The 72,089-nt window shown below is 32.2% G+C and overlaps 1 protein-coding gene and 1 long non-coding RNA gene across 2 annotated transcripts; one reads left to right on the top strand and one right to left on the bottom strand.

Moving 5' to 3' along the window:
- The first annotated feature begins 3,114 nt into the window (after positions 1–3,114).
- Positions 3,115–18,690, top strand: LOC132724350 (uncharacterized). Its single transcript, XM_060709186.1, has 5 exons — positions 3,115–3,546; positions 4,437–4,508; positions 5,476–5,830; positions 6,231–6,287; positions 15,863–18,690. The coding sequence occupies exons 1-5, from the start codon at positions 3,142–3,144 to the stop codon at positions 18,487–18,489; spliced, it is 3,516 nt and encodes a 1,171-aa protein (XP_060565169.1). The 5' UTR covers positions 3,115–3,141; the 3' UTR covers positions 18,490–18,690.
- Positions 18,691–31,548: 12,858 nt separating this feature from the next.
- LOC132724351 (uncharacterized) lies at positions 31,549–32,877 on the bottom strand. Its single transcript, XR_009624896.1, has 2 exons — positions 32,706–32,877; positions 31,549–32,105 (listed from the first exon to the last, which is right to left on the bottom strand). It is a non-coding gene; the product is annotated as an uncharacterized LOC132724351 (long non-coding RNA).
- Positions 32,878–72,089: the final 39,212 nt, after the last annotated feature.

Consider the following 72,089-nt stretch of genomic DNA (forward strand, 5'->3'; position numbering starts at 1 on the left):
GTTCTGGCTTCCAGTACTGTCTAATGTCTACACATACGCTGTTGTCGGTGATATTACAGTAAACATTTCCTCCAACGTGACTCCAGTAGCTTAACTTGTTTTGTAAAGCCTGGTCCGCATATTGTAACTGATCTACCAAGTTTTTCCATCGCATTAATGTTAAGCTAATGCCCTTTTTCGTGGGTTTGTCATCCCGCCATTCTCTAATATCGACTCTAAGCTCGCCTTTCCATTCATTAACTTGAACATATCTCTGATTACCGATACTGAACTTGCATCTGAAGCTAGTCATGTTTATTGGTCGAGTATCAAAACTCTTATTATCAGAGCTAATGTCTCACTTTCTTATATACAACAAGGTCTCTCCTAATTGGTCAATTTCTGTATGCGCTTTAATTGGTTGTACATTTTGGAGTCATTTTGCAATTTGAGAAAGATTGGAAAATAAGTCAATAAAATAACCGCCGCACATGTACCAATATTCGCATTATATGCAAATATATTACTATGTATGGAAACAAGATGGCCGCCGCACGTGTGCAGTCCAACCGCCGCACGGGTGCAGTCTTGGCGTTCAAGCGCACGTGTGCAGTCGTGACGTTCAAGTGACGCATATACTACTATTATGCTCGCCAGAGGCTCGCATAATATGATTTTATTTAACTCGCCAGAGGCTCGCATAATATGATTTTATTTAACTCGTTCAATAAATTTAGTATTAAACCTACACTCATTCAATATCCTCTATATAAATCATATGATTGCAGCATAGCTCAACGTCGGATGGCTCGAACTACGATCTTTCGAACAATTTTGAACAGGCCCTCCGAATTTGAGGAATGATGTTTAACTGTACAAATAACTTAGCCATTGTAACTGGACAACATAACAATACTGAACGACAACAACGATACAATTCTAAATTTTATTAGAATATGGCTGAAGATCCTTATCATTTTTACTTTTGTCTCATAAACAAAGGCAGTTACGACTCAAAACTTTTATTCCTTAATGTTGTAGATGATCATATATTCAAATGTTTATTATTTTAATGTCGACAGATTCTAAATAATCTGTTTACAAATAATCTCGATTGTTTTATTTGGCTTTCAGAGTCACTTTCATTGAATCACTTGGATAGCAGATGTCTAAAAACAACATTAGATTTGTCAAATCTAAATTGCCATTTTTTCTTCTTGTAAAGTTTTATGCACCTCTATACATGTATGGCTATACATATGGTTTATACTTTGTGCCAAAAAAAAATAATTCTGTACTGTAAACTTAAACCTTCGTATTTGATCCAATTTATAGATTTCACCAAAGATCCCATTGCCTCTTTGTTCGGGTGCTATTTTAGTTTATAAATGAATGAATAGATAAACGTCTCAAATGATTGGACACATTTAAAGTATTCATTGAAAATGTAAAATAACTATTCAATCTTAAAATCTTAAACCAATACACTACTATGGCACGTTATTCATAGTGTCAAGTAGTTCAAAATGGTTAACCTAAAGCCTATTGAAAACCCATTCTCACGATAGTTATCAGTTACCATATTATTTCCTTAATGCGTCTTTAACGACGGGACATATGTATGATACAATTAATTTTGTTATTTTAATTTATTGTATTAAAAATGTTCTTATGTTCATATTTAGAGAGAAGTGAACCCTTAACTGCAGCCGTTAATACACTTGAAACCGTAACTTAAACTGTCTACATACATAAACCCTAACTTAAAAAACTTCTTACTTTCCTTGTTGATATGCACAAGTCCTGTTACCGTAAAATGTTCCATATAAAATAGCATTCCGTTTTAAAAGGACATGTTTACTTAGTTAATAGTCTGAATAACTGCGGATATGTAATAAGTTCCATAACAGCGTTTTTATAACATATGTATGTGTTTTCCTAACCAGTATCATCAATTGTTAAGTTTGAAAAGGAAAATAAATACCAAATAGTTAAAGTAGCAAAGATACATAAGCCCTTCTTATGATTGTCAATATGCATACATTTTTCTTAGTTATTCCAAATAACAATTTAAAATGTAGACTGTAAGATAAATATGTATACCCCGACGTTTATTTAAAACATATAATCTATCTGAGCGGTATGTATTAGCAATCTAACTCTGGTTTTGGAGTTTTTAAAAAGACCGATCTTATTTCGATTTTAACAAGACAAAATAAGTAAGACCATTTCCGCACCTTAAGGTAGTACCAGAGAAATTAAAATTAAATTAAAATAAAAGCTAGTATCATAGATCTTTTGTAAATTATAATTAAAAAACCTTAAAGGGAGACACAGGCAAAATTTTCATTTCTTAGTTTTGAATTTTTCATTCCTAATTCTGTAAATGCCCTCAAAATGAATATATTAGTCAGTCAAAGGAACAAAACTTTTCTCCATATAAAGAATAAAATGGTGGTTTCCTAACCTGACCCGCGTGGGTCAGGTTAGAGCGCTAGGATTTCACAATAGTTGTCACAGTGAACTCTGGAATCGTTAAAGAACATGTCAAATGAATGATTTTGACTTGTTTCAATCATACAATATCTACAGTATCTGTTAATGTAACTTCAATGATTTGTTAAAGTCACCTGACTTGTTTTAAAACTATTCGGTGATTCTATCGGCGTCTAAATTTTGCTCAACATATATAGATATATTTATGCTTCAATAGCAAAATATATAGAATCTAAAAAGAAATTCATGCTGAAACTATTAGAGATGTCATTTTAGTGCGAGTTGAGTACAAAAGATCATTTTAATATTTTTGTCAATATTTCGCCTGAATATCCCTTTAAATATCAGACTTGATTGTACAGACGTGTTTACATCCTTGCTAAATTAACGAATCTTCATCCTGACCTATGGAATTTCTAATAACGTCATTATGACGACTTATGATATTATAGAAGAAAACATAATAAGGACGGAAAGTATCAATACATTTGTTTATTATTGCTGCATTTGTTTATCCTTTTCATCTGAGAAAAAAGTAGTTAGTATAAATTGTCTGTTGATTGATTTTTTGGGTAAGGTGAAAAAATCACGGATCATTTTAATTTAATGATCATGAATTTATTTATGGTATTACAGAAATGATGATCTGATAACAAACGAACAACAATGGCAACCGCCAGTCAAGCAACGTCTTCAGGGACGCAGCAGAATCGTTGTCGTCTTTTTCGTCTGCAAATGCTGATTATAGACGGTGGACTACTAGTTCTGAGGAATATTTTCAATCAAAAACTGCACAGTGTTCCTCTTGCCGCATTTTTGAAGAATGAAAGACAAACAATTACAAACTTAAGATCAGGCAGAATAATTAATCAGGTACAATATGATCTACTGTTTCCATCAGGTGGCAGCGGGCCAACTACAACAGACCTAGACATCACGTTAATCATATGTCTCCTTAGAAACATCAAGTCATTCGGGCTGAACAAGAACTTTCAATGGAATTCAATTCCTGCACAAGGTGATACTTCAGTTGAGGCAGATATTTCTCGTCTGAAAATATACAGGAACGAGGTAAATGAGAAATGAGATAATAAGTTATGTTTTAATACTTGCGATATTAAGTTGTGAACAAAAATAAGCTATATGACGTCAAGATTAAATTATTACGTATATCAAGTATTTTTGCTGAAAAGTTTTTAGATTATAGAATTATTAATGCTAAGAAAGATAATAATGCTATTTTTATGCCCCCCCCACGAAATGGGAGCGTATAGCGTTGCACTTGTCCGTCCATCCGTTCGTCTGTCCGTCCGTCCGTCGGCCATAAGTTGATTTTTTCACTATATATTATGTAGAAATTTTGTGAACGCAACTCCTCTTAAACCGGATGGCAGATTTTGCTTCAACTTCCAGGGATGAACAACCTTAATGTGTAGATGGTAGTTAAGAAAGGAATTTTCGCTGCGACCAAATTTAACAGAATTATGGCCCTTTGTTGATTTTTTCACTATATACCATATAGAAATTTTGTGAACGCAACTCCTCTTAAACCGGATGGCAGATTTTGCTTCAACTTCCAGGGATGAACAACCTTAATATGTAGATGGATGTAAAGGAAGGATTTTTTGCTGCGACCAAATTTAACAGAATTATGGCCCTTTGTTGATTTTTTCACAATATACCATATATATGTTGTCAGTGGGGACATCCGTGTCCTTTGGACACAGTTCTAGTTTCATTTTATATGACTTACTTAGAATATGCTTCAGTTTCATGATGTCTAAAAATGAAATTAAACTACGAAACATGGCCATGATATCAAAGACTGGCTTCATAATTTTAGATTTAGCCAATAGTGTTGCAAGCTTAACTATCATATTTTATTTATGTTTTGTCTTCCATCGCAACTTTTCATTTGATACAAATAGTCATATCTAACATTCTCTTACTTTTTTAATTAGCTTAGTCACATATCTTCAACAAGTGGAATAACGCTGCTTGTGTTTACAACAAAGTGGACGGAGATCGAACAGGTAAGACTGGTATTTTATTTTAATAATTAATCTATGTTTTCCCTTTCAATTCTGTTCATAGTAGGTTACGTGTATGCAGTATTCCTTGAGGCACCTTATGTCTCAGAAATCCATTCTTTAGAAATGTCAAACGTATGGTTAACAATGTTTGAATAATGAATTAAGAGCAAGTTAAATGTAAACTTAAATATATACTATGCCCATCTTTGGGAAAAATAACTTTACTATAGGAATTCTTTAAAACCTATTCAAGTCTTTCTGAATATGTCTAATTTGAATAAGTGTATGTTTAAATTATGTTTGGAGAACTTTATTTCCTGTAATTATAGTCAAATTAATTTGGTCAATTCGAATAAAAACTGCCCGTTATGTTTAAATGATACTATGTAATCATACTATGATTACATGTAGCGTCAAGAGTTTTAAACATGACATATTTCCTCTTTGTATATCAAAAGATGTTTATTCTACATTTCAAAAGATACTGTATAATTGTTATCAGTGCATACTTCGTAGCATAACATAAACATAAAGGAACATAACAAGAATGAAACTATCACGCATAGCGGAGCACAAAGCAAAGTAAGCAAACTTATAAAATAAAAAACATACCAAAGAATTTAATATCTTACGGTATATGCATTAGCAAGGGTGACAATAAACATGATAGCTGTACGATACATTCATAAACCAGTGTCTATTCTAGGAGGGAGGATGGTGGATTCACTCATATTTTTTAACATTCCCCCCCCCACCCTATTATTTCAGAGGCACTTGGAAATTTTTATATGAAGAAAGAGGGAAAAATCAACAATGTAATAAATTCTCAGTTTTCAATAAAAAATCCCCCGACCATTTCTCGAATCCTAGAATAGACACTGTAACAGTGTATTGTTTGTTTGGGTTTAAAGAAATATATTTTAATAAGAGTTTTAGCATGTAATAGTGACGCAATTCATGTTTCTAGATTCTTTTGAGGTTGAACACGGCGGTGTCACCCATACCACACCTACAAAAGATGATTGATGACTTTAAAGTGAATCCACTTGATCCACATGCGGAGAAAAGGGTTCAGAAGGCCATAGACCGTTGGCAAATGTTGGAAAAGGGGGTAGAAGCTGATTTAAAACTGTTAAAAATGGAGGACGAGAAGATAAAATGTACTCTAAATGTGCAAGGTCAAACTGTGAGAAAGCATACACAGAGTATTGATGAATTAAACAAGAAAACGTGCGAACATGATAAACAAATACATGACCATACTAAACAAATACATGACCATACTAAACAAATACAAGAATTAAAGGACGAAACTAGAAAAGGTACGTCGCTGACAACTTTTTTTACAACCACGGTATTTAAATACAGTGTATAATTATTATTCAGTCATACGAAATTTCTTATCTTAATCACTATAATTTTCAACAACTTTCTCAGTATTTATCATTTTGACGCAATCATGCGACTTAATATAAGTTTTTATCTTTAATGCTTATTATTCAAAATCATAATTTAAGAACGAAATTCTGTTTTTGTAATAAACATTATGATTATTTAAATCTCACATCATCGCTATTTTCAATTTAATTTTTGTTTTGTTTTAAAGTAACTTGACATGTCATGTGATATATTAATGAATTTAAATGCAGACAACTTATTTTTTTAACTACTTCGTGTAGATATTTAGATCTATATTCAAAATATTTAATTGTCATAATGCAGATGTCACAGCAGAGACAGAATCAATGAGACAGTCTCAATATGAAGAGTCGAAAAAAAGTAAGTAAATGCTATTTATGTTATAGTTAACATATTTAAAGGATGTGTGGTATAATTAATAATCTGTAAAATTTAACACAATTATGGTTCAGAACATTTTTAGGCTGTGTTATGATTTATGCATGTATTGTGTATATAGAAAAAATATATTCAAGCTAAATATAAATAAACATATATTTGAAAAGGTTCTTATAATACCTACATATTCTGTCTTTACTGAAATACATACGTCTATGTTTATATCTTGTTTACTTGACTTTTAAACCCCGCCCTGCTTATATAAACTTTTAAGATTGCATTTAAATGCTTGGAACATGTGTATATATATATATATATATATATATATATATATATATATATATATATTGATGATTATACTTATGAGACATTTCCGCTCTCTTTGTCTATTTTTATAGTTATATGATCGTAATGCATGATACATGGTAAAGAAGTATTTTAAATTCTATTTGGCGAAAACACTTGACACATCTTACAGTTCTCTTAAGAAAAGTAACGTTTTTAGTTTTTCTCTTTTTTATGACTGTCTCTGTATGTCTGTATGTATCAATTAAGCTATATTAGACAAAATCAGAAGATATATGAGAAGTGATAACCTTGCAACTGTATTTCTTTTTTTGAAATAGGTGTCTTGTATTGAAATACTTAAAGCAACATGCCTCCAGATTAATGCTTCTTTTCATATTTAAAAAAGAGATCTATTTAAAAGTAAAATATTGTGAAGACAATATAGAAATAATTTATTGCAAACAGCACTTGTAATCCACGTAAATTACGAAAAGAAAATTGTAAAAATAAACAAAATAGTTTTAATTGCGTAAGGAGGGAGGATATTGTGATAAAATTGATATCGCAAAATCAGTTCTTTATTGCAAATAACATGTAAATTATTACGTTTAAGTTAATTTTGTTCAGATAGTGGCTCATCTGAAAGCATGCAGCTTTAAGTTAAGATATTTTTATATTTTCTATTGCTTAGTTTACTAACGGTTTCTATGACGACAATAACTAATTAAGCTATGAATGTGACGTCATCACTTGATATCTAATATTATGGATTTTTTCAACTTATCTCTTGTGAAACAATTATGCTCTCTGATTCCATATAAAGATGTACAAAAAAGATCTTCCTGTCAGATCTTGAATCTTAAGACGAGAAATAATTTTTTTTCAGGAGTTTTTTTTATAATCTTTTTAATCCGTATAAAAAAGATCTTTCATTTAGATCTTTCATTACGAGAAATAATATATTTCTTCAGGATTTTGTTAACAACATTTACATTTTTATCCTATTTGAAGAAACAATCATAGATAATTGTATTAATTCTAACTAGCTCAATATTCAATGCATAGTTTTCATTTTGAAAAATTCTTTGATTGAATGTTATTCGACGGTCCGATTGCAATGGAAAAAAACACACCAAAAACATTGCATGCTTCGTTCTTTTAAACACGTGCGACAATTGAACAATGGCGTCGTATGCATGGGATGCCTCATTTAAAGAAATTGGGTTCGAACTTGTGTCCGATTGTCGCAATCGTATTAACGTATACATAAAAATAAGGGGATATTAAATTAATAAAGTCGAGGTATACCCATTGCCTTTGTAATTATTTGCCTTTTTTATGTTTACGTAATACGTTTCAATCAGGTACACTTTATACAGAATACTTTTTTAAAATTTCATGCATGTCAAAATAAATTGAGCCAGTGCGGAATATCTACAGAACAAAGACAAAATACATTTCCCATAAATTTAACAGACGTTATAAATAATAAAGAAATTAATATCTTTGAAACATAAAAAATAAAGTAAATAAGTAAGATAGAATTTTAAGGTTGAAAGGTCTGCTTGTTGTTTTTTTTAATCTATTCTATATTGTTTAATAAAAAAGGCACCACCTTACACTTAAATTCAAGGCCTTAAAATGTTTTCCAAACTTATTGGAAAAAGGCGTTGTTTTCTACTATTGGGGAAAAATTTTCATTATTTAAAGGTGCTCCACTGAGGTATGGTCGAATGTCACAAAAAAAGTAAATTTTCACGAATCGATAATGTTTTGTTACCTGCTTGTTAGGGACAGTTAAACAGAATCAGTAATACATTGATATGTGTTCTTTGGCTTGAAAATTCGTTTGAAATAAATATTTTCTCCAATTTCGTGGGAAAAGCGTTTAAACGCCTTTCAGTTTGCAAATCTGAATATAAACAACGGTCACGTGAACAGTCTCGGGATGACTAAAAAGCGAAACGGAGAATTGTTTGTGTATCGGCAGCAACGGAGTGCGAAAGTGGAATATACCAACATTTCATACATTTTATAGCAAAGTATGGGTTTGTTTGTTAAATTTCTTGTTGTGCACATATGTTCTTGTGAAAAAAATTCTTCAAAAACAATTCCAATATATTTAAAGCATTATATTGTTGTAATCATGTTTTTTACTCCGTTATGTGATGATGAATTTGGCTAATTGTACGGAGTTGGAAACTGACATACACAAATTTTACAAATATTCTATGTTAAATTGAGTGCGATCGTGTAATTAATAGATATCATGTATTAACTTTGTTATGGTTAAAATATCAAGACTTTGAGTATTGATAGCATAAAAATAACACGCACACACATACACAATACACAGAAAACGATTTCGTATTCTCTTTAACTTGTACTGAAAGCACTGGCTGAATAGGAACTGAATCGGGCCACATTATAGGACATTAAGGCATCAACTTTATTGTTAAATAATTTTTATGTGTATCTAATGCACATAAATTAATATTCTATAAGAAAAAAAATTGATGTCCTTTGCTAGATAGATCTAAAATTTTATTTTTATCATATTATATTTTATTGTTGATATGAAGATTACTACGTTTTAGATCTGGACGTTCAAAACTATAGGTAATTAATACCTGTTTCATGCAACTAGCACATGGTAAACATTATCAAGAAAGTCAGAAAAGAGTTACACTCTGGCTCTATTAATATTATTATTATCAGTATTGATTGTATGCTTTAGCAGATATCTTGATAAATTTCTGTATTATTGTAACGTTTCCGTATTAGTGATGGGTCAATTGATCTCTGCTTTAATGTTATCGATATAGTGAAGAAGAAATTGAGAGCGGGATAAGAGTAAACAAAAGAAGACTGGCATAAAGATCAACAATGCTACGGCAACGTTCATATGACGCAGCCCACGACACACTCGAGCTACGATAGTAGGGTTATTGTCGTGACTATTAAAATAAACTTAAAACTGATATACTTATAAAGTTGTTGTTCTTTAAACCCAAACTTTCTTTCAAATTTAACGAACAAACAAAGTCAGGATACTTGCAAGACAGACACAAATGAAGGGCAGGTAAGTTTAATCCACTTCCAACACCTAGAATGTATACAAACTTGGAAAAGGGGCGATGCATATCTTCTTAACCTGGGTTTTACTCCCAATAGCCTGTTTTATCATGACATACTCATTGTTAATAGATTTGTAAATATTTCGATTTGATAAAAAACTTCAAAGCCAAGGTTCATTTACCGACTATCTTGTTAAGACACGAAAGACTGGTTTAAAATAATATTGATCGGGTACATTTGATTGCATCAATTAATAAGGTTGAGAACCCTACTTTTCTTGCTTTACAGCACTGAAATCTTTACTTTTCCCGTCTTTTTAACCCTACTTTATCTCTTCTTTCTCTTTTCCTGCCTTTCTTTTGTTTTGTCTTGTTATTTACTACTTAAAAGCCTGAAAGTATTTTTTTCATTTATAACTTATCTGTGGCCCTTTGTTGCTTGGTCGTGTGGGTGTTGCGTTCATTGAATGCTTCCATTCCTTGTTGATCTTGTTTTTCATATGTATATTCTGGAGATAAGGTGGGTGGTACTCGTAATACGAAGATTTATTAGATAGTGTATTAAAAGCCTTTGTAAATTGTTTCGGAAATACTTGATAATGTTTTGAAAATTAATAGAGCTACTTTCTTTAGTATTTTAAACACATGAACGAAAAATATCACAGCTACAGGCATTACAATTAATTCGTAAGTACATGTATTTAAGTTATTGTAATTATACCGTAATCAAACGTTAAAGGTCTCCTAAGACATTTTCCTTGGAATTTAATACTTAGTGTTAGCACTAAAGAATAAGAGAGGTACACCAGATTACTTGCAAATTTTATATCGGCAGGATAACTAGGTTCGCAAACAAAACGCACCTTTGTATTTATACCCAGGAAGATTTTAAGTAGTAGAAAGAATGTTCTTAACATTTGAATAGAAAATAATTTGATAAAGCAAATTTATGAAAGAGAAATCGGGAAGCTACTTATTAACTTAAAAGAGGCCTTATTTTACTCGTTTAGATTATTTTCAAAAACAAAAGTCTCTAAATGCAAAGGTATATTGATATTCAGACGTAAACCCTGACGTTTAGAATTAATTTACCTGTGAAACTGGAGTGAAAATGTGTTGGTTTATTCGTGTTTTTTTTCAGTGCCTTCAGCACTTTGATCTTATCTGTAGTGAAACTAAATTATATCATTTTCACCGAAAATCATCAAATTCTAAACAATTATTAAATAGATTCATAAACATTTATTGTATCAAAGTTTGGGGACCTTTGTGTTGAAAACGTGTCAAATTTAAATCGTATACACATACGTGCACAGTGTGTTAACTGGAGTGCAGGTATTAGTTACCCGCACTCCAGAGCATGCCCATTGATTGACTCATTTGTTCTGGGGTTTACTTTTTGTGAGGACAGAGACAGGATTAACAATAGAAATGCCACATTCAGAAGCTAGTTTATTGGTTACTTTTTTCTGGGGTTTCATTTTGTTGCAACAGAGAACGTGTATTTAATGTTGCCTATGATAGAAATGAAAAAATACATCAAAACACTCGGCAATCTGATATATCCTCGGGGGATACGCCCCCCCCCCCTCGTACAAATCAGATAGTGTAGTGTTTCGATGCTTTTTCGATTACATAACATACATAATGACAGAAGTACACTTAAATTTGATGTAATGGTCGAAATGTGTGTGTTTGGAACGTGTATGTACGGTCCTTTCAAGATAGCCTGCGAAACGTCACTCATTGTACTCAGATGCTTGTTTGTGCCAGAAACAATTTTGCATAGGGGGTACCTGAGTTCTTTCTCCACCAATAAAGCTGAGTCGCCAAAATGACATACACTGTTTTTGTTCGACGTTAACCCCCACACCACCCAAAAACAGAAATCAAATGAAATGAGACATGCTTTTAAATTCATCATTTAATCATGGAATGTCATTAACCGATTTAAATACGTAATAGATAGAGTAAATTACATTTATTAGTGTGATTACATTGTGCTCGTTATAGTATATAAATAACACCGATGCAATATATCGAACATATGTTCGACTTCATCCAATTCTTCAAAATATTGAAATTGAAACTTTTTAACATACATCAAAACAAGTTTTTCAATTAAGAGATATTTTTTACTTTTGGTTGAATATAGGTATAAATAAACTAACAGTATTTTAAGATTTTCAAAGAAAATAATTGTATATAATATCTCTCCGTTTTGTCTAGAAAATGTCCGTTTCGCTGGAGTTAAATTTTTCAATACATCAAAATTGCTACTTTGAATAACTTTCATACAATTTTTCTTCTTTATACTCAAGTTATATAAACATGATAGGTTATAGTGTTGCTCAGAAAAAGCAATAGACATTTTTCCCCGTTTGCCCCAAAAATCACCGTTGTGTATTTTAGTCATCTCCGTTGCGAATTTTAGTAATTACCCGATGAATTGTGGGTAACTTCTGTACATGTCTTGGAAAAACAACTTTCATTTTTGCACCAAAAGCTGATGTAAAAAAATGCGTTTTCTAGCGTAATTGTTGTTAAAGGGTTAGTTAGAATGTAAGTTATTGTTATTTTAGTTATAATATTGTGATTTGTGTGGAAATTTGTTTACATTTTTTTGGACACCAAATTATCTGTCGGACCTCAGTGGAGCTCTTTTGTTTTAACTGTTGCATTAAAGTAATCTAAACATAGGTGTTTATTTCCTGAAATGTATCCATTTAGAGCTTTGAATATTTACGAGTCTTGGTGTAAACAACTTTTTTGCGCACTAGACATACATATATTTTCGATGGTACACTTGTCATTTATAAAATACTGGGAATTTGATTATTGGTTATTTGTGAATGCGTAACAGAAAAGTTTAAACAGCGCTTTGCCACATACCCTAGTCACTTTTGCGACTCTGTAAAAACGGTATTGCACGGTCGTGCATATATTTTGACGCGACGTCATTTGTGTTATACTGTATTTCTTGGAAAGATTTGGAGCGTTTTAAGTTAGCAAATCTTTACTGTACATATAGCCGCGAATATGTCCACTTATTACAAATCCGCGAACATTTCTAGCTTCAACCAAATAAAAATATAAACGTGCAGAATATTTATTAAAATTACTTACACAAACAAATTATCAATACAGTTGCTATAGAAATGTGTAAAGAATTATGTATGAATGTAAAATGTTATAGATATCTGGCCGTAGCGACTTAATATTCGCGAAATTCGCGGTAAGTACAAATCCGCGAAAGTTTGTCTTTGCGAAAATGCGGACGTTGTGGAAAACGCTAAATATTACATCCGCAAACATTTTTAGGAATACCGTACTATTGGTTATCAAGATTGTGACTGATTATATGGCCCTATATAAATGGTTGTTTGTAAATGTAACCTGACCCGATAGGCGAGGGCTATATTGCAAACAACCGTTTAAATACGGTCATATAACATGTCAGAAATATTAATAACGAATTTATAATGCAGCAATTATAAAACTATCTTTTTGAGAAAAAAGAGATTTCTTAAAAATTGACAGCAGCCGTGTATATAAAATTATTTTAAAAGTCACGATTATTCAATTAAAAGCGAAATTACAAACGTGCAGTTTTATAAAACATATTATAGCATAACGATGCGCAGAATGTATGTGTTATATATACTTTAAGCGCGTCAATTATTAAAAGCGATTCTTTCTACCGTTAATAGTTCGTATTTTGAATATGTGATCATTACTAAATTTATTGAACTTGTTGAAAATGCGACAGCCGAGTATCTTTTGATTTATTGAAAATAACAATAATTTTTCACATCGATTCAAAATTTTATTTTACAATTATGGCGGCTGATTTTGCTTGTTTTCAAGGCGAAAATCTGAAAACACGAAAATGCGTTTTTGAGTGGTGGGACGAAAGGTCGCCAGGCGAAAACACTCGAAAAGTGCAATTTTCGCCCCGCAACATGAAAACACGCCACATTTTATGTATCATGTCGTTACCAACAGTTTGTCGTATCTATCAATGGCGGGGCGAAAACCCGCCAAGCGAAAAATCATATGTCAGAGTTTTCCTTTAATTTGTCGTGTCTTTTTATTTTTCGCTGCGACAGGCGAAAATTTGAAAAATAATATGTGCCGTATTTTCGCCGGGCGCCCGCCAAACAAAAATGTGACATTGAATTTAGGTATTAAATATAACTCGACTAAGTTGACGTATGCCGAAATGCAGACCAGCATAGAAAATCTTCTTATATATACTTAGGAAAATATATCTAAATGTAATAAACAAATATGTTTTTATTCACAAACTATGTGACTTATTGTCTAATTTTTGTTTAATTGACAAATTTTCGTTTGGATATTTGAAATATTATCTAACGGAGAAAATATATTTATACCCCCGTCAAACAAAGTCTTCAGGGTATACTGGAGTCAACTGGTGCTCGGTTGATTGGTCGGGCGGTCGGTCGGACGGACGGTCCGTTGCAAAACTCAGAATGTACAAGAGATATCAATTTCAAATTTTGTAGGTGGATAGATCTAAATGAGTAAGCGTGCGATACAGAAGAACCGCAACCCTCCCCTTTTATAAATTTTAGAGTTATTGCCCTTTGTTCATTTTTACACTTTGAATTTAGTCCATGACAGAACTTAAGAACTATAAAATGCATAGTTCCTGTTAATTTCCGAACTTTTCATGATTGTTTTCTTAATCATGCTCTGTATGTATTGTTATAATTGCTTCTTCTCTTGATGTCATGAGTTTTCGGTAGATTGTCATCGATTCACAAAGTTCGAGATAGCTGAAAAAATCATATACACTATGTGCAAAATTTGTAGCTAATAAGCATGTTTTCTGACAAGCACGTGTCGGGTGTATTCGGCACTTGTGTGACAAACTCTAGTTTATTATATTTTTTTATATTTTGACAGATAATAACTTATTGTTTGCACAAAAAGAGAATTAGAATAATTTAATTATATATTTTTTTCAAATGTAACTCATTTTCTAACATTTTCTAAATTATTGTTGCTGTCGTATTTTGAATGTACATTTGTAGTTATTTCTATAGCAAACAGTCAACAGTTTATTTTCACAGTCTCATTGACTGTTTATCTCTGAAACATAAATCATCCATAACAAAGTAAAATTGTGAACATTATTGTGACGTTACTATACCGTAAAGTTTTAGCTTTAGTTACTATTTCGGGGTAGTTATAACCTTTAAAGAATATTTACCGCTAGGATATGTTATGTCAAATCAGCAAACAAATAAGAAAAAAAGGAAACACAAAAAAACCGAACATAAGCATATTATCATTTTCGTTACAATATCTAGGTTATTTTATCGTGTTTTCGTACATGGCGCCCCGCCATGCAATGATATGACAGATAAACGAAAAGGTGAAAACGTGATAGTTATGATATGTCGCGTTTTCGCACCAGACATGCAAAGATACGACAAATTGTCGATTTTGAAGACAGATCTATAGAATGTGACAATGTGTCGATGGCGGGGCGAAAGGTCGCCAGGCGAAAACACACCAAAGTTGCATTTTTCCTCCCGTCACGCGAAAATGGTATGATCACGTTTTCGCAATTTTACCCTGAAAACATGTTCATACGACATGGCATACATCACCCACCATAGATGGTAGAAAATGACAGTTCTTACACGTCAGCCGTTTCTATTTATTGTTTAAAATGTTAATTACAGTTTATCCAGTGCGATAAAAAGTTTCTTGGGTACATGCAGATAAAGTAAAGAGCAAAGCTACCAAAATAATTTTAATTTGTAAAAGATTTAAAAGATAGAAACATCAGCAAATGAGATTCTCAGTCAACTTGAAGGTATTTTTAAGACATTTTGTATGAATATTTGGTAAAAATCATATCTATGCTGTGTTCGTCTGCTTATGAAAAAATAACAGACGAATACGATTTGTAGCGTGATTTGTTTGTCTATTTCCAAGTGTTTTTTTAGGGAATTATCAGAAAATGTTTTATTTTTAAATTTTATCTCTAAATGACTTCGTTTTCATTCTCTTTTTTTAAAAAATAAATATGACAAATTTGTTTGGTTGCCTGCTTGCCGAGTGTTTTTTCTTGTATTTTCATGGACTACCCCAAAATTTGAATATGTTTAGGTTACTATTAGTTATAATAATCTATGTCAATTATTTCTATTTCAGAACTGAAGGATGAACTCATTACATGGTACAACACCAATCAAAGTACAGTTCCTCTTTCACCACTCACAGATGATCCCCATACCCCTCTGGCTGGGTTCTACATTATGCCAGAAATTGACATACAGACTTATCTGCCAGGCGGAAGGAAAGAAACAACTAGAGTCAAGTCGTTACAGGACCTGTTTACATCTGGCAGAAAAGTTCCACGGGAAATATATTTATCAGCTGTTGCTGGATTTGGGAAAACAGCATTTTCAAAATATCTCGCTATAACATGGTGTCAAGCTCATAAAAAGGATGAAAATTACAAGCATTTTAAAGAAGAAGAATTAAAGGCTTTATCTGGCTTTGAATTTTTATTTCTGGTACTATTGAGAGATTCAGCTAAAGTCTGTGATGTCGACGACATGATTGAACAACAAATCATAAATAATCTTCCTTGTAAATCTGAAATACCAAAAACTCTTTTAAATGACATTCTACGTGATGAAAAATGTCTTGTGATATTAGATGGACTAGATGAATGGTTACATCCTGAAAACGAGTGTACAAGAATTCCTAAAAGTATTCCACATCGATATGCACGTGAAAAGTGTTTAATCTTAACAACGACCCGGCCATGGAAGCTTGGAGTCTCAAACTTAAAAACAAGTCAAATGGACAAAACAGTAGAGCTTGTTGAACTAAATGAAGATAATGCATGGCAGTTTAAGCTTAACACAATGAAAATACTGAAAGGCAACACTGAAGATGATAAACTGATAAATGAAGTGTGTAGATTTGAAGAATCAATCAGTAATCATGATCTTGATGATATGGAATCCACCCCTCTCCTGTTACTCTATCTTATATGCTTATGGGTTGAAAAAATTCCAATAGGAAATTCTGCAGTAGAATTATATACAGGCTTTATTCAGCTCCTTCTATCTAGAACAGAAAAATTACATGGAAAGTTTCATTCATCATGTGAAATATCCCTTAGTAATGTTCCTGAATGTTTCAGAAAACATCAACATTTCCGTAGTTACTACACATTTCTGAAGACTATTGGGAAACTAGCTTTTTATACATTGTTCAGTAAGAAAAAGGAGCACACGTTAGTTTTTGATGAAAATTTTGCAAAAAAATATCTAAACCAAGAAGATTTGAAATCAAGCTGTCTATCAGGAATATTATCAGAAAGTAAAGTGAAAACATTAATAAATGAAAGTTCTAAAATCTCATTTTCACATAAAACAGTGCAGGAATACTTTTCAGCAATATTCATAAGTTTTCAAAATACAAGTGAAGTTCAAAAAATCATCTTTAAAGAGTGCAACTGTTTACAAAATATTCTGGACATGTCAAAAGTGTTTGGCTTTATTAGTGGTATGAACCCTAAATTAATGTCTACAATATCAAGTTATTTGATGCCTGTGATAAACAATGATGATAAAACAGGCAAATACAGAACTTTGACAGATGATGATTTAGTCATGTACGTTAGTCCATTAAAAAACATACAAGACATGTACATTTCTTGTGCCAAAGAAAGCCAGGAAAACAAAGACCTCAATTTGTGTTTACAAGATTTCTTCATTAATGAAAAATGTCAACAAGAAAACTACTTCAAACAATTACTACATCTGTGTCAACAAAATAAAGAAAATATAAAATCAATAATGATACAAAATAAAGGTATTTGTAGTTTTCAAGAAATTATCAGTTTGTTTATACTCTCTGACCTTCCACTTATAGAGAAATTATACTATCAAGGTGAAATTGTAGAAGAGGAAATAATGAGCTTGTTATTGAAGCCTTTAAAATGTTTAACTGTGGATTCCAGTAAATGGGAAAATCATCAATTTGTAGGAGAACTTTGCCAGCTGTCTGCAGAGATAAATGGAGGACTGGTAAAATTACAACACCTGGAGAATTTAAATATAGACTGTTTTACTATGACCCACGAGGTAATGGGGACATTGTTAAATTTCCTCACTAGTAAAAAATCAATGAAAGAAATAACACTGGACAAATTATACTGTAGTGATCACACGAATACTTCATGTAGGGGATTCAACCTTGACCTGTCCCAACATTCACAACTAAGATATTTAGGATTGAGCGAGATACCTGTGTCACAATTAAACATGGAGGTATCGTTGTTAGAGGAATGTGCTGTAGGTAAATTATATAAACCTGGTGTTGTGTCATCTTATCTCAGTCAACTACAAGCAGCCAGTAACTTACAAACATTTTTGTGTAGTGATCTAGAATCTTCCAGTGACATAGAAACAATGTTACAAACAGTATCATTGTTATATCATGTGAAACTTGTTGGGTTGTTTAGAATCAATCTAGGTGAAAGATCATTAACACTGTCACCTCAAATGATCAATATTGAACATGTTCAATTGTGGTATGTAACAATGTCTTGTTCATTGTTATATGATCTCATTACTGTTATAAACAAACTACCACATACAGTGACAGTATGGCTGGTAGGTTGTGATATAAAACCAGAAACAGAATTTGAAAACTTTAAAACATTTATAAAACAATCAGACAATTTTGTGGTCACCAATGATGGCACCTTGAAGTCTGGAGAGTACGTGTTTGAGTTTAAAACAACAACAAGTACTGAGTAACCTTAAATGAACTTGGGAGAAACAATTTATAAATAGATTATGAGACAAGTGACAGGTGAAATAGACATCATTTTTTATTTTGAGACATTTAATCAATACTTTGCTGTACATAACAATGTGATGTGAATGGAAACTGAGGATTTTCTTCTTAGGACAACAAATGTGGATTAATTTTAGATGTGTTTAAAAAGTAAGTGTTGTTTATTTTTCTACTTTAAAATAGTGATATGTGGCATATACATGTACTTGTTGTTCCCGGGCTTGGAAGCATTATTAATTAACCTTACTATAATTTAGGAAGGTCATGCAAAATCAGTCTTGGTCAGCTCATCCTGTGACCAACTCGTTATCTTTTGGGCAAATCGTCCGAACATTTTTAGCTCGACTATACAAAGTATACGGTATGGACAGCTTTCCTACTTGCCCCGGTGTTGGTGCAGTAAAATGTTTTTCACTATAACTTTTTCATTTCCTAAGGTATCAATTTCAAACTTCAAATATATGTTCCTTATCATCAACTTCATCTTATGTGACAATGTTCATAACTCTTGCACCGATATTTTCAGATTTATCCCCACTTGAAATTAGAATTTTCCTTAAAAATATTTTTTTTACTGTAACTTTTTTATTAGCTCACCTGTAACAAAGTGACAGGGTGAGCTTTTGTGATCGCTTTTCCTCCGGCGTCCGTCCGGCGTCCGTCCGGCGTCCGTCCGTTCGAGCAAACATTTGATTATTATGAGCTTCATTCCGTAGTTAAATAAAGAGCAAAAACTCATAAAATTCAAATTAAGAGCTATTTTTGTTTTGTTTTTATGAGCTTATTTTGCTTATGGACGTTGGTCCAGGTGGTGTTTATGAGCTGATTTGCCTCATAAACATCAAAAGTTGGTATGTCCTTCCGTCCATCCGTCGTCCGTCCGTTTGTAAACTTTTACTTTAAATAACATCTCCTCATAAACCACTAACCGGTAAAGCCAATTGCATCCAAACTTTACAGGAATGATCCTTGGGTGGTCACCTTTAAAAATTGTTCAAAGAGAACTCTGGTTGCCATGGCAACCGAAAGAAAAAACTTTAAATATCTTCTTTTAAAAAACCCAAATAGCTAGAGCTTAGATATTTGGCATGAATCATCTTCTAGTGAGTGTCTACCAAGTTTGTTCAAATAAAAACCCTGGGGTCAAAATTGGCCCGCCCCAGGGGGTCATTGATTTCCCTATATGCATATAGTAAAAACTTAAAAAATCTTCTTTTAAAGAACCCAAAGAGCTAGAGCTAAGATATTTAGCAAGTAACATCTTCTAATAAGTGTCTACCAAGTTTGTTCAAATAAAAGCCCTTGGGACACAATTGGACCCGCCCCGGGGGTCATTGATTTTCCCTATATGCATATAGTAAAAACTTAAAAATTCTTTTTTTAAAGAACTCAAAGAGCTAGAGCAAAGATATTTAGCATGAAACATGTTCTAATGGGTGTCTACCAAGTTTGTTCAAATAAAAGCCCTGGGGTCAAAATTGGCACCGCCCCGGGGGTCATTGATTTTCCCAATATGCATATAGTAAAAACTTTAAAAAATCTTCTTTTAAAGAACTCAAAGAGCTAGAGTAAAGATATTTAGCATGAAACATGTTCTAATAGGTGTCTACCAAGTTTGTTCAAATAAAAGCCCTGGGGTCAAAATTGGCCCCGCCCCGGGGGTCATTGATTTTCCTTATATGTGTAAAGCAAAAACTTAAATACTTCTTTGAAAAAACCCAAATAGCTACAGAGTTTATATATTAAACATGCACCATCTTCTAGCAAGTGTCTTCAAAGTTTGTTCAAATAAAAGCCCTGGGGTCAAAACTGGCACCATCTAAGGAGTGTCATTCTTTTTAACTATATGTGTATAGTAAAAACATAAAAAATCTTCTTTTAAAGTACCCAAATGAGCTAGAGCTTAGATGTTTAGCAAGAAACATCTTCTTATGGGTGTTTACCAAGTTTATTCAAATAAAAGCCCTTGGGTTAAAATTGGCCCTGCCAGGGGGGGGGGAGGTCATTATTTTTCATTATTTGTGTGCAGTAAAAACTTAACATCATGAAACATCTTCTAATGGGTGTCTTCCAAGTTTGTTCAAATAAAATCCTTGGGGTTTAAACTGGCCCAGCTCCGGGGGCCTATATACAGGTGAGCAACCTCAGGGCCATCATGGCCCTCTTGTTACTTAAGGTATCAACCTCATACTTCAAATATTTGTTCCTTATCAGCAACTCCATCTTATGTGACAAGGTTCATAACTCTAGCACCTATATTTTCAGATTTATCCCCCTTGAACTTAGAATTTTCCTTAGAAATTTTTTTTATGTAACTTTTTTATTACTTAAGAGTTCAAATTTACACTTCAAATATATGTTTCATCAACCACATCTTATGTGACAAGGTTCATTACTCTAGCACCAATATTTTCAGATTTACCTCCCTTTGAACTTTCCTTAAAAAATATTATTTTTAGCTCACTTGACCACGAAGGGGTCAAGGTGAGGTATAGTGATGGGGCTATGTCCGGCGTCCGTCGTGGTGCGTTGTGTGTCGTTCGTCGTCAACAATTGGGTTGTTAACAGTCTAGCAGTCACAGTTTTGATTGGATCATCATCAAACTTTGTCAGAATGTTTGTCTCAATGAAATAGAGATCGAGTTCGAAGATGGGTTATCTCGGATCAACAACTGGGTCACAGGACCTAAAAATAGAAAAAGCTTGTTAACACTCTAGTGGCTGCAGTTTTGATCCAAATATTCTGGAAATTTGTCAGGAAGGTTGTTTTGATGATATATAGGTCAAGTTCGAAGATGGGTCATCTCCGGTCAAAAACTAGGTCACAGGAGCTAAAAATAGAAAAAGCTTGTTAACACTCTAGGGGCTGCAGTTTTCATCCAAATATTCTGGAAATTTGTCAGGAAGGTTGTTTAGATGATATCAAAGTTAATTTCGAAGATGGGTCATCTCCGGTCAAAAACTAGGTCACAGGATCTTAAAATAGAAAAAGCTTGTTAACACTCTAACAATTGGGTTGTGAACAGTCTAGCAGTCACAGTTTTGATTGAATCATCATCAAACTTTGTCAGAATATTTGTCTCAATGAAATACATATCGAGTTCGAAGATGAGTTATCTCGGGCCAAAAAATAGGTCACAGGAGCTAAAAATAGAAAAAGCTTGTTAACACTCTAGAGGCTGCAGTTTTTATCCAAATATTCTGGAAATTTGTCAGGAAGGTTGTTTTGATGATATCTAGGTCAAGTTCGAAGATGGGTCATCTCCGGTTAAAAACTAGGTCACAGGAGCTAAAAATAGAAAAAGCTTGTTAACACTCTAGGGGCTGCAGTTTTCATCCAAATATTCTGGAAATTTGTCAGGAAGGTTGTGAAGATGATATCTAACTTAAGTTCGAAGATGGGTCATCTCCGGTTTAAAACTTGGTCACACGAGCTAAAAATAGAAAAAGCTTGTTAACACTCTAGTGGCTGCAGTTTTGATCCAAATATTCTGGAAATTTGCCAGGAAGGTTGTTTTGATGATATCTAGGTCAAATTCGAAGATGGGTCATCTCCGGTCAAAAACTAAGTCACAGGAGCTAAAAATAGAAAAAGCTTGTTAACACTCTAGGGGCTGCAGTTTTTATCCAAATATTCTGGAAATTTGTCAGGAAGGTTGTGTAGATGATATATAAGTTAAGTTCGAAGATGGGTCATCTCCGGTCAAAAACTAGGTCACAGGAGCTAAAAATAGAAAATGCTTGTTAACACTCTAGTGGCTGCAGTTTTCATCAAAATTTTCTGGAAATTTGTCAAGGAGGTTGTTTAGATGATTTCTTGGTCAAGTTCAAAGATAGGTTATCTCCGGTCAAAAGCTAGGTCACAGGAGCTAAAAATAGAAAAAGCTTGTAAACACTCTAGTGGCTGCAGTATTGAGTCAAATATTCTGGAAATTTGTCAGGAAGGTTGTTTTGATGATTTCTGGGTCAAGTGCTAAGATAGGTCATGTCCGGTCAAAAACTAGATCACAGGAGCTAAAAATAGAGAGAAAAAAATTAACACTCTAGTGGCTGCAGTTTTGATCCAAATTTCCTGGAAATTGGTCAGGAAGGTTGTTTGGATGATTTCTAGGTCAAGTTTGAATATGGGTCGTGTCCGGTCAAAAATTAGGTCACATTGCCCAAATATGGAAAAATCTTTATAACACATTAGAGGTCACATGTTTGACTCAGTTGTCATCAAACTTGGCCATGATGCTTGTTTAAGACATTGCTTGGATGCGGTTGTGTCAGGTAAGCGATCCAGGGCCATCATGGCCCTCTTGTTTTACTGTAACGTTTTAATTACTTAAGGGATCAACTTCATATATATATTCAAATATATGTTCCTTATCATTAACGACATTTTATGTGACAAGATTCATACATCTAGTACCAATGTTGCAGGAATATCTCCCCGTTCACTTAGTTTTTTTTATTTAAAAAATGTAATTTTTTACTATATAACTTTTTTAGTTTTAAAAGAATCTACCTCAAACTTCAAATATATATTCCTTATCATCAACCCTATCTTATGTGACAAGGTTCATAACTCTTGAAGCAATATATTCAGATTTATCTCCCTTTCAACCTAGAAATTTCTTAAAGAAGTATTATAACTTCTTTACTTTTTAAGGTATCTACTTCAAACTTCAAATATATATTTCTTATCATTACACACATGTTGTGTGACAAGGTCCATAACTCTTAGTGTGACTATTTCCAGAATTTTTTCCCCTTGATCTTTGAATTGTTGTGAAATTTTTAGCTCGACTATTCGAAGAATATAAGAGCTATTGTAGTCACCCCGGGTCGGCGTCAGCTTCCGCGTCGGCGTTGATTAAAGTTTTTTTGTATTTTATAAATTCAAATATCTCAATAATTGCTTGAGATATTCAATTGAAGCTTACAATACTTATTTATAGTAACAATGTACATCGGATTGACAAGTTGGATAACTCTGCCTACAATATATCAGCCTATGTAAATTACTATAAAAAGGTCAACACATGCAAAAATAGCCCTTACTGCGTTAGTAACACAGTAGGATTATAGTTAAACATACTGAAAAGTTCTGTCATTAATTGCACAAAACATGTAAATTTTTACTAGAATTTTGAATCATCATACCTTTCCTAAAATCTTAGTACAATTTTCTCAGGTTTATTTTTATCGAAATATTCTTGCTCATCTAGAGGCGTGCAGCTTTAAAATAATACCCTAGTCTAGAAATAGCAGTCAATGAATTTAAGATGTTGAATTACTAGCCCGAATTCCAGTTTTTAATTTATTCTACTATGTATTTAACTAAATTTTCTTAAAAATTCATGGGCGTAATTTTACCACACTTTGTACATGTTTTTTAAAACTTGCCTGCGACTTTGTTTAATAACAAAGCGCTTTGAAAATTAGTATAAATCTTCGGCATAGAACTATTATTTTGGTGCATGTATGACAGTATTTATTTTCTTCAGAATATAATATTGAGTGAAATTGAGCTAAATGGTCAATTATGCGTCTTTCATAGAGCTTTTTGAAAAAACCTGCAAGGTTCTAAAAGTATACAATTCAAGAAATTAAATGCTTTTAAAACTTGTCAGGGGTGTTAAACATTGTTTCTTGTCCATTGTTTTATTTCTAAATGGGCTATACCTAATTTTAAACTGTACTTGAAAATGGCCAATTTCCTCGAAAACTAGGTCAAATTACCCGTAAATTTTGCCCGAAAGGATACTACAAATGTAAAACTTGTCATTCATAACTATATACATATTTATTCTAAAGAATAATGGTCCAATAACTTGTCCCATTTTCTAATATTTACAATTCAATGATTGGTTGTAATCAACATTTGCCATAAATATAAATTTAACAGGTTTAAAGCGGCATGTATATATCCTTCGGCCGTTTTTCAAAATGACGGACAAATCTTGTTGAAATGTGATGTATGTAATTTCTTTTTACTAATTAAGTACGTATGTGTCCTAAGATTACATTAACGTTTTCTCAACTCAGCACATCATTTGGAAAAAATGACAATTCAAATAAACAATAGAATTTCACTTTTGCATTTAAGTGCTGCCATTTAGCCATGATCACAAAACCATGGTGTCTGGTTACTGCTATTTCGTTATTTTGTTTGGTTGTGTTTCACAGGGTGAAAACAATGTGCAGCTTGACCAGGACTCGAACCTGGGACCTTCGGAATACTGTATTGCGGCTCGACTGACAGCTACTCTCACACCTTCTCCCCTAATAAGTGAACACTTTGAACCGTGACACTCCCCTGCTATATTGAAATTTATCCTTGAATTTCAAAGAGTTACAGAGCAATGTAATTTAAACTCTGAACTGTATCCAGTCACAGTCCCATGTCACAGGATGAGAAAAATGTGCAGCCCGACTGGGATGCAAACCATCAGAATACCGTACCATAGCTCAGAGTACCAACTGAGCTATCTGGCCGCTTACACTATAATCCCCCATAAAAAGTTAACAGTTCTTAACCGTGACATGTGGAAAAATGTTACAAGTAGCAAAAATATGAAAGAGTGTCAGAATGAAAAACATTTATTTTTAGCTCATCTGTCACAAAGTGACAGGGTGAGCTTTTGTGATCGCTTTTCGTCCGGCGTCCGTCCGTCCGTCGTCCGTCCGTAAACTTTTGCTTTAAATGACATCTCCTCATAAACCACTAAGCCAATTTCATCCAAACTTCACAGGAATGTTCCTTTGGTGGTCACCTTTGAAAATTGTTCAAAGAATTTAATTCCATGCAGAACTCTGGTTGCCATGGCAACCGAAAGAAAAATCTTTCAATATCTCCTTTTAAACAACCCTAAGAGCTAGAGCTTAGATATTTGGCATGAATCATCTTCCAATGAGTGTCTACCAAGTTTGTTCAAATAAAAGCCCTGGGGTCAAAATTGGCCCCGCCCCAGGGGGTCATTTATTTTCCCTATATGCATATAGTAAAAACTTAAAAAATCTTCTTTTAAAGAACCCAAAGAGCTAGAGCTAAGATATTTGGCTTGAAACATCTTCTAGTGAGTGTCTACCAAGTTTGTTCAAATAAAAGCCCTGGGGTCAAAATTGGCCCCGCCCCGGGGGGTCATTGATTTTCCCTATATGCATATAGTAAAAACTTAAAAAATCTTCTTTTAAAGAACTGTAAGAGCTAGAGCTTAGATATTTGGCATGAAACATCTTCTAATGCATGTCTACCAAGTTTGTTCAAATAAAAGCCCTGGGGTCAAAATTGGCCCCGCCCCAGGGGGTCATTGATTTTCCCTAAATGCATATAGTAAAAACTTAAACAATCTTCTTTTAAAGAACCCAAAGAGCTAGAGCTAAGATATTTAGCATGAAACATCTTTTAATGAGTGTCTACCAAGTTTGTTCAAATAAAAGCCCTGAGGTCAAAATTGGCCCTGCCCCAGGGGGTCATAGATTTTCCCTATATGCATATAGTAAAAATTTAAAAAATCTTCTTTTAAAGAACCCAAAGAGCTAGAGCTAAGATATTTAGCATGAAACATCTTCTAGTGAGTGTCTACCAAGTTTGTTCAAATAAAAGCCCTGGGGTCAAAATTGGCCTGTCCCGGGGGTCATTAATTTTCCCTATATGCATAAATTAAAAACTGAAAAAATCTTCTTTTAAAGAACCGTAAGAGCTAGAGCTTAGATATTTGGCATAAAACATCTTCTAGTGAATGTCTACCAAGTTTGTTCAAATAAAAGCCCTGGTGTCAAAATTGGCCCTGCCCCAGGGGGTCATTGATTTTCCCTATATGCATATAGTAAAAACTTAAACAATCTTCTTTTAAAGAACCCAAAGAGCTAGAGCTAAGATATTTAGCATGAAACATGTTCTAATGGGTGTCTACCAAGTATGTGCAAATAAAAGCCCTGGGGTCAAAACTGGCCCCGCCCCAGGGGTCATTGATTTTCCTTATATGTGTATAGCAAAAACTTAAAAATCTTCTTTGAAAAAACCCAAATAGCTAGAGTTTAGATATTAAGCATGAAACATCTTTAAGTAAATATCTACAAAGTTTGTTCAAATAAAAATTGGCCCCGCCCCAGGGGGTCATAGATTTTCCCTATATGCATATAGTAAAAACTTAAAAATCTTCTTTTAAAAAACCCAATGAGCTAGAACTTAGATGTTTAGCATGAAACATCTTCTTACGGGTGTCTACCAAGTCTGTTCAAATAAACAAATAAAAGCCCTTGGGTAAAAATTGGCCCTGGGGCTATATACAGGTGAGCGAACTCAGAGCCATCTTGGCCCTCTTGTTTATTTTGTCGCACTTTTTTACATTTTGTCAGTATTTTGTGAATGAGCACTTCAACCGCGACAACACAAATAAAATCAAAGCACTGAAAGTACTGTTGGAAGGAAATTTTCATAGAAATACCTAATGCGTGTGAATTAAAAACAAAGGAATATGTGCAAGCTCCAATCTACAGCTAGCTGATTTGATGACGTAAAATGTGAAGTCATTGTTTCCGTTTTTGCACTACTCATGTTCAGTGGGCTGATAACTAGTTCTTGGCCCAGGGCCCCAAACCCATAAGTTGTGACACTCATAATCAGTTGAAATCATAGGCAATTCTGTTACTAATATAGTAATAAGTGAATTAATAGATAATACTACTGCATTATGCACACAAAGAACCACTCAGTTTGACCTAAATCGGCCATGACTTATATGACTACTTCATAGGAATTCAAGACCATACCATAAGCATTATTTAATCATAGTTAATGAAGAGACTTTTTATTTTAAACTCAAGGACAAGAAAAGCTCATCATGTGCTTACATTTGTAAGTTCAAACATAACTAATTGTGTTTTAGTATGAAATTGATGTACATGCTGTTAAAGTCATAGCAAAACAAAGAACAATGATTTAAAATAAACTTTTATTGTCAAAACTTGCATAAAAGTAAAAATAAATGTAATATAAAAAATAAATGATTAAATATATGGAGATAATGAAATTTAGTTTGTCAGATAAAATGTATAAAAGGAACTCCACTGAGGTTTTTTGACATGATGAGACTGAAATTTATTTTTCTAGATTAATGTACCACTTGATGTATGTTTTGACCACTACTCTTTGAGAAAAATTTCAGATCATTTGCGCACTTCGTTTTTCAAGAATAATTATTCAAATTGTAAAAAAATTACCCAAAATGAAAGCGTTTAAACACATATCACGCAGATCAGGCTGAGAAAAGCATAAAAAAAATGATTTTCAATTCATTTCAAAGTATATTTCTTCACTATCTGTGCATATTGTATCAAGTGCCCCGGCTCATTTCTGTAGAAATCCAAATGTTATGTTTTAGGCTTTTAAACCTCAATGGAGTGAGTCCCTTTAAATTATTGGTACATATTGAGGTGATACAAATTATAACAATCTGAATGAAAGAAGCTTTAATGCAAACGGCCAGTAATATAGGAGGTGCTGTTCTAAGGATTTTTTACATACAAGACTGACATTATACAACAAAATATAGTCAAAAGTAGAAATGTGCCCATAGGACTTGAATGCCTGCGTTAAGAACAATGCTTATATTGAGTGGGTAATCAAAATATGTACATAATTAGACAAGCCCACTGGCAGCATATATCAAGCCTGTTGCCATTATTCAGAACTGAACCTTAAAGCTTCAGATTGGGGAGAAAGATGTATACATAAGTGAGCATTTGTGATAAATGTTATGAAAATCCAGCCATGTATATAGAAATATACTCTCCTGTTTTCAGTTATTATTTGACTTTTGATCCAAAGTAGTGACCTTGATCTTTGCAACAGACACCTGATTTTTCATACTACACTCCAACTCACTAAAGACTGTTAAATTTTGTCCAGAGTTATATGAAAAATCTTTATAGATTTCAAAAGCATTCAAATATTATCAGTTATAAATCATTTTTTTGCATATGATTTGGTAAGGAATGCATAATGTTGTATAAATTTTGTGGAACGTAACTGAAATCATACTTGACCTGTGTTTTGATATATTGTTGAATATACCAGTTATAAATTGAATCCTTAAAAGGTGTACAAATTTTATTGGTTAGCTTACAAGAGCATTTCTGTTTTCATATTTTACTAGGTAAAGTACAAAGAAATGATATTGTTATGATTTTATGAGCCATCACATCAAACCGTGATCAATGTAATATGAAGTATGGAAAAATAAGTAACAAGAAGTGCATGTTTAACTAAAACAGAATGTATGATTCAGAGGAACACTGTAAAAATAAAGTAAATAATGTTAAAAAAAAACAACAACAAAAAAAAACATAAAAAAAGTTGACCATCATTTGGACTTTCATGAGTTGGCCATGCTAATCTTAGAATAAGAACATAAATAAAATACAACATTATACAAAAGGTAGTACAAAAAATACAATGATCAAAAGTTTGAAAGTGAACACTTGTTGGTAAAATAAACAAGAATTTGTAACAGAGATACCAACGTCCCCCGCCTCAGGGAAGTTTTATATGAAGCAAAAAATTGTGCTATTTCAAAAGATTGAGGCAGGGATCTAAGGATTTTCAGTCCAAAATTATGATCAATGCTGGATCTGCAAATGCAACAATAAATTTATTAAAGAAATAAAATGAAATACTGAATTTCAAAATATATCATGTTAAGCTTTGCAGGGATTTTTTGGCTTATTTTATAGCCGTTATTGGGACATGTTCCCAATTGAAAATAGTATATTATTTTCCCAATCCAAAGGAAAATATTCCCAATTGAAAATTACAAAAATATATTGAAAAAAGAATTCTAAAATCTTTGAAAATAAGGGCTTCTTTACTGTAATAGTGTTTCAATGTTTGAAGAAGCCATCCTAGGCAGTGATTGCTTGCATACATTTAATCACTGCAAACTTTCAGTCATACATTTTTTCCCAATTTTAACAAAATATCGCTGAAATTCCCAGTTGCATGGGTATGGGTTATGTTCCCAAAATCCTGGAAAAAATCCCTGCTTTGACCTCTAAGTGTGACCTTGACCTTGGAGGTAGGGGTGCAGGTGTTGTGCATGACATATCATCTTATCATTGTGACTATTTGTGCCAAGTATTTTCCAAATCACTTCATCTATGAAGAAGTTATGGACGGGGCATAAAATATACCATATAACAGACTTTGTTACCTTTATACCTCTAAGTGTGACCTTGACCTTGGAGGCAGGGGTGCAGGTGTTGTAATTAACATTATTATTGTGACTATTTGTGCCAAGTTATTTCAAAATCCCTTGAACTATGAAGAAGTTCTACATTGGACACAATATATACCCTTTAAAAGACTATGTTAATTTTTTACCTCGAAATGTGACCCTGACCTTGGAGGTAGGGATGCAGGTGTTGCGCTTGACACATTGTCTTATTATAGTGAATATTTGTGCCAAGTGTTTTCAAAATCCTTTGATATACAAAAATGTTATGGACCGGACAAAAAAAAACCCTATAACAGGCTATGTAAATCTTAGACCTCCAAGTGTGACCTTGACCTTGTAGGTTGGTGACCGATTGTTGCAACAATCGCATAACACATCATCTCATTGTTGTGAACAATTGCGGCAAGTATTTACAAAATCCTTTCAAAGATAAGAAAGGTATAGACTGGACACGAGATATACCCTCAAATGGACAATGTTGACCTTGAATGAGCAAGTGTGACCTTGACCCTGAAGGTAAGGGTCTGGTTGTTGCACATCATCGTCTTATTATAACAAACATTTGTGCCAAGGAATTTCAAATTCCTTCAATAAATGACAAAGTTATGGACCGGACACGAAATATACCCTGTAACAGGCTATGCTAATATTTGACATCCAAGTGTGACCTTGACCTTGGAGGCAGGTGACCTGTTGTTGAGCATGACACATCTTCTCATTATTGTGAGCAATTGTGGCAAGAATTTACAAAATCTCTTTAGAGATAGGGAAGACCGGACACGAGATATACTCTCAAATTGACAAGTTGACCTTGAATGAGCAAGTGCGACCTTGACCCTGGAGGTAGGGGTCTGGTTGTTGACATGACTCATTGTCTTATTATAACAATCATTTCTGCCAAGTTATTCCAAATTCCTTCAATAAAAGCTTGAAGTTGATAAAGATTTGTTCATACATATTTCAACAAGATTGTTGAACAAGAGGGCCATGTGTATATAGGCCCCTGGAGCGGGGCCAGTTTAAACCCCAGGGCTTTTATTTGACCAAACTTGTAAGACACCCGTTAGAAGATGTTTCATGATGTTAAGTTTTTACTACACACATATAATGTAAAACAAAGACCTCTGCACCACCCCCCACCCCGGCATGGCCAATTTTTATACAAGGGCTTAAATTTGAACAAACTTGGTCGACACCATAAGATGTTTCATGCTAAACATCTAGGCTCTAGCTCATTGGGTTTTTTAAAAGAAGATTTTTTAAGTTTTTACTATACACAAATAGTTAAAAACAATGAAACCCCTGGGGCGGGGCCAGTTTTGACCCCAGGGCTTTTATTTGAACAAACCTTGTACACACTTACCAGAAGATGTTTCATGCTTAATATCTAAACTCTAGCTATTTAGGTTTTTTCAAAGAAGGTTTTTAAGTTTTTGCTATACACATATAAGGAAAATCAATGACCCCCGGGGAGGGGCCAATTTTGACCCCAGGGCTTTTATTTGAACAAACTTTGTAGACACTTACAAGAAGATGTTTCATGCTTAATATCTAAACTCTAGCTATTTTGGTTCTTTAAAAGAAGATTTTTAAGTTTTTACTATATGCATATAGGGAAATTCAATGACCCCCTGGGGCGGGGCCAATTTTGACCCCCAGGGCTTTTATTTGAGCAAACTTGGTAGACACTCACTAGAAGATGTTTCATACCTTTAAAAGAAGATACTTTGTCTAAGCTCTAGCTCTTTGGGTTCTTTAAAAGAAGATACTTTAAGTTTTTTTCTTTTGGTTGCCATGGCAACCAGCGTTCTATGAACAATATTTAGAGGTGACCACCAAAGAAACATTCCTGTGAAGTTTGGATGAAATTGGCTTAGTGGTTTATGAGGAAATGTCATTTAAAGTGGACGCCAGACGAAAAAAGCGATCAAAAAAGCTCACCCTGTCACTTTGTGACAGGTGACCTAAAAATAGTTAAGTGATCTTATTTTCCTGGTGAAAAACTGGTGGCTCAATAAAGTTTTATACATATTATGATATTTCAAATATTGGAAAGTTATCTTTAGTTCTTGGTGAAAGACTGGTGACTAGTTTTCTCCTCAATGTCATTTCTTTTTCTAATTAGATTAAGTCATGGTACTATATTCATGAGGCTTTCCACATCACATCTAAGAACTCATTATCCAACATTGCAAAGGGCAGGCAGTCTCCTGATATTCCAATTTCTTTTAAGTTTTATAAAACCACAATATTTCTATTTCTTTAGTGTTTCCGACATGAAGACACATCTACATGTATCTTTCCTTATCACTCCTGCTTTTACTGTTCTATCATATAAGCGCCTCTGTTTCCTGAAATATTTGTTTAGAAAAAGTTAATTGCAAAGTTAAAATTCCACTTGTAAACCCTTGCCGAGCACAAACTTACAGCAGTGAAAGGCTTAAAGGTTTAAAGTCAAGAAACTAAACCAATCAGTCACAGACACCCCAAGTATTTTATCTATTTGCTAAGCAGCAATTTTTTCAAAATTATTTAAATTCATAATGTGAGTGATTCTGATAAGCTATAGACAGCTAAGTGATGATAAGATGATCATATATGTCAGATATGTCGGAGTGCTAACACTGCTTACTGTGAATATTCAATATTTTAATGTGAATTGTCCTGAGGTAAAAAGGAAAAGAAAGCTGAATTCCTAAATACATGTTACATGTCACAATTGTTCTTGCTATTAATTTTGTTCCTAATTTCTTGTATAAGATATTTAAATACACTGTAATTCTTTTTTATAAATTTGGCTTTTTGTGACAATAGTCTATCCAGTGACCGAAGCTCACTGACTTAAAATAAACTGTCCTGTGTCAGCCTTGAAACAAGTCAAGAAAAAAAAAGCTATTAGAATATAATAATTAAGAAATATCATATACAAATACTTCTAAATAATCATGTACCTCTTCCTTAAAAGCCCATGCTATTGAAAGAAACATTTTTTCCATTTGTTCACTTCAAGGTTAGTCAGATTGACAGTCTCACATTTTAGCCTTTATCTCTCGTGATTTCATTGTCATTGACCCTAAAGCATCCTTAAAATCGATATCCTGCTGTTCACATTCATAAATCTGACATAAGTTTTTAATATAGCTCTGTGACTAGTATTATACAACAGCTTATCAAGTTGTGTTTCTATTCAAAGTTACAAAAGTATTGTTTTCTAATATGTTTTTGCTCAACTTTTTTTTTTTAGAAAAAAGAGGTACTGATACAGTCATGTAGGAGTTGTCTTCCGCAAACTTGTTCCTTGATCAGAACTTTTAAATATGTTAGTGTACTGTCTTCATACTTGGCCACAACACCTCTTGACACAAGACCTTTCAGTAGACTAAACTTACCTTGACCTTTGTTCATAAATGACCTTGACCTTCAAGGTCAAATGTAAACAAATTGCTTGTTTCTTGCTATAAGCTAGTGGCTATAACTTCAAACTTGGAACATAATAATCGTAAAGACTTTTAAGATAGCCCTTTAAGTTAACCAGACATACTTTGACCTTCACTCATGAATGACATTGACTTTGAAGGTCAAATTAATTATTATTTGCTGTAACTGACTGCAACTTTGTTAATATTGAATGGATTGACTTCATATTATAACAAAACGTTCTTTAGAATAAGGCCTTTCATGTATATCAAACTCAAATTGACCTTGGCTCTTTAATGACATTAATTGATTTTTGCTATAATTTTATGTTACAATGTACTATGTTATTAATCCACAGATTTTTAGATTATCAAATTAACTAATTTACATATGGCCTTGACCTTTAGGTAAATTTGACCATCAAATGATTGATTGATTGATTGATTGACTTTTGATTATATTTTCTTAACATTGTCGTTTATCAATGGAAAGGATTCATACTAAGCATAACTAGACAGACCTATAAAATATATAAAAAGGAAAACTAAACTTTTATTTTTAAGACTCAAGAGGAGTTTAAGCCGTTTATTTTGTTTTCTTTTAGAAACTGAGTAAAAAGGTCGAGCGTTGTCCCTGACCGGAAGTGGCTCTTGTTTATGAGTTGCTGTAAATAGATTATTATGCCCCGCCACAAAATGGCCGGGCATATAGTGTTACATTGCTTATTATGGTTAAATGATTTTTGGCAGAGTATTGTCCCATTTAATTTAAAAAAAAAGAAAATTGTTTTCATTATCTCCCTAATGGTTGTTGACACTTAAAAAAGTTAACTCAAATTTGCCATATGGATATATCATGTTGAGTTCGAAATATGTCATGGTTTGATGATTTTTGACAGAGTTATCGGTCTTGAACTTTGTAAAAATAAGATATTTTAGTTTCCCTTCATTATCTTCCCAACAGTTTTACAAATTCAAATGAAATTTTCCATACGGATACGTTAAGAGAATGCTCAGGTGAAGTTTGAATTTGGTCATGCCTTGTTGATTTTTAACTGTGAAAAAATAAGAATTAAGATATTTTTAGTTTTAGTTTATTTTCTTCCAAACTGTTGTACACATATAACCCAAATTTAACATATTGATATGTCATAGGTATACGCAGGTCAATGTCATATTTGGTCATGGTTTGATAGTTTTTGAGACAGAATTATGCCCCTTGAACTTTTGGGGAGAAAAGAAGAAGTTGTCAATTTCTCTTCATTATCTCCCAAACAGTTGGTCACATTCGATTCAAAGTTGCCAATTTTTGTTCATTATCTCCCAAACAGTTGGTCATATTGGACTCAAATTTGACTTACAGATAATCACAGGAATAAGCAGGTCAAGTTTGTATTTGGTCATGGTTCGATGATTTTGGTCAGAGTTATCCCTCTTGAAAGTTGGAAAAATACTTTTTTAAGTAATGTATGTATAATGTTGAATCGCATGTGCAGGTATTAAACAAGAAAATACAAGTCAAGTTAAATTATTAAATTTGGTCTGATGAGTTACCATTTTTGAACTAAGAAAAAAAAGAAATTTTCCGTTAAAGGAACTCCATTGAGGTTTAAAAGCCTAAAACATAACATTTGAATTTCTTCGAAATTAGGTGGGGCACTTGAGACAGAAATATATGCATAGATAGTTAAAAATATATTTTGGAATAATTCAAAATTGTATTTTTCTTAGTCAGTTTGGATTGAAAAGCGTTTAAACGCTTTTCATGTTGGGTCTTTTATTGACAATGTGAATAATTATTCTGGAAAAACGAAGTGGGCGATTGATCTGAAATTTTGCACAACGATTAGAGGTCTAAACCTTCATCAAACTGTACATTTATATGGAAAAAAAATTCAGTCCAATCATATTAAAAAACCTGTATGTACAAGATTTATATTTGTGGGCATAGTTTAATGCAATATTTGTATTTGTGTACATAGACAAATGTAAGATTTGTATTTGTGTACATATTATTTACTACATTGTATAAGATTTGTGTTGTGTACATAATGATTTATAGAAGATTTGTATTTGTTTGTTATATTTTCTTACAGATTTGTATTTGTGTACATATTATTTATTACATTGTACAAGATTTGTGTTGTGTACATAATGATTTATAGAAGATTTGTATTTGTTTGTTTTATTTTCTTTAAGATTTGTATTTGTGTACATATTATTTACTACATTGTACAAGATTTGTGTTGTGTACATAATGATTTATAGAAGATTTGTATTTGTTTGTTTTATTTTCTTACAGATTTGTATTTGTGTACATATTATTTACTACATTGTACAAGATTTGTGTTGTGTACATAATGATTTATAGAAGATTTGTATTTGTTTGTTTTATTTTCTTTAAGATTTGTATTTGTGTACATATTATTTACTACATTGTTTAAGATTTGTGTTGTGTACATAATGATTTATAGAAGATTTGTATTTGTTTGTTTTATTTTCTTTAAGATTTGTATTTGTGTACATATTATTTGCTACATTGTATAAGATTTGTGTTGTGTACATAATGATTTATAGAAGATTTGTATTTGTTTGTTTTATTTTCTTTAAGATTTGTATTTGTGTACATATTATTTGCTACATTGTATAAGATTTGTATTTGTGTACATGTTATTTACTACATTGTTTAAGATTTGTGTTGTGTACATAATGATTTATAGAAGATTTGTATTTGTTTGTTTTATTTTCAACAAGATTTTAATTTGTGTACATATTATTTACTACATTGTATAAGATTTGTGTTGTGTACATAATGATTTATAGAAGATTTGCATTGTTTGCTTTATTTTCTTTCAGATTTTTATTTGTGTACATATTTTCTACTACATTGTATAAGATTCGTATTGTGTACATGCTTTGCAGAAGATTTGATTTTGTGTGGTCGATTTTCTATAAAATGTATATTTGTGTAAATAGCTTACTATTAGATCACTTTTAGTATTTTCTTTATTATTTTTCTATCAGACAGGGACTTTGAGTTCTTATATAAGGAAGTTATCCAGCTAGTTTATGAAATGCCGGTGATTCTACTCAGGTGCCTATTTGTGCCTGATACAATTAACAGAAGGGCACCTGAGTTCTTCCTCTTCCAGTAAGGTTGGACATATACTGAGTTGGTGTGCCATAAAATCCAAACAAACACACAAACACTTTTTACTATAAAACTTTTATATTTATGTACATGATTTTACATTTACTCTCAGTTTTGTATTTGTATACGTGACTATCTATAATATTTATATGTGCGAATAAGATTTTCTACATGAATAAGATTCCTATATTTGTGTACATGATTTACTTTAGGATTTGCATTTGTCTATAATTATTATTTTACTGTACAGATTTTACCATGAAAGTGAAAGGTCATGTAAATGATAAGGAGAATTGCTGCTATAATAACCATTTAAAATGTGTAGTTACTTATATGATGTTTTAACGTTTTACACCTAAACCTGCGCTCAAACCTAGTTGACAGAACCTAATGGAACTCAGTTCCAATATTCCTACTTGAATAATGTTGAATCACCCTTAGGATATGTTGCCTGCTTTTTAAATTTGTCTTTTGACGTCTTATCTGTGATACGCAGGCTTCATAACCTCTGATCCCCTTTCAAAATTCCATTTTATTTAGTTCCGCCCATTGTTTTCTCGTTTAGGGCACACGCTTTTTATTACTTGGGGACCATACGCCGCTTTTCATGGAATGGCACGGAAGTGTCACATTGAAGGTTCCATGATAACCGCCGTATGAACACATCTGCGGATGTTTCTAAATTCAAAATTTTACCATTTCATGTTTAAATGTTGAATTCTGCTTAAGCCGGTGCTAGGGGGCGTGGACGGTATAACTTGCACTTTCCAGTACCGTCCATGAACAGGCTCAATCAAACCGAGCCTGCAACATTTTCAATTTTGCCGTGTTGGGCTTCCTTTAGGGATTCTGTATTTATCTATTTCAGTAAGAACAATCTTTGTGTGGACCATATGAAATTAATTGTTTTGGTCTGTTTAACATAATATAAAATATGTTTAAACTTTCAATCGATTTTTATATTTAAACCGTACGTTTTACCACAAAAAAAGAGTATGTAATATAAAATTTCCTGTAATAATCCTCCTTAAATGTGTAATAATTCTCCGTAAATGATAAAAACAATATGTTGTGTTTGTCACACTTAAGTTAAATTATGTTTCCCAAAATGTTTGGAAGACATATTGTTTTTGCCTACGCCGTGTGTCTGTCCGTCGGCATTAAGCTTGTCCAACTACTTGTGGGATTTCAACCAGACTTTACAGGAGTGATCAGTACCATCCCTTGTTATGCACATCACTGGTACATTCTCTTCGCTGCACAAAAAGGCCGCCACAGCTAAATTGGAAATTCTTGTCCGGCCTTCACAGGTCAAACTACTGGTTGGATTTCAACCAAACTTTACAGGAGTGATCAGTACCTTCCCTAGTTGTGCACATCACCGGCAGGTTGCGCTTCTCTGCACTAAATGACCATCAGAGCTTTGGATAGAAAAACCTTGTCCAGCTTTCACAGTTCAAGCTACTAATGGGATTTAAATGAAACTTCACATGACTGACCATACATAGTTTTGGGCGACATATTTTGTGACAAAAACCCTTCTAGTTTAAATCAAACTCATTAGGAATAATTATTGGGCATCGTATACAAAATAATTAAAAACAGAACAAGATTGCTGCTTTAGCTAAATAATGATAAGAACATCTTCCAGTTGGCATAGCTTGTTTTACCATTTGGCAGTTTAATGAAGCTTAATAGGTAATATCATTGGAGATATGTTTATAACAAATAGCTAGAGTCATTTTGCTCTGCTTAATGAAAGATCAGGCAAACTGAAACTATCATTTTAACGACATCTGATGATTTATAACAATTGGACAGACTTTGATATAATTAAACAGGAATATATTTGTTTTGTTTTTTTAACATGTATAAATGGTTTGAAAAGGAACATGTTGTCTACCTGACCTTAAAGTGCAACATTGTTTCCCAAATGATTGAAATCACTTAGAAGTTTTCTTTGAGACTGGAAACAAAAATGATTCTTGGAAAGTATTGTACAAAACAGGTTATTATTTGTACTTTTGTTTAAAACAGTTAGCAATTGTATTGTACAAAAACAGTTAACAAGTGTACTATCTGCTGAGCGAAGGTACTTTCCTCTTGAGTGGTTGACATAGGTTGAAAATTAATTATTGAACTATTTTTTAATAATTATTGTATTATTGATTATTTTTTTCCTGGACAAAATATATCCAAGATTTATTGTATTTTATTATCAGCATAATTATTATGTATAAAAACATATGATTTTGTATGTTTGCATAATGATTGTTTTAAGAAATTATCTATTATAAATACATCAATAAATCAGTGTTGACAAAATGTTATTTGCTTTTATCATTCCATTGTTTACACATATATTTATGTCCAAATGACAGAAGTGTTTCTTAAATGTTATCAGAGCTATTTTCCTGTTCAGCACATTGAAAAGGTAGTGTTTGGCTAGTGTACTACATCATTGCTTTAAACAAGGTACAAAATCTTGGCATATTACACAATTGTGCCTCTCTTATTTCCGTTTTAGCACTCTGAGAATAGGTTAGCAATTTGGCAATATCTTAAGTGAAACTGGTAACATTGACTTAAAATGTTACACACTTATTAACTACTGTATTGTACATGCATATGACACGTCGTCCGGTTCGCTCATCATCAAGTAGAGTGTTTGACTGTGAATCGGGCGATTCCCGGATGGTGCAAGTTATTTTCGTTGTGATTGATCTACGGGTATTCGCTCTGCTATTGCATGTACAGAAGTAATCAGTTCGTTGGAATGTGAAGACAATTTGTATTGGTAAACTGCTTGGCAATCTGCCCAGAAAAGATGCGGTGGCTGAATTGTGTTCTGGTAAATTCAGTGTGGTCCGGAGTGAAAACTACCAACACCACCATCATGCTTATAAATATGTGAGCTAGAGATGGATATTCTCTGTTCGTATCACCTGACCATTTGTGTAACTTACTTAAACAAAATGAAAGAAAAAACAAAACAAAAACAAAAAACACTCATGCAAAATTTAATGATAAGGCTATTATTAGTTTATTGTAAATATTTAAGCCAATTACATTTGCATAGTTTACAGTATATATATAAAATGAATAAAGTGGAAACAAAGAATAATGAAATAAAAGCAACGGCTTACCGCAATGATGGTCAGAGCGCTTCTGGTCGTTTAATGACATTTATGACGTCTAACCTTAACACGTTTAAGTCTTCGTAAAAGTTTGACGTCATGAAATGACGTCATCAACATATTAAAACAAGAGGGCCATGATGGCCCTGAAGTCGCTCACCTGTATATAGGCCCCGGAACGGGGCAAGTTTCAACCCCAGGGCTTTTATTTGAACAAACTTGGTAGACACCCATTAGAAGATGTTTCATGCTAAACATCTAAGGTCTAGCTCCTTGGGTTTTTTAAAAGAAGATTTTTTCAAGTTTTTTCTTTACACATATCGTTAAAAACAATGACACACCTGGGGCAGGACCAGTTTTTACCCCAGGGCTTTTATTTGAACAATCTTTGTAGACACTTACTATAAATTGTCTCATGCCTAATATCTAAACTCTAGCTATTCAGGTTTTTTCAAAGAAGATATTTAAGATTTTGCTATACACATATAAGGAAATTCAATGTCCCCTGAACAGTTTTGACCCCAGGGCTTTTATTTGAACAAACTTTGTAGGCACTCACTAGAAGATGCTTCGTGCTTAATATCTAAACTCTAGCTATTTGAGTTTTTTCAAAGAAGATTTTTTAAAGTTTTTGTATAACACATATAAGGAAAAGGAATGACCCCCGGGGCGGGGCCAATTTTAACCCCTGGGCTTTTATTTGAACAAACTTGGTAAACAATCACTAGAAGATGTTTCATGCTTAGTATCTAAACTCTAGCTATTTGGTTTTTTTCAAAGAAGATTTTTTAAGTTTTTTCTATACACATATAAGGAAAATCAATGACCCCCTGGGCGGGGCCAATTTTGACCCCAGGGCTCTTATTTGAACAAACTGGGTAGACATCCATAAGAACATGTTTCATGCTAAATATCTTAGCTCTAGCTCTTTGGGTTCTTTAGAAGAAAATTTTATAAGTTTTTACTATATGCATATAGGGAAAATCAATGACCCCCTCGGGCGGGGCCATTTTTGACCCTAGGACTTTTATTTGAACAAACTTGGCAGACATCCATTAGAACATGTTTCATGCTAAATATCTAAGCTCTAGCTCTTTGGGTTTTTTAGAGGAAGATTTTTTAAGTATTTACTATATGCATATAGGGAAAATCAAAGACCCCCTGGGGCGGGGCCAATTTTGACCCCAGGGCTTTTATTTGAACAAACTTGGTAGACATCCATTAGAACATGTTTCATGCTAAATATCTTAGCTCTAGCACTTTGGGTTCTTTAAAAAAAGATTTTATAAGTTTTTACTATATGCATATAGGGAAAATCAATGACCGCCTGGGGCGGGGCTAATTTTGACCCCAGGGCTTTTATTTGAACAAACTTGGTAGACACCCATAAGAAGATGTTTCATGCTAAATATCTAAGCTCTAGCTCTTTGGGTTCTTTAAAAGAATTTTTTTAAGTTTTTACTATATATGCATATAGGGAAAATCAATGACCCCATGGGGCGGAGCCATTTTTGACCCTAGGGCTTTTATTTGAACAAACTTGATAGACATCCATTAGAACATGTTTCATGCCAAATATCTAAGCTCTAGCTCTTTTGGTTTTTTAGAAGAAGATTTTTTAAAGTTTTTACTATATGCATATAGGGAAAATCAATGACCCCCTGGGGCGGGGCCAATTTTGACCCCAGGGCTTTTCTTTGAACAAACTTGGTAGACACTTGCTAGAAGATGTTTCATGCCAAATATCTAAGCTCTAGCTCTTTGGGTTTTTAGAAGAATTTGTTTAAATTTTTTTTTGGTTGCCATGGCAACCAGAGTTCTGCATGGAATTAAATTCTTTGAACAATTTTTAAAGGTAACCACCAAAGGAACATTCCTGTGAAGTTTGGATGAAATTGGCTTAGTGGTTTATGAGGAGATGTCATTTAAAGCAAACGTTTACGAACGGACGGACGGACGGACGCCGGACGAAAAGCGATCACAAAAGCTCACCCTGTCACTTTGTGACAGGTGAGCTAAAAACACATTTTTTTTTAATACGAACTAGATTCTAACCTCTTTTAAGTGTTTGAAATTATTTTTGTCTTATATTGGATTGCAGTATTTCAAATGATTCGCAACACATTTCCTTTGGTAAATCTACAAACTGTGAATCAGTGGTGGGGTGGTTGTTTTTTTCTCCGGATTACGGAAGTAAGCCACATTGAATTTACCAGAATACAGTTCAACCACCACATCATTCCTGGACAGATTGGCAAGCAGTTTAATTACCGGCACTAGCTGCCTTCACTTTCGCGAGGAACTGAAACTTCTGTACATACCAGGGTAGAGGTACAGTGCAAATGACCGTAGAAAGGATTGCATGATTAATCCAAACGAAAGTGATTTGCACCGTCTGGGAATCTGGGGCGTACCTTGGCTTATTTTGAGTATACGCCGAGTTCAGGTCTTTGGTCGTGACTTATACAAGTTATATGAAAATAGCTTTGTGCTATAACCAGGGATTGTACTACTTCAAAATGGTAGACAGACGTTTCACTATTGAGACGGTTCACACCAAGACGGTTCACACCAAGACGTTTCACTCCCAAATGGGAGTGAAACGTCTTGAAGACATTTCACTCCCATTTTATACCAAAATTATTGTGATACGTATGATATACTACAAATGGATCTTAATTTTACTAAAAAATGAAAGTTTGTATGTTATTACTGTTAAAGTTTTATTTTTTTATTTTTTACTTTATAAGAGAGATCTTTGATCTAATATCTTTTCAGATATTTATTCTTATTTTGGGAAGGATATCATATATGACCGGATTTAATTGTATGAAAGTTGCAGTTCTCTAAAGATGTTAATGATAATAATTAATAATGATTTTCTTTGCATTAAGTATATTTTTATATCAATAAGTAAAAAAATCTGTAGATAATCTTACATTATATATTAAATATGATTATCTGATTAAATATTATTTTATTTTTGTTATAATTTATAACCAAAACTTATGGAGGAGTTTCTGTTTCCATGACTTTGGTTTTAATTGGCTGAACATTGTCTAAAAATATTTCAATGGTCCAATAAACAACTAATTAATAACTGTTGATGCTAAAGTGCAATGTTTATACAACTAATTTAATAGTGATGTCAACTGTTAATTGATGGTCTCAGTGTTTATACAACTAATTAGGTGATGAGATTACTGTTAACACCATAATTACCTAAGTTTGTTTAATGGCTGCAGTTCAATAAATTGATACAGATATAATGTAAAAGAATAATTAATTTTATGCACATTTTCTGCATTTCATTGATAAATATATTTACAAAAAAAAAACTAATAAATATATTTCATATATTGATATTATTTAATTACTGTACTGATAGTGGTTTCAATATTCAAACTGGTACTTACAATGTGTCTTTGTTGTTCATGAACATTTTCATTTTGTTATTCTATTATCTTTCTTGATTTATTATAAATATAATTTTTATTATGTTGTTACTGTTATAATAAAAACGATATTTCAGACATTTGTCTTTCATTTATACCTCTTATCATTCAAACCATATTTAAATGAGTATAATGATAATCTTCTAATAATTCATCATAATTATGTCCTCAATTAAACCAATATTTTTACTCCTAATAATTAACAGGAATTCTTCAAAACACTGTTTAAATGGAACAAAATTCACATTTCTGAGCTGATAATATACTTATTACAGTATAGATCATAATTATTTACATTTTCTCTTATATTTCAGAAAAAATTATACTTTAATAATCATTCTTCAAATTCTTCAAATTCATAAATTCTTCTTAATGATACTCTCAAATTCAACAAAATGAATCATTAAATTGAATGTCCCCTTCATAATGAAAATAAATTTTCTTAATAAAAACATATAAAAAAATGGGAGTGAAACGTCCATACAATTGACAAAATGGGAGTGAAACGTCTAGGTGTGAACCGTCTTGGGAGTGAAACGTCTCAATAGTGAAATATCTTGGGAGTGAAACGTCTGACATTCCTTAAAAATTGTCTTTATCTATAGTTATGAAAATAACATCAAGTACATGTATTACAATGTAAGAGAAATTGCACAGTCTAGCTTATACACTGGCTTAAATGATTCATAAACAAAGTTATTTACTACCGTGTATCAGAAAAAAATCTAAACATAGCCAGGTGACTCTATTTGTATGAAGATGGGTCTAAGAAGTATTTTTCCTTGTTATTTTCTTTTCGTACATGCTTACAGTAAGTTCCATGATTATTTACATCTGTGTTTTGCGTCGAAATAATAAGAGTTACAAACCCTAATTTAGAATAATACTGTTTTCTTGAGGCCGTTTACATATAACTTCACTGTGGCTGAGGGGTTTGCACGCTCGCTAGGAAGCGAGAGGTCACGATTATTGAGGCAACTCATTTTTTTACTCATTTTTTAAGTCAAATAAACATTGAATTGACTTTCAGTGTTGCAATTAGTCTTATAGCCAATTCACTACAGTTAAAACACTGGAAAGCTTTGGTGGCACTATACAAAAACAAATTGGTTTATAATCTCACAACCTTCACCTTTCTGACATTCTGAGACCCAAACAAATTCAGCGCCTTCTGTGCTTTGATTTTCTTTTCATTCGCCCGTGCGTATTTGGCGTATCGATAGAACCGGGCGGCTAGGTCAAGGTTCAAACAGACTTCATCGTTACTCAGCAGTGCAATAATTTAACACTGCTTTGATCTTTTACGCGTCAAAAGTTAAATCTGTGTTCAGGGCAACAAACTCAAAAAAATATTTTGAAGGGTATTAACTAAATATTTATCACCATGTGCATTTATCAAGTGTACGTACATGACTAAATTAAATATTATCATTTATTTTTTCATCTTCCACGTGTACTTACATGACTTAACTGAAAAAATATCGCTATTTACTAGTAACTAGGTAAATTCTCCATAGAGCCATGTTGCCAAAAACATATCATATTTCCTTTGCGACAGATTCAGTCCAAATATGGTATTGATTTTGTTTTAAGTGCCAGACTCCGCCCTATCTACTTGTTGCTTGTATATATTGCACCATGAGTTGATTTTGGCTGTGAACGATTAGATATAATGTATCTCTTTGTATATAATTAATAAAAAACAACAAAAAACAATATTCCTTTCAAAAACCAAGAAGGAACGGAAAAGCATGAGAACAAGGATCATTAGGTGACATTCATATAAAACTGCCCCCGACAAAACCAGCCACATTCGCAGTTTATTCAGAAGGCACCGAACTAAAAAATGGGAACTGACACAAGGACGGAAACCCGTTTTAGCAAATTTGTAACTGACAAGAATCAGAACCGGTTTAATAATGATTATGTAAAGTACAAACAGCAAAGGCTTATTAACCTTACAAATTATATATTCATCGTTCAAAGAAATGACATGTATTAATATTTTCTATACGTCCTCTCATAGAATAATAGAACTGGTACAGGGGAGATAACCTATACAGAAAAATGCACAGTTAATGTAATGGTTATCCTATCGCTGGCTATGCTTTTTTGTTAATCGCTGCGAGAAAAGAATGAGATTATGGAGCAGAATTTGGGTATTCATTCATTTGACTACTTGTTTTTTTTCATTTGCTTCAGTTTAAATCATATTTCTACAAATATGATTCATCTGTGAGTAAATCAAAGTTCTTTACTTTAATAATTATTTATTCTTTCTTACTATGTTTATAATAAGTTGTAATGTTCTAAACTTCATCTTAATTCGTTTAATTTAATATTAGATACCAATAAATTACTTTTTGTTTTAAACATGCTCTTTTTCAACTTATTTAAAAGAAAGTGTGTTTTCTCGAGCTTGTTTCTTACAAATGTATGTGTGCAACTCTTATTCACATTCGATTCACACTGAAAATAAATTTGCATGTAGAGGCTATAAGAATTGTTGTTATAGAGATTTATCCATATTCTAACTTTATGAATTATTAACATTAAACAACCTTAAGCGAAATAAAACTGACTCATTTCAATAAGAAGAACAGCAGAACAAATAAAAACTAGAAACCACGTGATTAATATTTGCATAATGTGTCCTAGCTGGGTACCAGACCTAAAATTCTAACGCAAAATCTAAGTAACGGGAGATAACTCATGTATCGCTTCGGTATTTTCCTTGAGCACAAGGCGTGAGGATACAATGCTACGCGGCGATTTAATCCAAGTTTATAGGTAGCACACCACAGTGAATACTAGTGTTAGCCACAGCTTCGAGTGGCCAGGGAGGATTTCTTGGATATAGTAAATATTCTGGATTTAATCTTTTACCAATTGAGCATTTGTGAAAAATGGACGTTTTCATTAAAAAACCTCCTGTTACAAGTTCAAACTGCTATGAAACTATGAAAAATGCTTCAATACTGATGAAACTTGGCACAAATGTTGACTGGACCGTAGCCTCTGTAACAGCATGCTCAATCCTAAAGTTTGTGTTACCATGGCAACGGGGGACGTCTCAAAATTGCGAAAAATCACCTTTTTGCTTTGTTTTTTCCCTTCAAAACTGATTTAAAGTGCTGCAACTTCTCAAGGAATTAAGATAGAATGAAAGGCTTTTCAGGGTCGGTTACTTGTAACCCTGAGATCGACAAGAGGCCAATTTTAGCCTGTCACATGGCCAAAATTATCTTGGCGATGAGGTGTACTACTGCCCCCTTCAAACCCCCCAAACAGAAGGGGGCTCATGCCCCTTCTGTCAACCCCCTGATGTACTATTTTGATGGGGGCCGCTCCGAAAAGTGGTCACTTTTTAAACAACATTTCTCAAATGAAAAACAGTGTTTTGGGCCTAAATATGGCATTTTTTCACTGTTTGAGGCCTCAAAAAGGGTGGGTGGGGGGGGGGAGCCGTCAAAACATGTCTATATAAGGGAAAAGGTTAAATGACTGGTTGTCTTAAAAAGTGCATTTTCAGCATGAGATTTGTTTTTGTGACATCTAATATGATCACTGGCAAATTCGAAAACATGGCCAGAAATCACATGCTGTTGATTATAGATGTCAAGGTCGCCATTTTTTGTACACATTGCTTTTAAACAGCATGCACGGTAAAAACAAATCATTTTACAAGGGGGGGGGGGTACAAACCATTAGCAGTAGCAAAAAATATACAAGGTTGAGCAGTTCAGTTTCTTTGTAATATTTTGAATGTATAGGGATTTGCTGAATTAAAAAATAACAATTAAACTTGTTTTAATCAATTTTAATTTATATGATTATAGATAAGAATTTAATGAATACGAATATAAATTAAATTAATAGAAATTGAAAGATAAACAGCGAATGAATACCCAAATCAAATTCTACTCCATATGAGATGTTATATTAAGTAACATTATAAGCATTTATCATTTTCAGAATCAGAGGTAGTTAAGATAATTAATTTAGCATATTTCATTAATATATAATTTTATATGATATATATTCATTTATTTTACCAATAGATCAGTAGGTATATAAACAAGAAGTTAAGCGTGACACTTGCTTAAAGATTAGAACAAAACAATATGTTTATTACATGCTTTTCGGTAGTTCATAGAAACATATCAGTGAAATAAAAACTGATAATTTCACTATTTTAAACAGTGAAATTATCAATTTGATAATTTCATGTTTTCAATTTAAGCCCCTTACGTTGTTTCAGTGAAATACAAGCGTTCACAGAGGAAACCAACTTAATGACTGACGTCGTAAATGACGTCAAGTTGTATTATTATTTGGCGCGCTTTTCATTTAGTATTAGGCTAAATGTATTTTCAAACGTTTCTTTGCATATCATAAAAAGAAAATTTGTTTAGTTCAGAGTAAGATTGAAATATAAATGATTTAAACGCCAAGAGAAATATTCGTTTGTCAACTTGATTCATATGATTAATAGAAACAGTTTCAAGCCTTTTGGTGCTCAGCCGGTGGAATATATTCCGATCTTAAATTGAACTAAACTATCCTCTATATATTTTGTTAGCAGGAATGACTTTAGGATATGTCAATTGATTAAATACTTTTTCGAAATATGTAATGTACTTACATTTGATGAGGAATGTACTATTCAGGTTGCAAAGAACAAAATAAGGAAAGAGTTCTGTAAATGAACATGTGTGATACAAAGATATATATGTATGTATATGTATATATCTATTTCCAGCTCCAAGTTTCATACATTCACGGTCCGTTAAATTTATAGTTACATTCAAGATGAATTGCATTAATAAATATCTCTATTACTCTAACGTCTAATAAAGATAGCATATTACATTAAGCAGAGAACAACACCAAGCACTCCTGCTTAATTGAGAACTTATTGTAGTAAAATAACAAAATATAGTAAATTTATGGTTTGTTTCATTTAAAGAAAACGCATTTAAACATTTTAAACGTTTTAATACTAATAGGGATACATAAGTTCTTGTAAGATACATGTATACTACTAGTACTCGTGGCGGCGGTTCGTCAAAGTTAATGACGGAAAAGAAACATAACAAATAAATACATAATTATAATAGAATTATTTACAAATACAATGTACATAAATACAACAGTAGAAAAAATAAGCAATGCAAATAGTAATTACTTCGAGGAAAAGAATAAAATGAAAAGAATCTAAACCACAGCGTCTAAATAATAATGAAAATAAGTTAATGGCAAGTTATATTTCTAATTTCAAATTCAGTAAACGTAAAGAATTCCTTTTATCTAATTCAGTAAACGTAAAGAATTTCTTTTAACTAAAATACTCGTGAGAGAATGAGAAAAAATAGAGAAGGAAAGCTCGCGGGAATAAGAGAAAAAGGAGATATTAAAAGTCAATAAAAATCTTTCTCTTTATTCCTTTCATACAACACAACTGGACATACAATAAATAGTTCACAGACGCATCCATGAATTTCCGCTAAAAACGAGTACGTTAAGATACATGTACAATGCAATAGCAGACGATAACAAAAAACAATTGACGCATGCACGACTTTAAACCGGTAGCGGTGAGCAGTAGCAGTAGCAAAATTATAAAACGTGAAGTTGGCAGTAGTAGCAGCACAGCAGTAGCAACATTATAAAATTGGCAGTAGCATAAGCAGTAGCGCACAAGTACCAGTAGCACAGTAGAGCAGTAGCAAAATTTTAAAACATAAAATTGGCAGTAGAAGTAGCGCAGCAGTAGCAGTAGCACAGCAGTAGCAGTATCACAGAAATACCATTATTACAGCATTAGCAGAAGCAGTAGCCGACAGTTGCATTAGCAGTAGTCCAGCAGTAGCAGTAGCAATAAAAGTAGCACAGAACAGCAGTAACAGTAGCAGTAGAACAACAGTAGCAGTAGCAATAGCACAACAGTAGCAGTATCACAAACGTAGCAGTATCACAAACGTAGCAGTAACACAGCAGTAGCGGTAGAACAACAGTAGCAGTAGCAATAGCACAGCATGCAGAGCACATTAGAGTAGCACAGCAGTTAGCACTGCAGTACATTGCATAGACAACGAAGTAGCACAGCAGTACAGCGCAATATAAGTCGATAGCAGTAGTAGTAGTGCATACGAAAAATTAGCATTAACACATCAGAAGCAGTAGCCTAAAGTTGCATTAGCAGTAGCACAGCAGTAGCAATAGAAGTAGCACAGCAGTTACAGTAGCGGTAGAAAAACAGTAGCAGAAGCAATAGCAATAGCATAGCAGTAGCTGTAGCACAACAGTAAAAGTAGCACAGTGGTATTTGTAGCACTGCAGAAGCAATAGCACAAACGTAGCAGTAGCACAGCAGTAGCAATAACAGTATTATAGTAGCAATAACAATGTAGCAGTAGAACAGCAACGCATTTTCGCGATTGCACTAACGCGGTTTAGAGGGAAAATGCATAAAAAAGCGCAATATTACGCCCTATTGACTGGAAAGGTGAAAACCCGATACATACAGCAGGGTGAACAGGCGTTAACACGATACTGAAAGCAGTGGACAGTAATTTGTAAATAGTAAGCAATGTGCCATAGGCAGCAAGCAGTACACAGAAGACAAGAAGCAGGACGCAGTCGTTTGTGATGTCAGTAAAATATTCAGTGTTAATTCTTAGATAAATATAAGATTTTCAAGTAAGCAATACACAGTACAATTTGGCTATCTAATTTTTGTTTTACGTTGAAACATGTTTCCCATATAATCAACTACACGTTCACCTTTCTTGGTGGAGTTAGACCCCAGGTGCCACTTGGTCCAGAAGTAGTAAAAACAAGAAAGAAAGGTCTGCTATGAAGATCAATCCTTTATTAATATCTATAGCCAAAGAACAACAGTTTTGTGATAGCCTGGATGCATGCGTCAAATTGATTATGTGACTTCCAGATATGAGTATATAGACAAACACTGAAACTATTTCGACAACTATATAGTTCTTTGACCAATATCATTGCAATACATTCTTTGTTTTGCAACAAAATGAAAACAGTAATAAATAGGCAGTGGACAGGGCACTGTTTGTTGTGACGTTATCATAATATTCGGATTTTTTTATATTATTGCTTTAAACTATGCACAGCTAGCAAGTCACAGACAGTAAGCAGAACGCTGTATTTTGTGGAATGCCGTAGTATGACTTGCTTACCAAGTGACATTATTAATATTTTAGCATCTGAATATTATTCTGTACTGTGACATCCTATTCAATTTATCCTAATGTAAGAAAAAAACAGAATTATCTGATATCTTGGCTTATATATTCACATCACTGTAAATATCATCATAAAAAATGCTGCAATAAATGTGCCCCTGAAAATAAGTACAGAATCACTTGATAATTCACATGCTTCTTAGAGGAAATTAATTTTCATCATGTTTATATTTGCATATTTGAAATTGTTGTTCGGTTTTTGCCTATTTTAATTTCATTTAAATGTGCATTGACCAAAGTGCATTGACCAAATGTTAGTACTTGATGATTTGCTGAAAAAAAAAGAAACCCGATTAATACTACCAACCACAGAAAATATCATGAAAATATAGAGAATTATATGTTGAGTTACGTACCTATGTAGGGGCGTCCGTGGCCGAGTGGTTAGGGCCGTTGACCTCAAATCACTTGCCCCAACCGCTATGAGTTTGAATCCCGACAGGGGACTTTAGGTTCTTTCATGTGAGGAAGCTATCGAGCTAGCTTACAGAACGTCGGTGATTCTACTCAGGTGACCGTTCGTGCCTGAAATCATTCACGAAAGGGCAGCTGAGATATTCCTCCACCAGTAAAGCCGGAACGTGGCCGTATGACCTTTACTGTGTTGGTTTGACGTTAAACCCAAGCAAACAAATAAAGGTACGTTTGTCCTGATTCAAAGTTGAATTTTGCTGTTTGAATCATAGAGTTGGTTTTATAAAAAAATTAAATCTCATCCAGTTCTAAAGTGGAAAAAAGGATGTTCTAGATTATGAAGCTGGTAATTTTGGGCGTCTGTCTAGCTCGGATCATAAATATCATTTTCAGTATTTTATTGGAAAAAAAAACAAAAAAACAACTTTGTAAATAGTGTATATGTTTGATTTACAATTACTGTATTGAAATTTCAAAATAATATAAAATTTAGATATGCCCATTGATGTTCAATTTTAAGCAAATCCGACTTAATGTCAACCGGTTGTTTTTTGTACTTTCGGTTTCTACAGCCATATTAGTAAATATATAAATAATGTATTGTTTGCTTTTGTACCTATGAATTCATTTATTATAGATGGACTTCAACTAAATATATTGGAAATAAACTTGTAAACAACTCCCAGCATTAAATTACTATTTGCTTACATGTTTAGTTTCTTAGCTTAGGTTTGACCGGAATACCGCATCCGTTCTATTGTGTTCGAAGTCCTCATCCGAAGACTGACGGAAAGGGCCGAGTAGTGTTTTAGTGAAGAGCTTATTCCGTCACGGAAATAAACGAATAATATCTCGAAACTTCAGTAAAAACATGTTTATTTAATCAAATCTTATTAAAATTATATCAGCGCTTGAAAGAAACACTTCAGAACGTCATATACATATTAAACATTAAACTAATTGTACCGATACTCGACATTTCTCGATGGTCTGTAAATACAACTAACGAGAGAAATACACAAATAACACAATCGGATCGGTTCATATGACGGACACAATTCTCGACTGTCTTATATTTGTTAAAAGCTATTAAAGCCGATTAGATAGATATCATTCTTATAAATGCATGAATATTTTTCCCTGCATGAGTATTTGCTAATGATAACAACAAGTTCAAGAACTTGTGAATACCCTCATTTTGTTTGTTTATGTTGTTAAACAGATGTGCAAATACTTTAGTTTCGATAACACGGGTGCTTTGCTTTTTTCACATTTTCGTATAAATGTATCCCAGTTTGAACCCTAAGACCAGTTCACTTGTTTTTTTTAAAGATTATATTCTAGCCCATGAGCGATATCGATGCAGCTGATTTCATATTATTTTTTTAAAAAGAATGTATCTACTGTAATGTCCAAACGTAACAATAACGAAACAGTAACAATAAAGAACTCTTGTTTCATAGGTTCAAACTCAACCGTAACGGAGAAATACTTTTTCTGTTGTTTTTTACCTGTAATTTTCACTATATTCATATATGTTTTGTTTGTGTTTCTGACAGTGAAATACTTAAACATGATTTTTACTATAATTATTGATCAAACTATCCATACCATCCATCCATCTGTCAAACCATTCTCATTTATAATTATTTACTTGATTATATAGAATCGATGTCCTGATCAACTGAAGCGTAAACATAAGTAAATTTAATGAACCGCTTCCATAAATTTTATACCGTTTTCTTGATTCAATTTGACATTCTGGAAGATTTATTTGTGTGATTCCAAGAAATAGACGGTGCATTAAAATTATTACTGTGGTGGCATTTAAAGACGACACAATTGTTTGAACATTGAGGTTGTTCATGTATATAGCACTTGAGTAGCTTGAAAAACTGTTGCTATTAATCTCATGAATCAAATTCACAAACGAAAATTTTTCTTGACGTTTAAAGTAAAGCAGAGATAGCTAATATAATATCTCCGAATGAATGTTCTTTATTTATTCGGTAAATTAAGTAACAATGAAAAATGACAACCAACGATTATCTTGTTAAAATGATAAATATCTTTAGTTTTGTATTATTCATGTATTATCAAGAAACATTTCTTCATTGTGTAACAGGGACACCATCTGTTATTTTTTTAATATTTGTCATTTTGAGAGTTGTTTCCCCTGGACCCTGTCAACGGTTATGTAGAGAATTCCTGCCAGTTTGATCATGTGACTATTTTGTGTTCAGTTGAGTTCCAGATTGATTTTGAAGAAGAGACATGTACATTGTCCATTTCTTTTGAAATTTTTGTGATTTATAGAATATTATTATTATTAAAAAGAATTAACAGCACACTGGAGAGAGTCAGAACAGTGTATTTTATTTGTTGTGTTTGGTGTGTGGTTATAGGTAATAGGAAGATTGATTTGTCTAAGATACATGATGTGCCAACAAAAATAAAAGAGATACAGAACCTATCAAATCCTTGACTTTTATTAATCCTTTAATACTAATAAATTTCAAAGGAGTTACAATTGCGTATAGTGAACGTACATTTTTATCGTCAATTCAATATTTATGATTTGACTTGTCACTCAGCATAGTTATCAAATTTTGTTGTGTTTATAAATTAAGATATGAAGAATTAAACAAGTATGCTCATATTTTATTTTCTATAAATAGAGAGAATATTCTTTTATTCCGCGAGAAGACTTGTTTACTTGCACACTCTCTACTGGACCTTTACCGTTACCATAGGGATGACAATAATTTAAATTTGGAAATGAACAATATGAAATAAAGTTGTCTATTGTTCAGTGTTAAACATTAAATAAATTTAACAACAGGCCCCATAGAAACATTGATCATGGGTATTTTAAAAACGGGATTACTCGAACCAAGCCTGCAACATTTACATGATTCAATTTTTATCTATGTAATATCTGATTTTATGATTAATTACATAGGATATGTTTAATTTTCATTAGAACTTGTCATTTATGAAGAGAAAAAATATTTGTATTTCTTGCTTTAAAAAATTTATTTTAGCCGGATAAAGAAGGAACTACTCGAATAACGAATAACATTTTCCATCAAAGAAATCTGTATGAATTTTAATTAAGCATTGCAAAACTTAAAACTTGTTTTCACCAATTCAACATCGTTTTGAATGAAAAATAAAACTATTTTAAAGTCCAACACAAATATTACTAAAATATATATAAATTATTCAAACGACGGATGTTTTTATAACTTTAAAAAACATTTATGTAAAAGGTAAAACCTCCTAAACAGCCAACTGTTATTTGATTTGAAATGTAGTCGAGGATTAAGAAACATTTTTCTTTAATATTGTTCGCATAACTCTACTAAAGCAAATTGATCTACTTAAGTATGTTTTTTCTACAGTGCGAAATCAAATACCAGTTGTGTTTTTTTTAATTATAAGCAAACAATTTGTAACTTCAATTCTAAAAGGTTACCTGAGACATTCAAACAGAATTAACTTTACTTTATGAATATTTTTTTTGCATATAAGGCGGCATCATCTTAATTTTGCGAAACATCGTCCTGGGTATTAATGACGATGTAATTATTTTAATAAATTGATGTCTTTATTTAGATAATCAAGTAATGATTAGTTAAGGGAAAGCTGATGTATAATGATTTAATCTTGATAGAGGCTAAAACACAAACGTGATTTTAATGATTTAAGATTTTGCATGGATAAAAATATTTGTTGTCGTCGATCTAAAGAAATGGTCTGTGCAAAACAAGCTGACACTTTTCTAGTGCTGCATTTATAAATATCATTATCACCCAGATTAGATGACAAAATCGGGATTCCTCTATTGCTTTTTTATCACAATACTTAGCAAAGTCAATGATTGAATACTAAGTGGAAGTACATGTAATTAAGTTCAGTATATTCAAGTAGGTTGAAGTCAAGCTATATTTGTCAAATCTATTGTCTCTACATAAAGGTAGGTCTGCCAGTTTATCAGAACAATAATTATGTCGTATGTTTGGGCTCAACACTACTTGATCTGAAAGCGACTTTGATACCAATATATGCGTTGACAATTTCTTGTCATCAAACGGCAGCCTAAAATGGATTTGACGGTAACATTCTCTCTACCATAAATGTACAATGTTACAAGTATTATTACGTTTGAAGAAATAAAAGAACATAATTATGTGCTAAATTATCGGTATTGAATATTGGTACTTTCTTATCATAGTACACTCGTTTCATTTCTCTGATTAGTAGGTGGTAGCAGATCCCCCACCATTTTGTTTTAGTAATCACTAAGCGTGTTGATGATAACCAATAAAATAATTACTCTGTTGTCAAAATATAAAATCCTTTAATAAGCGTGAGCATTGATATTTTGATAAAATACTATAGTTAATGAATTACACTGGCGATTGCAGTTAGTAAGTGAACAGTTTACAATCAGCAGTAAAAGGTTGATCCAAAAATTCCACTTGATTTAGAAAAAATGGTCTGATTTCGAGATTGAGTCCTTTACCATAAGTATACATATTGAGATCATGAAGAAAATTTTAATGCTACTCATTCGTGTTATTACAAAGCAAATACTCAAGGTCCCTAACTAAAGGAATATATTACCTTATATTACCTGTTTGAAAGAAGATAACTAAAATAATAGATAAATGTAATAATTTGATATTAATATGTTTTTTAGATGAAAACCTCATATTCCAACTGTCTTTACAAAAGAACATTACAAACTATCTAAAAGAATACATAAATATATATAGACCTAAAGGGATACAATTCTAATTGATTTCGATTTCAGTAGTCAATTCGCATTTCAATTTTAGACATAAAGAACAGTCATTTTGACAGGCAAGCATTTATATGCTAATTACAAATTGCTGATGTTAAGACTGAGTTTATTTTTGTTTTATCTTAAGTAACTTCTCACGTTATCGCATAAATCTAGTTTTGTTGGCGGCATATTTTGATGAAATGACATCAATAGGAATTGCGGTATATCAAAAGGGAATCGAGGTAGGCTATCCTTTCAAATAGATAATCATACATAGCTGTTGTTGTTATTAAATATTACGCCTTTGAAATACTATGAATAAAACTTATATAATGTAAGGCTGAGTTGAAATACACATCGAGCATATTTTTTGAGGACGGTTTGTTTCCCGACAACATTGAAGTCTAAACATATTGCATCTTTAAACAAAACATGTGCTAGAACGTATAAAGGGCTGATGATTCACATCGATGGCTCGCTACATATAAAAGACATAACAGTTTGGTTGCCATCTCGCACAGCAAACCACGAATTTGAAAACATAACCTTCATACAAAAAAATACGATTCTGAAAACATAAGTTTGGTTGCTATTTCAAAAATAGCAAATATGCGAATTTTAGAACATAATCGTTCGGTGGTTATCTCACTTATTAGCACACATACGTGTTAAAAACATAACCTGTTTATTGGTCTTGTATTCGATAATAGGGAAAAATGATATGGCGTAAAAAAGCAATCGTTCAAAATAAATAGTAGTATTACGCATATTTTTATAACTTTTATCCCAACAAAATATGACGGAACAATACTTGCTGTCACATGTGACAACGTTATGTACACATACGAATCTGAGTGAAATTAAGCAAATATTTGAAGACTTAATGAACAATCCGTTATTTGTTCTTGTTCATATTGTATTGAAGGATTTGAAATATTAGATCGTTCTAGATTATCAAATATGACAGAGTGTAAACATGAGCTTTAACATGTTTAAAATGATAAATAAAGAAATACCCTGTAAGTTTATATAAATATATAAATTTGCTAATGAAGACTTCATAATTTGGTTGCGTAATACTGTACATGATAGTTACTACCCTAATAAGCATGGGTGCAATAAGCAAATATCGCGAACAATTAATTCTATCCTAAAATACAATGACCAAGATGACAACCCTGATACAAAAATATATTGAATCAATTCATCCAAACAAGAGGAACCTATGAGATATTCATTTATTTCTACTGACAGAGTAATAATGTGTGGGATGCAATGTACTTGATATGAATATAAGAAGCTTGGCTGATTGGATAGTTAGTAAAAATGATTGTTTGTTTAATCCTTCAACGGTCAAAAGTTACTATATGAAAAGGTTGAAGGAAGGCAGTTCTTCCATTTGTTATGTGTCATTTGAATATTTGTAGAGCTGATTTCAAACTACTTATAGAGTTAATTGTTTTGGTATATTATTTATAAAAGAAAATGGACGCCTAGATAACAATTTACTTTGAATAGGAAACAAGACCAAATGCCACTGCTCAAGTTATTTGACAACATTATATTGAAAACTACTCAAATAAAATTCGGCAATCAAAAAACAACGGTAACATAAAAACACGTGTGTTCTTATCATGTAAAATGTCAAAATATGTGTTTATGAAAATGTTTGTATGACTTCGACAACAATTATCATAACGACTGCAGCAACGAGGAGTGTTACGACTATGACTTCGAAAACGACCACAGTTACTAAGACATCAACAGCGACTTTCACGAAATAATATAATCACCAAGGCCCGGGTGAACATCAACCCTGCATTATTATAATTTAATGCAAAACAAAAAATATCTGTTTCAATTCTAACATGCTAAATAAGTTAAGTTTTTTACATGTTATCAAATATAAATATTACATATCTGCGATTTTATTCAAGAAGAGAGACATTGTTATTTATTTGTTATCCATGATATACCAAGTAACGATACAAAATGACAGCCATAATAAAACGATAGGTTGCTAATCTTGACAATGAATACGCTTAACTCAATATACATTGCCTGTTTATTTCAAAGACTTTAAATGTAACAAAAAAGAAATACAACAACATCGAATTGCCTACATTTGTAATAAAAAATACAATGTATCATAAATGATATACCAACATAGTCTACAATGCGAGTAATAGAAAAGCTATTGAAAAAATAAAAATAGGAAAATTCTACATTAATATCTCAGGGCTGGGAATCTATGTCCTACAAAATGAAAACAAACACCGCCATCTTGGAACGAAAAAGTATGTTTTTCTTTTTGATTATTTTTGTTGGAAATGCCTAAAAACCAGATATATATGATATAACATACTCCACTATTTTACGCTTCATTATGTATATGTTGCTTGCACAACGTTTTTGTAAAACAAAATTTATAGCGAATTTGCAACTCGAAGGGAGCCAGAATTGTAAAGTTTTGTTGATATGAAACAAGCGTCATATAAAAGCGATTTAATCAATATTGTCTTGAAAAATAAACATACCTTTTTAATGAAATGATGCAAAATTTTGAAGTTGATGGTTAACACTAAACTCAGGTTAGACAACCTGGAAGCTCTAATTGATTACAAACAAATTGTTAAATATTAAAACTGACAGGGCTTTTCTACTTTTAGACTATTAGCAATGCTACATAAAATAAATAGAATTGTTTCAAATTGTCGTTTTTGGAATAAAGTCAAGGTAAGGAAATTTCTACTTTTTATTACAATTTAGCCCGAAAACAAATGGATTTCAGTAAACAATTTACACAAGAACTTGAGGTATGGGCCTACGTATGTCACACAATATAGACCATCTCTTATCTTGAACTATAAATAAACAGTTGAACTTTCATGAAATGTCTGTATGACGGTTTTTAGGGTATGGAAACAATTCATGAAACTTAAAAATTGTAACTGCTGAGTGTGGTCCATTATCAATTTAGCGAAACGTGGAATCTGTCAAATTATCATTACAATGAATTAAACACATTTAATCTGATATAATTTTTCATTATCTTCGACAAAAGTAATTTATATCAGTTCACATTCATATGATTTAAAACAATAATTGAACTGTGGTTTGAAAAAACCTTTGAATAAAAGTTATTAACATGATTTTAGCTTCATGCGTCATTGTTATTAATATTGATCGAACACAAAAGCAGAGGGGAGCTTGTCACATGTTCATCGATCGGAGACAGACACATATCCGGTCCGTTATTATTTAGTTAATATATTGCAAGAGGAAAATGGTATTTTTTCTATGCTCTATGCTGAATTCTCACAAAGTTATCTTCCTTAGATCAACTTTAGAAAGATGGGGGTCTTTGCATCAATATACATAAAACATCTTATTCCATAGAAAATAACAATCTTTTGATATATCAATACAAATCATCATAAAAAGACAGCCATGTAATGGACCGTGAACACATAATAAGTGAAATATATAGAAATGAGATCGTCTAAATGACATATTTATTTCGCTGGAGATTTTATAAATCCCAAACATATGAATACATGTCAAATATTTAGTCATGTTTTGCGGAACTCCTTCCAAACCGTCAGTTTGTTTGACATGATAACGATGCTGAAGTAATTTTCGTATTTGAGAAATTAGATGACAACATTTAGCTTACAAATAAACCTCTAGAAGAAAGTGACATATCTCTTGAGTACATTGATATGTTGTCGGTATGTTTAAGGGAAATGATCCATAATTGAAGGTTTGTAAAGCCCGCATCATTGTTAATTCTACTTTTTGTACTACCAGTAATTTTTCTATTTTATATACTTCTTGTGTGACTGCCATTAAGGCGCATGTAATGAGATATTTAGACACAGTTTATGAAAATACTTGCAAACATCTTTTCTGGTATGTTGAAAAAATCCAGTGAAATTTAAGATAAATTTAAAATTAATGATAATCAAACTTCATCTGTTTGTACTTACGATTTTTCTACCTCATATACATAGCCAAATAAACATGGCAACGATAAAGTATGATCATGTCATTTGATGTTCTGGCACAGTTCATGAAAATATTGGCAAACATCTCATCTGGTATGTTAAATCATCAAGTGAAATTTAAGATAAATTTAACATTAAGAACTAGCAAGCTTCGCCCATTAGAACTTACGATTTCTCTACCTTATATACTTATATGCATTACCAAATAAACTTAGCAATGATAAATAAATATCTTAAATTAGAAACAACAACAACATTTCCATGAGAAAACGTTACGTGTCTTGCTTGTAATTCAAAAAAGGTTTTCTTTACGAATTGAATCAATTAACAAAATAAAAAGTGGACCTATGACGACGTTTGAAAAGCAATCTCGATTTTTTTCACATAAATTTATTTCAAGTTTGGTTATACAATTTTCGAACAGAAAATAAGCATTCCAATGGGAACTAACTGTGCATCCTTGATAGATGATTTTTGATTTTATATTGTTACGATTTTAAGTATCTATTCTAATTCACACCAGGAAGTTATGCATGCATTTAATTACGCTTCCCGCTACCTATGATATAATATTTATAATTATTTAACGATCAAATGATCACTTAAATATATCCAACTAAAATTAAATAAAACTACCTCTGAAGACATTACTTCATCTTTTTTTTTTTATTTAAACATTTCTCTAATTAACAATTCCATAGTAACTAAAATCTATGATATTAACATCAACTATCCACTATAAGATAGAGATGTAACCCATGCAACATCATATTGGTTTATATTTCCAAGTTAAATTTGCTAGGGCATGCGGTAGTGTGCATGATTTTAAAGAATGCAGTCTTTTTTTACCGGCAAACTTCTTGAACAATCTATCACTATCATATAATACGTAAATATTTCAAAGTATTACCATCGTAATTCAGATTTAATTTTAGAATAAAATTGCAATTTAAAAAGTCTTTTAGGACTAGAAATTATCAAGCCTGATTTCTATGAAGATGTTGTTTACAGACTTCGTAGGATCATGTGTCATAGTAATCTGTCTGCTGTCTTCACTAAAAACAATAAACGTCTTATTAAAAGAGGCTACGAACCAATTAATTTAGGCATACTGTATGCTTGGTGTTCAACCTTTTTACAGTTGGACTTAACGCTTCCCACTTTTGATTACATCTGACGGACCAAGTGGAAGACTCTATGATGGACGGTTCTTTAAACTATTTTGACTGGATCGTTTTAAGTTTTTGCGTTTCGATGGAAACTTGTAGGTAACTTTCTCGTTGCTCTTACTTCTTTTAAGAGATCCAGTTATTGTGTTACGGTCATAAGGCTGTACCTTTTTGTACATATTAACGTGATAATTTATGTGTTTTTCTATTTTGTCTTACGTAATCATGACAATTGTTAAAATTTCACTTGGTGGAGATTCATTTTATTTTCAGTGTCTCGTCATTTAGAAACATATTGGATCTAAGAGTTAGATTTGGCGTTCCTAAAACAAGTCTAAACTCCCCGGTGGTGTAATTTCTACCGACCGTTCCACGGCAGTACCCCTTTGTGATTTTTCACATGTTTGTTTGGTGAATTGTTTGCACATTTTGTTATGTCCTTTATTGTTAAATTGTCGTTAACAGTAAATATGTTCTTCCCAATGCCCCTTGAATTCCCGTATCGGCGCCTTTAAGTATGTATCATTTTACTTATTTCATATCCCCCCTCTTTTCACCGCCTGTGTCTTCTCCCAGTTTTTTGTTCGGTGCTTCTTTCTGGGTGCCCTACTGGTGTGACTAGATTGTACCCGGGGTTTGCGTTCTGTGAACGTTGTCTTGCCTTGTTGATCTTTATTCTCATCTTTGTTATAGCATTGTTGTTATAAAATTGTTGATGATATTTAGTTTCATATATGACAAAAGAAAATAAGAACAAAGAATAATAAATTAGTGTTGGTGGTAGCTCTGAGATACATGATCTAATATTACACATCTATATATGAAAGATAATTAGTTATTGTAGAAATTTTCTATTGTTTCATCATATAAATTGCATTACTACGTCACTAAGATATCTATCAATATTTCATTTCTATTTAATAGACCTTTCCAATACAATACCTAAATAATACATTTGTATCGTTTGATCATTATTTGAAATACTTATGAAGCTTGTGCTCTTTGTTGGTCAATACACTTAAAAGTTACTCAAAATATGATTCTGAAACATCTTCTTAGACGTGACGTTTTTAACATGAACCAATTGACATTTGTATTAAACTTCATATGTAAAACATTTAGATTTATGTTTAAACCCTTTATTATAACTTTCAATATCATTTCATTTTGCTCGCCGATATATTTTTTTTCAAGTTAATTATACAAAATGAATTTCATAAAATTTCCTCATCTGACTTATTTGTTAACTCTGAAGAAAATGTTCACGCATTCGATGAAGAGATAAAAATCAAAATGACGTTATTTAAGACTACAACAAATTCCACAATCTCTTTAATCCCATTCAACAAGCATGCGATTCTGTATAAAAGAAATGATAACATCTCTATAATCATTGCATAAAATGTTAGACACCCTTGATGTGACAGACGTAATGCGTTAAAAAGCTGAAATAAATCTTCTTAATCGACATTTATTCTCTCACAAGCATTAATCAAAGGGTATAAAAAAAGTTGGATATAACAGCTATGATTGAGTCATTTTTCATTTCGAGCAGTGCTAAAATTTGTTGTTTTCTAAAGAATTTTTAAGGTATAAGAATTATTATCTGCCCCATGTAAATCTTCTTTTATTTGCGAAAATTATTTCGGAATATTCGATTCATGGATAAATGTTAGCAGTGTTTGTTTAATGATTTCATAATAAAAGTAAGTATTTGTCCAAATTCAAGTTCAGAAGAAAGTTCGTGTTGCATCTCCTCAAGATTAATTCAAGATTTGACGCGTAAACAATTTCAGAATGATCCTTTATATTAATTTACTTATTTAAGGAAGGCCGATGCGATCCTAGATTTCAGTTTTGTAATTTCTAAATGACCAATGAAAATTCAGCTTATATCCAGTTCTTCCCTGTAAATTCTACAAAAAGTCAAACTGATTTTAGACGGCCATCGGTTGAAAACAAAACAGTTAATGTGTATTTAAGTATCCATCAATCATTACCAAACTGACAAATATTGTATTGCCATCTTCTGGTTGACCTAAAACGAGAGTCAAAATAAGATTTAATATCTAGAAACATGTCACTTTTGTTTTTTTATCAATTTTTGATATGGTTCATAATCCAAAATAAAGTTGATTTCGAGATCCCAAAACATGTCAAGTTTGATAATTTTGGAACATTGCATGGTCATTTAATACATGATTTATTTCCGGTATAATTTGTAATGACAGATAAACAATAAGAGCTTCTCTAGTTTTTATCAGCTCAATATATAACATTTATATACTTGTATATATTAAGTAATGTCAATAAGAGGGGACATTTCCATTTATAATATCATGATATGCATTTTAACAATTCATTACTTGTACTAAAAGTGTCATTTTGAGATATCATTCGGTCAAATTCTAATAATAGTGGTAGGTTTGACATGTAAATCCATATCAGATATAGTTATTATACTTGAATTTAACGGAGCATAGTTAACAAGATTTATAATGACAACATTACACATTTCTTTCCCAATACATACAAACTCTACATAGTTGTATTTACTGCTTTTATACTTTGTCCGAGTTACATGAAAAAATATACGTGAATGGATACAAACCTGCTGTTTTATTTGTTAAAGGCTGCTGAAAGCAAAAGGGTTTTTTATATAAATTATGCGCATTATCCTTGTGAGGGACACAAACATTCTTTTACATTTGGACCATACCTCGTTTTTCATTCAACGAAAATGTAACAAAGGAGCTTCATGATCATCACTCTAGATTTTATTATCAAATTAATACTAACGTTTTATTGAACGTCTTTGGTTGATTACTTAAGGCTTTGCCCCAATATAAAGAAAGCAAAACTGTAATATCTATTAATTTTTTTATAACTCGTAAAAGGAGACAATTGATATAATATTTGCACATCAATTTGATATATGATGTTTATTTGGGTCATATGTCGTCTTTTGATTAGAATGTACAAATATATCCAAACGTTAAGTGCAAACGTTATTAGCATGCGTGAAACATAGCATAAAAATAAATATAATGAATTAAGTTTTGTATGTTCACGAAGCAAAATGTTCGGTCAAATTCCATGCTTGAGTTTTGGAACTTGAACAGTGCCCTTAAAGTACTATCTGAGGTGACAGGCGAATTCTCTTAGAAGCTGATTTTCCAACCAAAGCTGCGGACTCCGTTGGTCCACTTTTTCAACCTGCTGAATGAAGTGCTAAACCCCCAAATTAAGCTTTATTTATTTTACTAACGAAATAACAAATATTTACCTTTTTTTTACGTATATCTTAAGGACTGAGCAAGAATATGTATGAATACATATTTTGTGTGTTAATTTCTATGGACTCTAAGTTTTTGTTATCAATTATCTCTCATTATGGACACATCCAGCACGAGATTGTTTTTGTTCTAAATTTAAAGGTATGACTGAAGGCCGTCGTTTAGGTAGTGATTTGAGTGTTTTACGGGTAAACTGCAAACTCTTAATTCAAACCATCTATTAATTATTTAATATGATAAAAAAATAAATACACGAATTCACAGTTGTTAAACAATAAATCTGGGGACTTTATTTACAGTTCAATACCGAGGGAGTGCAAAATTAATTTTGTTTGAGTAAAAAATCTCCCTCCCCCACAACTTTTTGTCTATAATCACATCATTGTGTTCTTTTGATTGTCGTTATGACATTATTGTATTTTCAGAGAGACAAGTAGTTATCAAATAAGGTTTAAAAAGGAACATTAGCAACTTAAAAGTAAAAAAATAATATTTCATTATATAATTTATCTCAATTTTGTGCTACACAAACTTCACATGAGTAAAAGTACTGCAAATCCTTGCTAAATGCTTACACATATTATTTGTTCAACAGAGAGATACGAGAAACAAAGTGGTTTCATTTTAATTCAAATCTAACCTAGCATTAAATGACTAGGCGAATTTTTATATCATTAAGATAAATGTATTCTTTCATATGTATAACAAATTTGTTAAAGCTTTTAGAAACGTTTATTTGCAACTGATCTTCTAATTTAACAGATGATGAATAGCAAATGTTGCAAACATAAGAATAATGTTGAGTAACAATGTAAAAATACTGTTCCGCTAAAAAACACGATTAAAAATCTGTCTATCGATGTAATGATGAACGATAAACAATATGTAATGGGGCATAAAACTTAAATAAATTCAAAAAATCAAAAGGTGAAAAAAAACAAAAAAGCAAATTTAATTTTTTTACAAGGGGCGGGATGTATTAAAACAAGTCAACTCTAATTATATCTTTGACATCTGTACATAAAAATGTAGAAACCTAAAAAAAAAAATTAACCCAAGTAATCAAAAAGTGATAATACATTAATATAAATAAGAAGTACCTTTTAAATAGATATGTGGTCGAATTAAAATAGGTTAAGTAGCATACAATTAGTTAATGGTCTCGCAAAGTCATATAAAACAGTGATATAATAATTTCTTTAAGAGTAATTAATCTTGAACAAGGGCCATCAATGATGACTTGTTTCTGTTTCGCCTCATGATAGACATAACTCGGCCAAATATTATTCAACCTAAAATATATGTAGTATGCACAACAATTTAAAGTATCAATCCATTCTGTATAAATTGCATAAGTGGTATAACAGGAGTATTACTGACGAATTTCAAAATAACATGAAAGGTCCAAAAACTCTGACAAAACAATGAACTGAAAAATGTTGATGAAATGCACAACTAGACATGGTATTCATTATCATTCCCCTTAGAGTTTTAATAAAATGTCACCAGAATTTTCTAAGAAGTAGTCCAGGCAAACCTCTGAGTAGCTGCAAAGAAAATACAACACAACACCTTTTTTATTCAAAAAGTAAAGTTTAATTGAAATTGCATTACTGGTATAAGAGGAATTGTATTAACACCCTCCTCATTCAAAGGTTATAACTGGCCAAAATCATCAGCGGAAAACCAATGTCATATGCGAAAAAACTTATCTTACCAATCAATCCTGTAAATTTTTATTCAATTGCACGAGTAGTATAAGAGGGCCATAACTCAGATAAAATTCATTGAACTATAAAAGGCCGATGATACGCACAATAAAACTTGATGCTGATCATGTCTGTATAGTTTTGATGAAATTGCACTAGTAGTTTTTGAGAACTATTCTGGACAAGCTTTTGTGTGTCTGGCAAAACAAAAAACATCTTTTTATTCAATGGACATAACTCGGCCAAAAATCATTCAACCAGAAAACCCGCGCAATAAGAGGAATGGCCTGACAAATTTTAAATATGAAAGATCCATTTCTCTGACAAAAATCAATGAACCGGAAAAATGCTGACGATGTGGGCAACTAGATTTGGTACTGATCATTCCTGAAAAGAGCAGATGTAATTTTACTAGCAATTAATGAGGAGTAGTCCGAACAAGTTTTGTGACGGAAGGACGAACGGACGGACATACAGATAGACGACGGAGAAGTGATCCCTTCATGTCGCAGCTAATCCGAAGAGCCCACACAAAAAAGGAACATTCGAAATTGTATGTGTTTCTAAACAAACCTGTCGTCTTTCGAAAAGTGAACTCAATTAATTTTATAAATAATTGATGAATATGCAAAACATATATGAAATTGGTTGCATTATATCAATTGAACACATGGATGCTGTGTAAAATGTTTTGTGACAGCTCGTATTGTTAAACAAAACTTTAATATCTGAGCAATGTAATTGGTAAGTTAAGGAACTATCCAGGAAATTTATTTGATAACCATCCTTTTATTTTAAAACGGCAAGAATTTTCTTTAACATTTACGTTTAGAACTATTTTAGTATGACAAGAAGTATCCCTTACATTTTATTTTAGAAAGGGATATTAAATTCTCAGATTTCATTTTGTAATTTTAAGGTAGCCAATGAAAACTTAATTTTACAGGAAGTCAAACTGATTTAGAACGGAAGCAAATCAAACAAAACACATTTCTTAATCTTCTTATCAAACCTTATCTTCAGCATTTTGAAAATAAAGAGCAAAAAGCCGCATCTGTTACTGTAACATTCGAATTAAAAACGTGAAATTGGCGACTTGTTTCTCAGCCAATCATGAAAGGATAGGAAGATAAAATACATAATTTATTATTGCTGAGAGGATCCTTGCCAAGGCGGTAATTTAATTATGAGTTATTAGTCAGGTTTATTGCATAAACACTCAGTGCTGTTTCCGATATAAAAACAAATTTTGCTCATATCAAATGTATTGTTCAACATCTTCTGGTTATTTGTCCTCAGTTGGAATGACAAAACATCAGAGAATCTGTTTATACTCAAAAAAAGAAAGGTTTAACAATAATGCAATTGTCGAAACTAAAAGAATTACGATATTGAAAGGATGTCAGTGGCTATCAAGCTGCTATTATAGAAAGATGTCGCGAACATCGTGAATAATGATAAATTATAAACATGTTAAAGTTTGCTCTTGTGTATTGTTATTATTTAAAGTGACGCCCTTGAATTCTCCTGTTGCAGTACATTTGTTCTAAATTTATAATCCATCGAGTCATAATTTCCCTTTATTTCAGCTTGTCTCAGAATTTTCATGAATCACGGGGTTGTTGCTATGAGGTATTTGCCAATATGTTGCGGGTAAAAAGTCACACGCTTTCTTTCAGTAAATCATCTTCAGCTCGAATTCGCTATTCCTTTCATTACCTGTTATAGTGTTTGCATCAATATTGACAAATATAGGGGTGTCAATTTTTTTTATAAAACACATTCTATTTATCGCATAAATCATTTAACATCTTATCAATCGCTCATTTTCTATGCGTTTCTAACGGTTTAGAACTGTTTACTATTTAGGGGAAATGATGGGTAAGCGGCCGGATAGCTAAATGGGTAGAGCTGCGGTACTGTGTTCAGAGGGTCCCGGGTTCGAATCCCTGTCAGGCTGCACATTTTTCTCATCAATTGACAATTGTCGCCCAAAGTGGGGCTCTGTAACTCTGTGAAATTCTAGGACGAATTTTTATATAGCAGGGGAGTATGTCACGGTTCAAAACTGTTCACTACTTAGGGGAGGTGATATGTAAACGGTCGGATAGCTCAATCGGTAGAGCTGCAATACGGTGTTCCGAGGGTCCTGGGTTCGAGTCCCGGTCAGGCTGCACAATTTGCTCACCCTGTAACACGTTTAGCATAATGGCGTAGTGGTAGGATGTTCGCTCTGTGAGTGTAGAGACCCTGGCTCGAAACTGGAAAAGGCATTTTCTCTTTATTTTTTGCTTTCATGTTTTTAACAGCGAACTGGATATTAGTACTCACACAATGATATTTGAAAACATTTTGTTTTACACACATTCGCATTGAACAGGTTAAGTATAAAACAACACAGTCGTTATTAGACTGATAAATGAGCAGGGGAAGAACATATACACAATGTATACAAAAAAGCCAAAATTGTTAAAAATGTGGCCAGTGAAAATGAGAGTTTAAAACAGAATAAAACGGATATTACTGTTTAATCTGTTCAATGACAAAATCAAACACACACAATTTTGCTTAACCGTCATAAGTTTTATTTAAAATTGTGTAAAACATTATACAAGAGAAAATGAGAACTTACGTGACACACTATAAAATATTATGAAAATAAATTTACGTGTGTATTTTCCACTTTTATTCTTCTATATTGCAATAAAAATGCAAAATTTAATAATTGAACATTATATCATGATTGTACGACTGATTAATGTAAACTTTAACGTGTTCTTCTTATAGTTTTAGTAAGTATCAAACTTTAAGACGGATTTTGCGTGCATGTTAAGTTTTGATAATCGTTGTTAAGATTCTTTCTTCATTCGAAGCTTTTGCAGTGTGCAGAAAATATATACATTTAGAATATTAGCCCTCCGCTTTGTTTTTAGCATAAACTGATTTTAATATTCTGTTAATATGTTAATATTAATATGTTCTGTTCATAGTAAATTGAAAGGATTTGTTAAAGGCGCATCACGCCTCAGAAACTTATATTTTTTACTGTTAAGAAAGTTTTAAAATGAATTTTATAAAGTTTTAATAATACATTTAGAGTATGTTAGATGCTGATTACCTGAAAGTGTATATAATTGGTACTTTTGGAAAGTATAATAGGAAACAAAATATTTAACCTTTTGAGGAACAAAAATGAAATCATTGCTGGGTCCTGATGGGCCTTAAAGTTCAACGATAATTATAATGATTCAACATAATGTGGATGATTTGCACTGCTGATGCAAATGTTTCCTATATGACAATAACGTATGCTTGTATGATAAATTTATCATGTCATTATGTGGTAAAATTGATGTAAAATTTGTGTTCAAAATAATCTTTTATAATACATTTCACAAGAAGCATTTTCTGATTTGTTATTTTCTAATCCCAGAGTTTATTCACCTTATGAGATAAATTAGTAATTTATTTCCGGTTGAAAGAAACGAATTACTAAATAAATGAGCCTACTGTGTTCGTGCGACGTATAGTATATATATAAATATACACTCATGTATATCCAAACAAAAATAAAATTAAAATGTCTGTAGAAGGGAACATAATGCTTTGTTCAATACCAGTATTGCGGACAATAAAGTACCGTAAATAACTGAACATTTATCTGAAGGATTACTTTATTAAAGCTCAGGTGTGTTACATGTATGCATCAGTTGATAAACCAAAAAAACACACTTTACTGGCAGTCATTTATTTCTTAACGTGACACAAACAAAACGAGCGTAGAAACAAAATACAAGAGACTTAAAGAATTACAATTAACTGCAGCCTAAAATAGAATGACAAATATCATCATATTCATTTACTTATTAAGAGTTCTCATTAAAATGGATAAACTATTACCCGGATCATCATACAAGAATTTGAGATAGGGTAAATAAACTTTAATAGAAGCAACTATTAAAGCTCAAAAACTTGTACTCGAAGGGAAATTTCTTAATCAAGCAGCACATTTTGCGCGAATTGTAGGGTTATGCCCGTTAAATATTATTGAACTGATTTATACAAACTGTCACCCCTTGTCTCCAAGATATAAAACTGTGCATTGTAATTCTAATGTAATTTTAAGAAAAAGAAATTACATTTTAGTACATTGTTGTAGAATAATGTTCGTTTCGAATTCAAATGCGCAGGAATATAATCATGAAGGCCAATAGGCTTAAGCGATTATTTTACAAAGCATTTGAACAATAAACCAAACAAATTAATCAAATATTTACATAATGATATTTATAAAATTCAATGAAACATTTGTGCAATGTCGTTATATTAGAAACAGAAAAAACATTATATACGATAAAAACAAGAAGACAAGAAAATTGGAACTAGTTTATTATCTCTACATATTTATACGAAGCAAAATATGACAGAATAAAAATGATAAACCATTGAACCGATTGTGAAGCAGTCTAATCTGTCGGTGTAAGGTTGATATATTTCTTGACCCAAGATAAAATATTCCATTATCTATTTGACAAGATGTCTCATAATTTTAGCTGGAGGGAAATACGATATGCAATATATATATCTGTAGGACACAAAGCGCAACTAAATATGTATGACTATAAGTATAAATAAGTGCCATCCTTATGTTCGAGTATTTTATAAGATATAATCAGTGTCAAATATAATAATGTCAAAAGTTTTTTATTCACTTAAATAAGTAAATAGTTAAATAAATAAATAAAAGAAAGAAAAAAAAGAAATAAAAATAATAAAAATAAACATAAATCAATTTTACCAACAGAACAACACTTTATTATCAATGTCAAATAAAATGATGTCAAACAATTTTTATTCAACAGTGTCGTATCTAATTTGGATTACTAAATTAAATGTATTCACAACTAACCACATTTACTTCCTATTATCAATGTTGTTTTTGATTATATTCAAATGTCGTTTTATCTTAATTGTTTTTTTAATTAATTCAATTCAATTCTGTATTTTACTCATTTCAATGGCATATTAAACATGACATAATGAGTCAATACAAATATACATTGAAAATTGCAAAATATTACCACATATACACTACAAATAAGTACACAGCGCGAGGAGCTTTGCAGCCAGAGGATACATAATATTACAGAAAATTTAATGTTTTTATTAGCAACACCATTAATAAAGTCTTAAATGACATTTAGAAGCTTAACTTTTTGGGGTTTCTTTTTTCTTATATCGCTCGGTTATGATTTTCTTTACAATGTCGTTAACAAAAATACAATATTTTCAGTATTCTCTATGACCTTTAGTCCTGCTATTTATAAATCTTCTATTTGAAATACGGATAAATATACCTTTAACACATTTTCTTCTCAATTCTGCATTTAACATCAATTGTTATGGATTTAACAATTAATTCATCGGATAAAATATTATTTGGTGTACTGGGCTTTACATTTAAAATATGTTTTACAAAACTTAAGCTGGACACGTTCAATGATATCAATATTTCCGTATCCCCATATCTCGCAGCTGTATACTACTATTTGTTTTACTATTGTATGAAATAAATCTATTTAAATATCAATGTAATAGTTATATTAAATAATGTAAGTACACATGATTGATGAACTGAGTACAATACTTTAAGGATTGTATTTTCTAACCTTATTTATATTGAATGATAAAGAGACGTCTAAGATAAATAAAACAGTTCTACTCTTGAAGAAATTTGAATACAGTTTTGCAAAACGAGATTAAAAATATGAAAGTTCTTTTAAAATTTAGATTTAAGTTTGAGTCTTAACTTGTGTGGATCTGCATTGCATATTATAAGTATAAATAGCCAATCTATTAGCAAGTAAATGGAGCTTACAATCAATAAAAAGCGTTGATTTCTACCAAGTACATATTGTAGTGACATTGTGATTATATCACAGTATAAAATATCATAAAACACTGAAAGAAATGATAAAAAAGAAATATAATAAACACAACTTTGGCTATTGATTTCCCAATATATGTCTGTGCCTTCAGTTGACGAATTTTGACAGTAAGTTTCTCAATTGTAAATTTACGCAAAAATATGCTGAACCTTATTTATATTTAGTGTGCGGTCTTTTAAAGTAAGTAATTGAATTTTATAGTCTAAGTTTCATGCTTACGTTCACCGACTTTACAGCTATTACCCCTGGTCATCGGGCTGCTGGTATCTATCTATCAATCTCCCTGGGGAGTCTTTTAAAGCCGACACTTTGACGCAACGGAATTATACCACCCTTGCAGGTACCCATTTACATCTGGGTGAAGTGAAGCAATCACAGTTAAATTTCTTGCTCAAGGAAATAAGCAGTGCCCCTTGTGGGGTTCGAACCCGGGACCTCTCGATCCCTAAGCGCGCGTCCTATCACTGGACTACTGCTCCTGGGAGTAGAGAAAGTAAAAATATACTGCTTATCTTTCTTTGTCAGAGAGTTAGCGGTTATTTGTGACGTACATTTCATTTGATA

The sequence above is a fragment of the Ruditapes philippinarum genome, unplaced genomic scaffold, assembly GCF_026571515.1.
Source record: "Ruditapes philippinarum isolate M1 unplaced genomic scaffold, ASM2657151v2 ctg3920_1_1_1_1, whole genome shotgun sequence".
Taxonomy (NCBI): domain Eukaryota; kingdom Metazoa; phylum Mollusca; class Bivalvia; order Venerida; family Veneridae; genus Ruditapes; species Ruditapes philippinarum.

What these genes read in the sequence shown, in the direction of transcription:
- LOC132724350 (XM_060709186.1), top strand. Translation starts at nt 3,142, where the DNA reads ATGGCAACCGCCAGTCAAGCAACGTCTTCAGGGACGCAGCAGAATCGT. An exon ending in TGAAAATATACAGGAACGAG is followed by an intron (nt 3,547 to 4,436) that starts GTAAATGAGAAA and finishes TTTTTTAATTAG; the next exon opens with CTTAGTCACATATCTTCAAC. An exon ending in ATATGAAGAGTCGAAAAAAA is followed by an intron (nt 6,288 to 15,862) that starts GTAAGTAAATGC and finishes TTTCTATTTCAG; the next exon opens with AACTGAAGGATGAACTCATT.